Here is a 54,671-nt window from a genome sequence, read left to right as displayed (position 1 = left end):
AAGGGGGATCTAAGCTAGGCAGGAAGAAGGTGCAAATGAGAGGGAAGAAACCCAGGGACCAAGTCCTGAACTTTCCTAAATTATGGGGCCAGCAGAGAGGCTGTGGGGAGAGCTGGGGAGCATGGTGTCCTGATGGCCAGGTGGCAAGGGTGTCACCAGAGAGAAAGGCGAAAGGAAGTCCAGGGAATGCAGACAGGGGGCTCAAGAGGAGAAGGGGCAGCCAGCCCTGGAAGGCTACCCTCTCCAGCCTGCTGGCCTCTTGGCCCGTGGCCCTGACTGAGCTTCCCTGTGCTGGGCACCCCACCTGCAGAGCCTGAGCCCACCCCACAGCTCTCAGTCCTTGGCACTAAAAATAGGTGCCACCTGGGAGAGTAGACAGATGGGAAGCGGTGCCCCTTGGCCACCGGCATCCTGGTTCACAGCTGGCCGGCCTGGCAGCTCGCTCTGCTGGCAGCAGGCCGGGCAACCTGCGCTGGCTCTCCTGTGGCCTGATGCATCCCAGCACATTCCTGGCAGAGGAGGAGGCTGGCAACATGGCATGCCAGCCCGGGGGGTGGCCTCAGCCTCAACTATACTATCCACACCCCAAGAACCAGCAGTGGAGCATGAGCCTTGATGCCAGGCCGCCTGGCCTCACACAGGCCTCTCTGCTCACCGCACACTTCGGGCAGGTCCTGTGTTCTGCCTGTACTTCTAGGTCCTCCAGGTAGCCCCTACCCTGTGGGGGTGTGTGAGAGCTAAAATATGCCATGTGCCCAGCAAAGGCTGAGGCATGTAGAGCTCGTTAAGTGTGGCGATTATCATTGTCCCTAACCCATCTGCACCTTCGTTCTCTCAGCTCTAGGGACAGCCCCTCCCCTGGGCGGCCTGTGTCCCCTCCTCACCTGGCCTCCCAGCCCCAGGTCAGAGTCCTCGGAGGCCTTTGATGGTGTCCCAGGTGGCGGGTGGTACATCTCTAATGATGCACTTCCTGGCAAGGACCTCCTTTCCTTATCAAGTTCCCTGGCACTTTTGTGAAAGTGACAGTGTGGGTGCTGCCACTGCCCACACCCCAGCCCTGGGCCCCTCATCACATCCCAGTGTCCACGCCCCATGTGCTAAGAAGGGTGTTTCACAGCCTGGGCCCGGGCTACCTTGCCCACTGGATGAGTGTCCTGGGGCGGCCACAACAAAGGTCCATACAGGGCAGCTTGAAATGTCTTCTCTCACAGCTCTGGAGCCAGAAGGTATCTGGGAGGACCAGGTGAGTGGCTGTGGGCCTTGATCTGGACTCAGGCCCCAGAGACCAAGCACCTGGATTGACCCAAGAGGTGTTTGCAGGTGGAATCCCTGAGGTCTGATTACCTCGAGCAGAACTAGGACAGGGAGCTGGATGGGGGGTCAAGGAGCGGGGGCGACTGGGGCAGGAAGCCAGGGTCTGACATTGTGCTCCTGGCAGGCCAGGGAGAAAGGGAGGTTGGAGAGGCTGGGAAGTTGGTCTGGTTCTGGGAGTGAGGAGCAGAGAGGGGGAGAGTCCGAGGGTTTTAGTTCACTGGGGAGGCCCCTGGGATCAAATAGGGTGAGGCGGGAAGGAAAGGGCCATCTCTGGGGGCTTGGGATAAAGGGCATGGTGGGGGGCTGGGAGGGGATGGGGGGGTGGCGGGAGGGCTCCAAGGAGGATCAAGCAGGTTTAAGTTTAACTGGAAGAGCACAAAGCCCCAAGTCACAGCAGACTGACCAGGGCTGGAGCCTGTATCCCGGCTGGGAGAGGGGGAAGAGCCCCAGCGCCCAGCTGTGCTCCCCATCTTTGGTGGGAGGGTGTCCAAAGGGAAAGGGGGAGCAAGGAGCAGCCTCGCTGAGGCAGAGGCAGGTGGGTGAGGCTGGGAGTTGCCCAGCACTGGCCTGTCTGTGGAGCTGTGACTGTGGCCTTTTGCAAGTTGGACAGAGCTTAATTGACGTCCTAGATCCCATTAATTACGTGACAAGGGAAGGCAAGCACTTTTTATTAGCTAATGAGGGCTTTTCACTTGGCATTCGAATGGCCCTTACTTGTGGAGGGGCCCTGACCCTGTCTGGGAGCAGGAGGCCTGCCCCGTGGCTCTGCCTCGTCCTGACCGACCGCACCTTCCAGCTCTTGGCCCCTGCATTTCTGGCAGCACACTGGGGTGATGACAGTGTCTCCTTTGTGCTGGTTGTGAGGAATCAGGGTGACAGCTGGGATGCAATCCTAGGGGCTGTCATCTGCCCACTCACACCCTTGCCAGGCTATGGGAGGCCTGTTCTGGCTGTGTTGTCACTGCCCTGCGTGACCTGTACGTCCTCTAGTTTCCTCCAGGCTTTTCCAGCTCCCATCTCCTCCTAGCCTAGTCTCCTGGGCCCACTGTACTTGCTCCTCCACCCCCCTAGTGACCCGCTGGTGTGGGACACACGTGTGTAAGAAAGAGGAATCTAGGTGTGAGCAGCTCCCCCAGATCTCCCACTGTGACCTCTTTGGGGGAGCCTCTTCGCCGGGACCCCAATGGGTTAACCCAGTAATACTCATCCTTTCTCACTCTCTGCTCGCTCCTTCACATGTCTGCCACCCTGGCCAGATGGACAGCTCCCCAAACATTCCCCTCCGTGCGGGGACACATGGGTCCTGGGCCCAAACATGTCCTGCCTCCATCCTCCTGGGGGTCCTTCCCCTCCAGCCAGGGCGCTTCTCTCTTGCTCTGACCACCGCTGAGTATCCCGCTTCTGCCCACCCCCTCCCAGATGCAATCACCCGAGGCCCAATGAGAGTGGCCCTCATATACCCACCCTCATGCCTGGTCCCATGTGCAAGGGAGGTCTTGGTGATAGGCAGGCCTGGGTCTGCGGGGGTGAGGGGATGACCCCATAAGGTGTGGTCTCCTCAGGCCGCTGGCGGGAACAACAGCTTAGCCAAGAACCTCTGTGGCTCCCGGCGGTGCGGCAATGCATCATCTCCAGCCTTGACCTTTCTCTCTTTAGTGACAGAAACCACATCGATCCCCAGCAGTGCCTCTCCTTTCTGTTCTCCAGCATGAAATCTGGAAAATAACACATCCCAAGCGGCACACGGCTGCCCTCCCCACGGACGCTGGCTTTCTGCTTTTTAGATCAACTGCACTATTTCCATCCCAATCCCTTCCTGGGGCAGCCCCTGGCTGTCACACCATTTGTGAGGACGCAAAATGTCTCCCACATCCCTCGGATGGGGTTCCACGCTCACAAACATGAGGATCGCTGTTCTTGGAGGATGGCCACTGTTAGTTAGAGCAGGCCAGGCCGGCTGCCAGAGCAAATTGCTCCCCAAAATTCATTTCCCACTCACAGAAATGTCCACGTGAATGGAGAACCACACCCACCCACTCAGCTGTCCCCCACTCGGTGGCTGGAACAGAGCCTGCTCGGGTCTCCGGAGCCAGCATCTCTGCGTCTCCGGGGAGGAAGTGGAACCCCAAGATGGCACACGTACCCCGATATGAGGAGCTAGAAATGTGGTTGCACATGGGAGTTGCGGGGGGAGCATGCTGTCCCGTTGCCTTTGATTTTCTTGAGCTCAGCACACTAACCTGTTGTGTGTGGCTTCCCGGTCACCTGAGCTCTTACATGCTCAGACCCCATCCTTACCCCTGGGTTCATTCACTTGTCCAATGAACTTCCACTGAGCATCTTTGTGATTGCAGGCACCAGGCTTGTTGCTGCAGCTTTAGAGTGGATCGGAATACTGCCATCCATGCCCACCGGGGGCTCTCAGCCAGGTGGGGGATGCTGGGAATGTCCTGGTGCTGCTGTGAGGTCAGATGGGAGGCCTACAACAAGAATCTGTTCCCTCCCAGTTCTGGAGGCAGAGTCTGAAATCCAGGTGTCACAGAGCTGCGCTCCCTCTGGAGGCTCTGGGGAACGGTCCTTCCTGCCTCTTCCAGCTCCTGGGAGCCCCAGGCATGCCTTGGCTTGGGGCCACACCCATCCAACCTCTGCCCTTGTCCTCACATGGCCTCTCCCTCTGTGTCTAAATCTTTCTCTTCCCTTATGAAAACCTTAGTCAATGGATTTGGGGCCACCCTAATCCAGGATGACCTCATCTTGAGATTCTTCACTTAATCACATCTGCAAAGACCCTTCCTCCAAACAAGGTCACAGTTACAGGTTCTGGGGGTTGGGATGTGGACATATCTTTTGGGGAAACTGTTCAGTCCACTACAGGGGCACCGATGACACTAAACCAGGGGCACAGAGGAGGCAGCCCCCTTTGCTGCTCCACGGGCTGGCCCTTCCCATGAGCTGCTGCACAGGTTGTCTTTGCTCGCTGTCATGTGGGGAGGACCGTCCCGCCTCGCAGAGGAGGGAGGAGACACAGGTGAGGTGAGCAGACCTCGGCGCCTGCCCCGTGCTGGACCAAGACTGTCTCCGCAGGCCCGGCCTCTTGGCAATTCCTCTCTCTGTCAAGAGTTGCCAGCGCTGAGCAAGGTGACTGTGACTGATAACCTCTCGGAACCTCAGCTTCCTCTTCTGGGAAAGGAGATAATCACGGCTCCCCCAGATCTATGGCGGTGGTGGGGGGCAGGAGGCTTGAACCTGCCTGTTCCTCAACCGTGACAGGCTCCTCTTAGGAACAAAGGATCTGCCCCAGCTCCTGGGATCACCCTCCGGGTTGTGGGTTAAGGCTGCTTGTAATTAATCCCTCATCATCAGGGCTGGGCTGGCATTCAAGATGTGGGTGAGGGGTGAGGACGGGCAGAGCGAGGGGGCTTGGAGCTGGCGGGTGCGAATCATTTGGGAGAGAACCCACAAAAAGAAGGAATCAAAAGGCAGACAGGAGAGAGGCGTCAGGGACTGGGAGAAGCAGGGAGACTGAGGGCAAGCAGGGCAGGGATGGGATGGCGCCCCTCACCCGTTCCTCACTCCTCCTCCCCCATGTCCCAGCCTGGCCAGGGGCAGCCGAAAGATGTGAGCGACCGTCAGCCTTGCCTTGCCTTGGTGCAAAGAAGATATTCCCTGAAAGACATTAAAATGAAGTAAATAAAGGAGATAAAAATGGAAATATCAAGGCAGCAACTTCTCTTCTTCTGATTACAAAGCAGGCAGCGGAAGGCGGGGCGCGGGCCCTTGAAGACGCAGCTGCAGCAGCCGGGCCGGCCTGATAAGGGCCAAGCCGCCTGCGCCAGAGAGATAAAGCCGGTGCCAGGCTGCCCGTCCTCAATCCCTCCCGGCCATCAATATTCACACAGCCCGGCCAACTGGCGTTCCAGATAGATTAAATATAGACCGCTGCTGCTGTGACCGAGACCTTATTAATCCGCTTGCAGGCATTTAAATGCCGTGGAAAATACAGAGTTTAGGGCGCATCCGTCAAGAGCTTGACACTTCCTCACTTTCCTTCCCTCCCACCTCTCCTCAGCCATTGTTTCCATGTCTGTAGTTTCACTTGGAAGTGAAGTTCGCAGACTCAGGTGGAGGGACCGAGATTAGTGGGGGGGGGGGGGGGGGAGGGGTGGCGGTCCAGACACCTGACGGAGGTCACTGCTGTCAGGGAAGGGGGCTGAGTGGTGTCCCAGCTGGGGTCTTTGGAGACTGCAGTGATTCTGGAAGGAAACGGCCTGACTTTGGCACTGGGACTCTGTAGGCGGGGCTGCCGGCAGCCTCACCCTTCCGAGTGCTTTGTGCATGGGGTGTAGCCTTTTCCTCCTGAGCTGTCTTGCTTGCTGACAGAGACAAAGGCTGAACAAACAACCACACAAACAAATTACAAAGGGAAAGTAAGGAATGTGACAGGGGTCCAGCCGGTCTGCCTGGATCCCTCTGTGACTTCCATGCCCTGATCCCAAGGCCCTGGCCTCCTGTGTGCTTGTCGGGCTTACTGCCAGGCTTGGTCTGCACTGGCCCTTTGCACATGCTACATTGCCTTTTAAGAGTCCCCTTCCTCCAAATGTCTACTCAGCTCCTTCCCTCACCTCCTTCAAGTCTGCTCAGATGCCACGTCCTCAGAAAAGCTGGGCTTGGACAAAAGGCAGGAGGAAGGAAAGGACCTTCAGGGAGAGGAACTGGCTTGTGCAGAGGCCTGAGGTAGTCTCCTGTGGTGAGGTGGCTGCAGGAGAGAGGGGGGGGGAGAGAAAGAGAGAGAGAGAGAGAGAGAGAAGGTGAGCTTACAGGTGGGCCAAACAAACCAGACCTCTGGCCGTAGAAGACCCTGGAGGGCTTCTCCCAATAGGAGTACAAGAACACATCCGGCTCCTCCTGGGCACACAGCACCCCAGCATTCCACACCTGTGCACACAGTACCTTGACACACTGACTTCACCCCAGCACATAGCACCACTTCACACAGCACCCCGGCATATAGCACCCCAGCATACTGACTGTACCCTGGCACATAGCACCCAGGCACAAAGCTCACACTCAGCTGTCTTGGTTTGGGCTACCCCCGAAGCAAGCTTTCAGGTGGGCTCCAGCAGCCAGATAAAGAGATGCTGAGACTGGCAGGTGAATGTCTGGGGTCTGTGCACTGAAAAGCCAAGAGACGAAGGGACATGCAGAGTACTGGCATGTCTCCACGTCAGTGAACACTGGTGGCATTCCGGCCTCAGTGACAGTTGAATGCGTGGACGAGGTGGTCCTACTTACTGGCACCTAAAGAAAAGATGCTGAAGCCGCTGAGCAGAGCCCCGCCAAGGTGGCTCCTGCCCTCTGTCTCCCCTTCCCTGTGCATGCTTCTCTTCATGGTGCACCTCCCGCATTCCTCTGTCAAGCATGTCATAGGCAGGTTTCCACGGAGTGGACAAAGGGAAGGGTGAGGACCTCATTTTCCCAAAACAACATACCAAGACCCCTGGCCGAGCAGATAGGACCTCGGAGGGAGGTGGGCAGGTCCCAGGCTCTCTCCCAGGGGCGCTCTTCTTCCAGGTGAGGTTCTTCCCATGTCAGCAGCAAGGCTTTTTAGACGCATGGGCCATGAGGTTAACTTGTGGGTAAAGACCAACATTTTTAAAAACATCAGTGTGCATCACACACAGAGGAAGTAAACACTGTTTGTGCAGCTTTGGTTTTGGGGGCACGGTGTGAGTGTAAGGATCGCCGATCCCGTTCACGAGCCACTCCCGCTCTTCTCTTGCTTCACAGACTCACTGGTCGACGCTCACAGCGACACAGCGAGGTGGGCGCCCCTGTCGCATCTGTTCCACAGCTGAGGGGACTGACGTGCAGGCAGGCTAGCTACACTCGGTCCGCTGGCTCCATGCTCCTGGTGGGATGCACCTAGAGAGGCCCCTCTCCTCTCTGACCCTCTGTTTCCTTGTCTGTGGATGGGGTAACCCTGGGCACTCCCCAGCAAGGTGCTGCGAGTGGTAAGCAGGGCGCACCTGTGGAGGCAGGCACTGCTTCCGTCAGGCCCTTCTGCAGCACTTCTCTGCTCTCCCGCCTCTGGGATCCCAGTGGCAGATGGGACGACGAGGTGTCCCGGCTGAGCCAGTATCTGCAAGCACATTCAAAGGAAAATTTACAGAACGCAAAGAGGACGTGTTTCAGAAAGCACAGGACAGGATATCCAAATTCCCCATTCCCCTAACTCTTGGGGCACACGTGTGCTTGTGAAGAGCCCCCCACATCTTTGGAAGCACTGGACTCTGCACATTAGGGCCACTGCCCTCTGGCCAGTGGTGGCTGTTTCTGCCAGCTCTCATCCTCGTAACTGGTCCTCATCGCGTTGGCCGCCACTGCCATCTCTCGCCTCCCCTGAGGCTGGTATGCTTCTGCATCTGGCTTCATTCATAAGCAAATGCCAGCTCACCCAGATCCAGAGCTCCTAGTCAGCAGCAAGCTCTGAGCAAATATCAGCAATCATTAGTAATCATTAATGAGAATTATAATAGGACCTCTTTCTCTTGAAAGTGGGTACCCAGTGGGCATGGGGAGCCACGGCTGACCCATCTGCCCCTCCCCTACTCCTCATGACAGGCTGGGCCGTGGCTGCTTCTGGGTGGATGGCACAGTCCCTGTGGCTCTGGGACAGGCCCACCTCCTCTAGAAGGTGTGGCACCGATGGATACGCAGCCCCAGTGTGCCCAGATGTAGACTGTGGGTAGATGAGCTGAAGCCTTGCAAGGAAGATGCATAAACTATGGGGGAGGCAGTGTATGTGGTCAGTGTGACCCCTGGATCCTCCTCTTTCAAGCTGTGGGACCCTGAGCCAATCACTTCCTGCTCTGAATTTCAATTTTCTCATCTGCAAAATGAGCATCATAGTGCTGACCTCACGGACAGATATGGGGTTTAAATGAGCTGCATGAGTTACAGGCAGCACCACCAGCACAGAGGGGGTCACAGCTGTTTCTGTTGCGCTGGCTGTGCTCGCCCAGGGAATTACAAGCAAATAAATGCAGCACTGGGTGGTGATGACACAGGGTGTGGGGCCCAGCGTGGTGTAAAATGTCTGGGGGCAGAGGTCCTTCTAGAACTGCACCTCTGGCCATGGTGCTGAACCACAGTCTTGTGGGAAATGTTACTCCCTTACCCTGGGACCCTGACACCCCATCCAACTTTTTCCAGGCAGCCTGAGCCAGGTGAGAGGCAAGAAAGTGTCAGGAAGGATGGGGGAGTGGAGGAAAGAAAGAGAATCAGAAAGAGAGCAGGAGAGAAAGAGACACAAAGAGACAGTGGCAGAGAGAGAGACAGAGACAGTGATGGGCTGGGACTCAGACAAGGTGGCACACTTTCACTGACATGTCTCCAGAAAAGAAGAGGAATTCCAGTGTTGATGCCATTTTTCAATAATCATGGTTCCTAAGGAGGGTATTTTCCAGGGAGTTACTTGCCACGATTCTCCTTCTCACATGCTCCACCTTTGCGTTCCTGAGCAAGCCTGTGCAAGAATCCAACACAGCTCTGCCCAAGAAGCCGACCCACTGCATACATGTGCACATGTGTGCCTATGTTATTAGAGATGTATGGAGATGTGTGTGTGTGTGTGTGTGTGTGTATCTCCAGAATTATTTTCTGGAGGGTGGGCCCCTTGTACAGGCTTCTCTACGTGAGTGTTCGAGGAACCCGTCTGTATCCATGTACCAGCTGGAGTTGTTGTGAGAGGCTGAATTCAGCTTCAGTGAATTTATTTTTGAAAACTCAATTTGTTTGCCCATGTGATGATGAGTGATTTACGTGCGCACCTGCCCACACCACGTTGAGTGTTCAGCAGTTTTTAACCAAAACCAGCATGACTCCCATACCCCATCCTCCCTATTAATCTGCTCTCTCCCTGAGTAAATTTTTTGTTTCCCTGGATGAAAAAAGTCCTCAAAGTGAAACGTTTTGCCAATGTGGAAGAGATGAAATAAAACAACAGCAGAAGCACTGAAAGGCATCAAAATCAAAGAGTCAAAAAACAGTTTTGAGCAGTGGAAAAAATGTCTCAATAGGTGTACTGCATCAAATGGAGAGAACTTTGAAGGTGACTGAAGTTTAAATGTGTAAGGATAAACACACGATTTTTTATAAATAAAGCCTAGTTTTTGGGGTTCCCCCTTGTGTGTGTGCAGATATATGTGGATCTGTGATGGCAAGCTGGCTGTCTGGCATCTTGTTAAGCAGCCTCTCAGGGCTGCTGTCTGGAGGAAAGGAGGCTCTGGCATGGGGGAGGGGAACACACGGCACCCCAAGTGTGAGCTGGGACCCCAGGAGGACAGCCCCAGGTGTCTCATGATTGTGCCTGTGACCTGTGAGCAGGCGCCTTGGTCAATGCCTGGCCCATTGGAGAGCATGGAGCAGCTTACTTCCCACCTCCACTGCTCCCAGCCCCAGGGCCCTCCCAGGGCCCCGAGGAGCTTTGGTGGGACCACAGAGACCTGTGGCAGCCTGGGCTCTGTCTCTTCATCCCCACCCATGCTAAGCCCCCTGCCCACAGAGAAGTGGAGAGATCCTCAGATCAGGAAACCACTGGGGAGAGCTTTAAAAAATGCAATTAAATGGAAAATAATTAAATCCAATTAAAAACAAACCATGAGGGAACTTCTAGGGACTGCTGGATGGCTGCTATTTTCAACTGTTTTTCCGTGAAAACTCAGCCCACCTCCAACCTGCCCTGGCAGCCTTCCCAGTGCCCACCGGCCTGGACTGAGAAGGTGGAACAAAGGTGGCCAGGCATCCACAGCACCTCTGAGGGGCCTGTGCTCCACTCTCCTCATCCTGGTCCCTGCTGTCCTCTCCTGTTTCCTGGGTCACCTCCTTGTTGCCCCCTTTCCCTTTGGGGTGCCTGGTGAGTCCTGCTCTCCCCCTGTCAACCTGAGAACCAAGAAATCATCCAAAGTGCATTCGCTCAGAGCTGTGTCCAGACCCTCTGAGTCTGTGACCTTCACACTTGCGGCATCTGAACCACCTGGGTGCTTGTTAAATGTAGATTCATTGGCCTCAATCCATCCTGGCTGGTGGTCTTGGGACTCTGAATTTATAATAAGTCCCCGGCAACTCTAATGGCTGGTGGTCCTAGTCCAGTACCCTCCTATCAGAGAAGCAGCACTGGGATTTCAGCCATGGAGAGGGACCTCAGGCAGCAGCCAGTGCCCAGGGTCAAGGTGAGGAAAGCAAGGATGCCTTCTGCGTCTGAGGGCCTGGGTAGGAACCATCTTGCTGGAATGGGCTTTCTCAGGAATCTGGACACATTGCTCCCCTGAAACATCCATTATCAGGTGAGGGACACAGCTGTTTGCCAGGCGGGAACTGAATTCCAGGCTTAATTCCATGAGGCTATTTCCCCAGGGTCCAACCCAGAGCAGGCCTGTGTCAGTGAGACTGAACTGTTCACAGCCATCAGCAGGGCAGGCTGCAGAGGGATCAGCTCCTGCCAGCGTCATTTGCACACCGAGGGCAGCATCTGGTCCTTTGCGTGACAAGCTCCTAGTCCCGAGGGCTGAGATAGGAGCCCCACAGTGGAGGTGCTGAGGTGGCCTGTCTGCCCCCAAATAATATTCCAAGGTCATTGCTGGTCAGAAATCCATTCTTGGAGAGAGAGCAGTACCTGGAGGAGGCACCGTTTTTATTAAAAATTTTAACATTAAGTGGAGAATAAATGCCAAAAGCAACACCAGAAGCCAAATGCCCAGCACTGTAAGGCAGCCCCCAAAACATCTCCTCAATCCCCACTCCAGAACCTCTGTCCCCACACCCTTCTGGAGACAGCCACACACAGACAAGTATCTGTGTGACCACATGGCATCACATAGCATTCAAGGATGTGGGTGTGCAAACGTATATGATCACGTGATACCCATGTGAGCTAGAGTGTGTGTGTGACTGCATGATTCCCAAGTGAGTATGCAAGTGTGGGAGCAACCTGCCTGTGTCTGGCATCTTACATCCTGGACCTTCCCAAACGGCAGCCGGTACAGAACAGTGAGTCCCATTCTCGCTGCGCATCACACTGACGAAGGGAAAGGAGCCCTCCCACCTCCAGAAGTTCCAAGCCCATCCCAGGAGGTGTCTGGGGCAGGAGTTATTTTGTGTTTGACTTCTCAGATAATTTCAGTATTCAGCCAGTACTGAGAACCCCACGGTGGAACCCAGTTGTGTGACTTGTCATTTTCCCTTTGACGTGTCTAGTTTTGTTTCTACAATCCTCTTGAATATGAGCTTTTGGTTGTATTTAATTTATAGTCATTCCTCAGTGATGATGTTTGGGGTGTTCTCACTCCTCTGCCTCTACAAACATGTTGTGTGCCCGGGGAAAGCACACTGGAGGTGAATTTCTGAAAGTGGAGTTGGTGGATTGAAGGGCATGTGAATTTCAAATTCATTTGGATATTCAAATTCATTTGTCCTTTTTTAGGTCTTTGGAAAGAATATAGTATAAAAGTCTTGGACATTGGAGAGAAGGTGAGCTTCTTCTTGTTCGGACATAGGAAAGTTGCATTGCGTTAGTTGGGAGCATGCTTGGTTGCCATGGTTGTTATTTGGAAGTTCAAGTCTGAATAAAAGATGGCTTTTAAGCCATCACAGGTTAGACTGGGGAAGATATTGTAGATCTGCTCTCTCAACCACAATTCTACCGTTCTTCTCTTTGGAGAGGCTGAAAAGCTAACATTTGGTTTTGGACTCCCTTGCAGCTAGTTTTCTGGATGCAAAGGAGGCCCCACCAACTAGTTCTTTTCACAGAAGTTGGAATTACCCTAGTGACAAGCAAAATCATGAAACACAACTATCTCAGGGCAAGTGGACAGTTTTGTACACACACATACACACACACATACACACCATATCATATAAAGACACACTCACACATATACACACGTACACCTTCTCGTGTATATACCACATATGAGTATACACTCACACACTACACATTCACATAACATATACCATACCATACACATACATATACACATATATACCACACACAACCCACATGTATGCATGCATACCACACCACACATCCACACACACATGTATCCACATACCACACCTTGTGCTCTCTGGGGGCTGCTGAGCAGCACAGCCTTGGTGCTGGACCTTGGCAATTGTCCTCCTGCACAGGAGCTCCCTGTGCAAAGTCTTCCTCTGTCCTGTAGGGTCTTAGTTCTCAGGAGTGGGGTCTATGCATCAATAGGGGGTGGGGGCAGCAGCTGGTACTGGTCTGTCCACATCTTGAGGCCTTCCAAGAAGCCCCCTCTGGCAGCCCAACCTCATGTCTCCCCAAATCAGACCCTGTCCACTGTGGGCCTGGGGCTACCAGTCCCCAGAGCCTCTGAGGCCCCACCTGCTTCTCTGCCTCCACCCCACCCCCTCCCCACTGCTGCTTGAGGCTGGCTCCTCCACGCATCACATTCCCAGGTTTGGCAACAGCTGGTTGAGCTTAATTAAGCCCCACAGTGCCAGGTTCCACCTGGCAAGGAATTAACAACAATAACAAAATAGCAAACATCCAAAAAGGGAATGTGAAGAGGCAGGCAGTGGGCGGCAGCCTCCGGAGGCAGCTCTCAGGTCCTCACTGTCCCAGACCAGTGCAGGGACTGATCGAACAGTGCTTGACGTTCTTTGCACTGGAACAGTGGCCTTGGTTTGCAGGTGCCCCTGTGTCCTCATCATGCGAGCAGCAGACTCACTCCACAGTCTCAGTTCTTATGAGCTGGGCTTGGTCCACCCACAACCTGGGACCCTGAAGAGGTCCAGCTTTAGGAGACTCATAATGTGCAGAGTCTCCTTGTGGCTGTCCAGGGAATGGGCAAGTTCCCAGCTCACCTGGGTCCAGGCAGAATGATGCGTGAGCTGTGGTGGAAGCCCCATACTGTGTGTTTCAGGAGTAGGGAGGCTGGGCAGCTGGGTGCCAGATTTTGGGTGGGAATTGAAGGGCTTCGCTGATGATGTTTTGGCCCTCTGTGAGGGGGATGTGGGCAAAGGCAGTGCGAGTGGACAGGCTGGAACAGGGGCTGGGTACAGCCACAGAGACTGTGCTGCCCTTGGACAGGCCCGTGGCCTTGTGTGCCATGAATTCTTTTGCTCATAGATCTGGCACTCTGCAGAGGTGGCTCTGGAAGGGGCCCAAGTCCCAGCCTGCAGGGTTGGAGGGTCCGGGAAACTTGCCTGACTCCCAAGCTAGTGCTCCATTCAAGGCACCAGAAACACCCATCACCTCCCCAAAGTGAGGGTCGGGGATCCTTTAGGAAGAACTCTCAAGTTGACTCCAGAGAAGAGGGCTGGAAATGTGGACACACCCCAGAAAGGCACTTTTCAGGAGACTCAGTGTTGGACAGGGCTGGTTAGGGAATTGTGAGGTCCTCCTGTGCACTCAGATTGGCTCCTTCAAAATGTTATGTATAATGTGTACGCCACTGCCTTCCAAAAGGGGTTTGGGACATGCAAGGAAATAACAGAATTTCACAAAGAGAAGTGGCAGGTTGATTACATAAATTATTATACTCCACACCAGTCTGAAGTTTTATTCTGAACTTCCTGGCACCTAAGGCAAAAATGGAGGCAAGAAGGATGTGTTAGCTATAGATTTATGGGTTTTTAAAAAGTTTTTATTTATTTATTTTTAGAGCAGGGAAGGGAAGGAGAAAGAGAGGCAGAGCAACATCAACCTGTGGTTGCCTCTTGAGCGCCCCCTACTGGGCACCTGGCCCGAAACCCAGGCATGTGCCTTGACTGGTAATTGAGTTGGAGACCCTTTGGTTCTCAGGCTGGTGCTCAGTCCACTGAGGCACACCAGCCAGGGAAGATTTTTGTTTGTATGCTAAGGTTTTCAGAAAATTGTAGGAGAGGAAGGAGCTCTCGATCAAAACCCATGAAAGGCCTGGAATGGGCCCCCTTTCTCTGACTTCAAGAAAATCAATTAGCTTGCCTAAAGCAGGACTAATAATAGTGTTACCTGCTTACCAGAGTAGTGGGCAGGCTTGGGAGCACAGTACAAACTGTAAAGTGATTGTGGGACTCTCAGTATAAGTTACTGTATTACAGTAAGTTCCTGAGAGCAAGGACACAGTCACACCTGCTGGTCAGGTCAGTCATTCGTCCTTGTGTTTCCAAGTCAGCCCGGGTCTGTGCCTATTGTCCCGATGTAACCATCAGGAGAACCTCCTTTCACTCTCCAAGAGTCTTGGTTTGGAGGATAAACTTTATGGTTACCATATGTGTGTGTATGTATGCATTTATATTTCTGTTTTATTAATAATAGATCAATAAAATGGAGCCGCTGATTTCCAAGGGCACCTGCTATGAAAGAGTTACAAGACACTGAATCCAGAGGGCAATCAGGGATGTTGTCTGAAAGATGCCACACTGAAAACATAGATTGATTCCACAGCTCACAGGGGCCTCAGTCCTTCATCTTGAAGGCTGGGAGCGGGAAGGAAAAGATGTGGGAAGCAGGCTCCAAGCAGCTCCTTGCACACGCCTTGCCGTGGACACTTGCAGAGAGCTCTGCTACCTCCTGTGTGACTTGGGCAAGAAATGGAACTCCTGTAAGCCCCTTAGCTTCTCATCTGCAAACCAAGGTTGTTGTGAGGGTGAGAAACGGTGGGGTAAATCACCTGGCGTTATGCCTGAAGCAGAAAGGGCAGGTGGCATTATGACTCCTGTCATCGTTACCACATGTGCATTAACCTTTCCACAACTTTCTTCTTCAGCAAAACCCGTGAGTCACCCTTCCTGGGACCAGATGGCTTCCACCTTTTCCTGAGTGTGGTGGGGGAGGTGGGTGATTATAAATTCATTTTGTTATCAGAAATATGTCTTTTCAGAATTTCTATTTCTTCTTGGGTCAGTTTGGTAATTTGTATTCTTCAAGGGGTTTGTCCATTTCCTCTAGTTGTCAAATTTATTGGCAGTAAAGTTGTTTGTAATATTCTCTTTTTTCCCCTTTTAATGTCTATAGGATCTGTGGTGATGTTCCACCTTTCACTCCTTACTGGAAATTTGTGTCTTTCTCTATGTCTCTCTCTCTAATCTAGCTAGGAGTTAATTTTATTAATATTTCAAAGAACTTTCTGGGTTTTTCATTTTTTCTGTTGTTTGTTCAATTTCTATTTCATTGATTTCTGCTCCTTATATCCTTTCTTACATTTTAAACTTAATTTGCTCATCTTTTTCTAAATTTTCAAGGTGGAAGCTTAGAGATTTTATTTAAAACTGTTGGTCTTTTTAAACACAAGCATTTAAAGATATACTTTTACTTTAAGCACTGCTTTGGTTATAGCACACAAAATTTGACATTTCATATTTTCATTATTATTTAGTTCAAAATACTATCTAATTCTTTGTGATTCGTTTTGCTCATTGGTTATTGAAAAGGTTTTTTTTGTTTAATTTCCAAACATTTCAGAGAATTTTACAGATATCTTAGTGTAAATGATTTCCAACTATAATTAGAGAATATATCTTGTATGATTTTAGTTCCCCCCTATTTACTGAGACAGTTGATGGTAAATGCCCCACGTGTGTTTGAAAATGCATGTGTGTGCTCTGCCCTTGTTGTGGGGAGCACCCCGTAACGTTGGTCAGGTCATGTCGTTCGACCGTGTTTACATCTTTGCTGATCTTTTGTCTGCATATTCGATCAGTTACTGAGAGAGTAGTGTTAAAATCTCCAACCATAATTGTGGATTTGTCTCCCTTTAGATCTCTTAGTTTTTGCATCATATATTTTGAAGCTCTTATTAAGTGCATATTCATTTATGACTGTTTTTGCCTTCCTAATGTATTGAAAATACCTGTATCTCACTTTTTTTTAAGAAAGAGAGAGAAGGGGGAAAGGAGGGAGAAAGAGGGAGAGGGGAACATCAGTGTGAGAGAAAAACATTGATTGGTCGCCTGTCATACACGCCCTGACCGGGGACTGAACCTCCAACCGAGGCATGTGCCGGGAATCTAACTGGTGACCTTTCACTTTGCGGGATGAGGCCCAACCAACTGAGCCACACTGGTCAGGGCTTACCTTCATTTTTGAAGGAACTTTTTTTTTTGTAGTGTATAGAATTTTAGGTTCACATTTTTTTTTTCTTAAGGATGTCATTCCACTGTATTCTGGCCTGCAAAGAAATCAGCTGTGTTTCTCATCTTTGTTCCCTTGTGATGTGTCTCTTTTTCTCTGGCAGCTTTTAAAGTGGTCTTTGTCTTTGATTGTAAGATGTTACTCAGTATGTTTTCTTTAATGTTTATGCTCCTTAGGTTTGATTGATTTGTGGGTTTATATTTTTCATCAATTTTGGAAAATTATCAATTATTTCTTCAAATATTTTTTTCTGCTAACTCTCTTTCTTTTCCTTGTGGGACTTAAATTGTATACACACATAGACTGTTTGGCATTGCCCCACAGGTCACTGAGGGTCTTTCTTGATTTTTAAAAAGGCTCTTTTTTTTCTCTGTGCTTAAATTTGGATGTGTTTTATGGATCTCTTCAAGTTCACAAATTATTTCTCCTGTAGTTTGATCTGCTATTAGGCTTCCCCAGTGAAATTTTCGTTTCCGATTCTGCATTTTTCAGTTCTACACTTTCCATTCAATTCTCCCCTCTCACAGTTTCTATTCTGTTGAGAGTTTCCATCTCTTCACTCACATTTTCATTTTGTTTTAAATCTTTCTTTTGTAATTTCAACATCTTTGTCATTTGTGGGTCTGTTCTATTGACCAGAGCTTCTTTTTTATTTTCTAGTTAAACTTTCCTGCTTCTTGGAATATTTAATAATTTTTATTGTATGCTAGACGTTGCCAACCCTGCGTTGTTGGGAGTCTGGATTGTGTTGTGTTCTTTACAGCAGGAGTGTCAACCTCACTTTCACTGGGGGCCACATCAGCCTCGTGGTTGCCTTCAAAGAGCTGAATGTAATTTTAGGACTGTAAAAATGTAACTACACCTTAGTAGTTTAGAGAGAGCTTGGCACTGCCGCTGGGTAGAAACAAGGTGCCAGGCCAGACAAAACAAGGTGGGGGGCTGGATTCAGCCCACAGGCCTTGTATTTGCCACCTGTGTTTTAAAGGGTATTGAGTTTTGTTCTGGTAGAGAGGTTACTGGAAGCTTGGCTTGATCTATCAGAGCTTGGTTTGGGGCTTTGTTAGGGCAGGATCTCAGGATAGCCCCACTCCTGAGTTCTGAGATGTTCAGTGTGGTCTGTCTGCTCCAGCTGTTTGGACTGCACAGTGTACCCCAGCACTGCATCAGCTTCAGACTCTGCAGTCTACTTGCAGCCCTTAGTGGTTCTCTGCCAGGTGTTGCAGAGTCCCGCCTTGCATATTACACCTTACGATGCAAAGACTCAGGGAACACCTGTGTAGATTTCTGGGCCAGCTCCCTACTCTCAGTACTCTGCAAATTGCAGTCACCTCAGAACCCTGACTTCCATCTGTGTTTCCTCTGCTGTTGAGACCACTGCACTGTATTGGAGCTCTGCATCCTCGTGCTGGTCTTGGAAGGGCTTCCAGGCAGAAAGCTAGGGTGAATGTGAAGCTGATTGCTGTGCAACACCCGAACACATTTGTAGCACATACCTTGTCCAGTTCAATGGTTATTTGTAGCAGGAGGGTAATTGTGACACCCACTGTTTTTATCATGGCCAGAAGCAGAGACCCACTATTTACTTTTGCAACCTATTGCCTTCCATTTGCAATGTCCTCTCTGAAAACACCCCAGTTCTGTCAAAGCCCCTCTCATTCCTCTGGACCCCATTCAGATGCTCCGTCATCAGTTACTTTCCCCTCCATCCCTTTGGGGCGGAGCAGTCCCCACACTGAACCATATCACAGGTGCGTGGTTGGCTGTTTGTGCATCTTCTTCTGGACAGTGAGCACCTGGGAAGTCAGGGTCTCTTCACAGTGCTCTGTAAAAACCCTTCACAGTGTCTGGCCCATTTTAGCTTCAATAAATGTGGGTTCATTTAATTAATTACTAAAGCAGAGGAAACTGCTCTCCCTCTACCACTGACCTCTCAGAGCAGACATCGAAAAGAGTGAGGCTGAGAGTCCTTCACTACAGGAGAGTTAGCCCCTTTGTTTTTATATGAGGTGATGGACCCAGGGAAGTTTGATGATTTATTCAGTTATGTTGTTCATCTATTCATTATTTAACAAAAAGTTTTCAAACATCAACCATGTGCAAGGTGCTGGGGCTAGAGATAAAATAGTTTGCCTTGAAAAATCTCTAAGACTAAGGTGAGATGGGAGAAATAGAGGAAAAAATAAGCGATGTGCATGCTAGCTGGGTGGCTCAGTTGGTTGGAGCATTGTTCTGTACACCAAAACAAAAAGTTTCCAGGTTTCAGGTTCTGTCCTTGGCCGGGGCATGTACAAGAGGCAACAGATCAATGTTTCTCTCACATTGATGTTCCTCTCCCTCTCCCTCTCTCTCCCTTCCTCTGTCTCTAAAATCAATGAACATATTCTCGGATGAAGATTTTTTAAAAAGTGACATCTACCCAGGGACCCTACAAGGTCCATGGAAGTCCATGGAGGGGCCTCGTCCAGTCTGGTAAGGACCTGGAAGTTCCTCTAGAAGAAGGGATGCTAGAGCTCAGTTGTAGAACACCTAGGAAGAGGAGCAGGTGTCGTGCCGCAATAAGGAGAATGGACTTAATCCAATGGCAGCGAGGAAGCACAGAAAGCTTCAAACCAGGGTAGTGTGGTCAAATGTATGCATGCCTCCAGCCGCCATGGCTGAAGGCAAAGGGAGCTAGGAGGTGGGGGAGCACTGGGAGCTCTTAGGGCAAGGAGCCACGGGGGTGGAGAGGAGAGGGTAGGCTCAGGGGGAGCAAGATATAAACAGGAAAGAAGATCCACCCACTGGATGCCAACTAGCTGTCCTCAAGCCAAGGCCAGCCCCAAGGGCACAGGAAAAAAGCAGAGCTTCACAACTTTTCATTCAACACATGTTGGGGTGAACCTACTGTGTGCAGGTACTCCATGTGAACAGAAAGATGTTTTACTCTTGGGGGCCACCTGAAGAGACCAGGGCTCACAGACACCTGATGTCTTGCCCGTTCTCACAGCCCAGCTGACTCAGCTGGGGCAAAATGCAGCCCCTGACTCTCGTTGGGTGCTCTGCTGTGCACTCTCTTTGGGTGTCCAACCCCACACTAGAGGGCTCAGCAGAGATGATATGCAGTCAGAACTCCACACACATGCTTGTATGTGCACACATGTACACATCCTCACTGGCACATGTGCATATATACAAATATACATGCACATGCTGTCACACGTGTATGTGCCCGCATGTGTATATGTATACACCTTATGCACATGCACTCTCACATGTGTGCTCACATCCCCATGCACATGTGCATTCACACAGGTGCTCACGCACTCATTCATACACACATATATGTGTGTACCCAAACATACCATGGTCACATGCGCATGCACATATTCATGTGCACTCTCTCATACGTGAACACCTATGCATGCCTATTCATGTACAGACTTATGTATGTACATGCACACACACACTCCTGTGCCTTTGTGAACACTCTACAGTGCATGCACATTCTTATACATATACACTCATTCCCACAAATGCACAAATGCGCACACATTTCACACGCTCGCACACATGCACACACTCGCAACACGCTCATAGCCACACATGTGTGCACACATTCCCACAATCCCACACCCACATGCATGCACGACACACACAGGTATGTGCACACGTGTTTACACATAAACACATGTGTGCGCACACACCCACTCTGAGTTCAGGTGGAGAGGAATCATACAGGGAACTTCCCTGGCCCCTGAGTCTCAAGAAAAGACTCTCAAGAAGGCAGTGGAGGCTGGGTTGGCTGTGGGCACAGGGTGGGGGGAAAGGGTGGGGGTGAGGGGTGGTGCACATGGGGAAACACCTGCCAGGTGTGGGTGCCCACATACATATGCCAGGCCAGCTCTCCTCAGAGACCTGACAGAATGTCTCACAGTGAAGCCCCCAGTTCACCGCAAAACAGCAGCACCAAGGCCAAGTGCACCCTGCCTGACGGTGGCCACCCCTCTTAGGAAAGATGGTAAGAAGGAGTGGGTCCCCACAACCTTGTCTGGTCCTGTGCTTTTGATAATGGAAAACAACTTTGTTTTGACTACACTCATCAACAAGAGAGGGACAGGAACCCTCACAGGTCCCCCTCAGCACGTTCCTTGACCCAGGGTGACTGTGCTCTCGGCCGCTGGTGTGCCTGCAAACAAGCACCCTGCCCAGCCCTAACCCTGCCCCTCCCCACACCCTGCTCCCTATTCCACCTGCAGTTTCTTCTCTCCCTTTTCTCCTCTTTCTCCCTCCACTTTTGTCCTTTCCTCTTTCCCTCTCCCTTCAGACCCACCCTCTCTTCCTGCAGCAACAAAGAAACCGACTGTCAGCCACCCCTCCATCCCCACCCCACGGCTCTCTCCCAGAGACACTGATGCGCAGACCTGTTTATTAACTTGCCAATCTCCCTCCCCTCTTCTCCCCTCCCCTCCCTCCCTTCCCCCTCCTTTCCCTTTGCTTCTCTCCCTCCCCCACCCTCCCCTCTCCCCTCTCCCCTTTTCTTCTCTCCCTTATTCTTTCTTTTTCTTTCCCTTATTCCTCTTTCTCTCTCCTGCACTTTCTCTGTTTCCCTCATTCTTTCTTTCTCTCCATCCTCCTCACCGCCCCCCCACCTCTTCCCTCTCTCTCTCCCCTCTTAAAAGGCAAGGGGAATAGAAGTCAAGATCTTCTCTTGGCGATAATTATTGAAAAGTTCAGTGCAGAGACAGACAGCAATGCTGTGAGGAGGAGAGGAGGGGGAGAGAATATTAAAATGCATGTGCACAGCTTGGCTTTGCAGCAGATGTTGGCATAATTAGAGAGGAAAAAATTATGAAATTAATTTGTGGTTCAATGTAAATTTCAGCAATGGGGGAAAGCTGGGCTCAGTCACCTCATGTGCACAGATAGACATGCACACACGCACACACGCACACATGCACACACACAGCACACCCCAGCTGCTAGGGAAGTGGTAATTGTCAGAACCTATCCAGGGGGAAAGACTGGCATGAAAAACAGGGAGGAAGGAGGCAGTGGCAGGGCGGGGGATTCCTCCTCTTAAAGACACAGGTGCTCAGATGAGCAGGAGGAGAAATGCCCCTCCCCCAAGGAGAGGGCAGGAGCTTGGAGGTGCTGTCCAGCTGGTCAGGGTTCGAGCTCAAACCCTCTGTTACCACAACAGCCCAAGGAGGGCACTGCTGCCCTCAGCTTGGGAGAGATGCACACACAGCTGGGTGCTGCCTCTCACCCTGCGGGGATCCCTGCACCACCACTGTGGCAGCTGTCCTCTGACTACAGGGCACAACTGCTCAGGACCATCAGCGTGGTGTGATATTGCTTCATGGCAGGTCAGAAGGGAGAGAAATGCGCTCTGGGGGTGGGGACAGCAGTTGAGCTGGTTCTGGGGCTTCAGTCAGCCATTCGGGGTAGGGCAGAGCCACCTAGGTGCAAAGACCCTGTGAACAAATGCAGGGAGGCCAGATCACACAAGTCTGGGGACAGCGTGCTGTCACTCATTTTGGCTGGTTGCGAGGTGCACTGCGAGGTGGGTGCCCAGCCAGAGCAGTGTTCTGGTTCAGGGGGCACTAGGGAGCCCCTGAGCAGGGGGAGGGGTGTGAGCACACCCGCATGCTCCTTTCACCGAGCCTCCTAGCTTGGGCTGTCTCCTTCTCTCCTTTACTCTCCCACTTGCCACCACTCCTCACTCCGCCACCTCGAAGAGACTGCAGCAGGCAGATGTGGCAGAGGCTCCACCTCCTGTAGCCAGTATAAGCTGGGCCACCCCATGAGGCTGTCCTCTACCAGGCTGGGCTGGCTGAGACCCTCTGGGCCTCAGTTTACCTATCAGCTCAGTGAGGGCTAGGCAGGCTTTCCACCTGCAGCCTGAGTGCCCTAAGCCACGCCAGAGGCAGGAGCTATGGCCCTGGGGGCCTCTGCCCTTCTCTCTGGCTGCCATCATGGCCTCCCCTAGCCTACAAATAATAAATTATTTGTAAATGCAGCACCTGCCACCTTATCAGTGCGATCCTTACCCCTTGCTAAGGAATCACCTCGCAGCCCAACTTAGGAGCTGCAGTCTGAGCCATGGACCTCCAGGGCCCTGCTGCCCACTTTTTGTGGCCTCTCTATGCCTCTAAGTCTTCCTGTCACCTCCCTCAGTTTGGTCATTCCCAGCACATCCCTTTGAGGTGCTCTGGTGGCTGGCCCTGAGACGGGACATTGCACATCATGCCCATCACGCGCTGTTCCCACCCATGAGTGCCTCTCCTGGGTGGTGCACTCTTAGTCACCACCTCTGCCTCATCCTGACTCATCCAGATACAAACCCTCCATTGGCCTGGGTCATCCAGCGCTTTAGTTCCCCAGGCGAGTCCTCATCCTCATCCAGGAGGCCCTCCATGACCATCCTCCTAAGAGCAGGCCCTCATCCTGCATTGTCAGTGACATCTGCGCCACTCCCCACAGGGTCATGGGCCGCTTTACACAGTGCAAGTTGCACTGCAGGCCCAGGGCTCATGCCTGCAGGATTCTGCTTTTGCTCTGCCTTCTTGGGAGCCATGTTTGCACATGTTGAGACACATTACAATGTCACTGGTTCTCCTGCAACCCTTCTGGGCCCTGAGGAGGCAGAGAAGATTGGCCTCCCCGAGACTGACGCCTTGGGGTCCAGGGGGTGCTTATCTGTGGGCATCTGAGCAGTGGCTCTGCAGGCGTCCAGCTGTGGCTCCAGCCCAGGTCCACAGGGTGGTTGCTGGTTGCAGAGTCACCCAGTAGTGGTTTCATCACAGCACAGGTCAGCGGTTAAACATGGCCCCAGGGAGACCCAGGCAAGTGCAGCAGAGACAGCTGGGTGATGGAGGGCCTCCACGATTGGTCCTGAGCCATTCAGCTCATGGGGGCTGGAGCTGAGGCTTTATGTCAGGCCATGTGGACCCAGACCCTGCCTGCTGCCTCCTCTGGATGGGGACAGATCTCAAGCAGGGCTCTGGGCAGATGCCGGAACCCCTCCTGAGACTCTCCTGGTAAATCAAGTCCCACCTGCAGTCAGGCCTCAGCCCTTTCATGGCCTCTGGCCCTGCCGGGTGGCAGAGCTTAGTGCTCTTACCACCACTCCTCCTCACCCCTGCCCTGCCCGGGATCAGGGTGCCAGGCGGTGTCTGGTCCTCTCCAAGGTGCTGAAACAATACCGAGCTGGAGCAAGGGGCCTGGGAACTGGGAGCATCGATTTGCTTCCTCTCTTACTGCCTCTTATCCCTGCCCGCTCAGCAGAAGGCTGATGCCACTTCCCCATTCTCTGATCTTGGCTCCCAGGGGTGAGGACAGGAAAGGGCAGATAGTCCCCATGCTGCTCTCTCACAGGACAGAACTGTGTGACCCAAGATTACATCACCTGTCGGAATCTCAGTTTCCCCTGCTGTCTGGTGGGAGTAATACCACCTACTTCACCCAGATGCCACAGAAGGAAGGATGATAGAGATCGGGGTTCAGGCTCCTAGACGCCCCAGGGGTGATGTTTGCTGCTCAGCTCTGCAGCTGGGGGGCTCAGCCATCTCCCCGAGTGCAGCCTGAGCTCCCTCTAGTCCCTGGCCAGGGAAATAGCCACTCGTCATTGTTACCCTGGATTGTTTCATTGTTTCAACCCCTTGAGACTTACATCCTTACTTATAAGTTAAATAAGAAGCTGCAGAAAGGGAGGTTGAGGCTGGTGAGGAATGTGTCCGCGTGTCTTGTCCATCTCGGGTGGGAGCCTGTAGCCTTTCTGTGTGCGTGGGCATGCCCTCACTTGAGGGTGAGCAGGGACAGGCTGTGTGTAGAGGAATCAGGGTGCCGGTTGGGTCGTGGGTCTGTGCATCCGTTCGTGCATGTGTGTTTCTGTAGACATGCATGTTCCGGGGTTATTCCCAGCAGCCCCCGCCCCACTCCACTCCCCAGCTCATTAAGGCTCTCCCATTATTCTGACATTTGTGCACATCACGTACCAGCAAGAAGTAATTTACTTAGAAGAAATTAAAAGTTCATTTTAATTGAGCGCACACTGCAGTATGCAAATGAGCACATTATGCACCCGATGCAGAGACAAAGCTATAATCAGCGGTTAACCCTTCACATGCTGACTTCTCAGCTCCCGCGCTGCCTCAGCTCTGGGGGGTGGGTGGTCCTGCCTTAAGGAGGTCTTCCTCTTCCCAAGTAGGCGGGGACTGGCCAGGCTGGGAGGGTCACATCCCCCCAAGCCCTCTATGAACTTTTTCCAGATGTTGACAGCAGCCTGAATGCCCTCACCCTAGCCTCTGAGCCCACCTCAGGCTCCAACCAAGGCCCCAGACAGCAGGGACTTGGCCTGTCCTTGGGATCTCCGTGGGGGTGGCCTCGTCCTGGCTGCCAGCAGCCCCGGCCAACAGCAGAGAATGCCTGAGGCCTGACGCTCCTGTCCCGTCACAGAGGGAGGGCTTCAGGGTGCTGAATGCTGAGGACCCACCTCCCGGATCTACGACCTGGGGACCAGCTTCCTGTGTGCACTGTGACCCCGTGAGACACAGGGATGGTGGCAGGCTCCTCCAAGAGCTAAGCGCGTCACTGCAGCCCAGTGACTGGAATGGAGCAAGTGCAGGATCCTGGGGTGGTTTGTAGGGCCAGTCCCACCACATAGGCCAGGGCTTGACACCCTTCGTGTGCACCCACCTGTCTGCCACCATCTACAGCGGTGGCCCGGGAAGTTCAGAAGGGACATGCGTTTGCCCAAATGATGGAGAAACCTCTAGAAACAAAGCTGGTGTCTGTTCTTGTGGTCTCCATCAGTGTCCCAAATACCCCTAGTACCGGGACTCCTCTAGTACCCAGGGAGGGATATGCCAGGTTCTTCCCCAGGGCGCTGAGAGACCCCCCAACAGGTATACCTCTCCCTTCCTTCTAGAAGATCAGGAAGTCTGACAGCCTCAAGGACAAGCGGGTTTTAGCCACGTGACCGGTGCAGTGCACAGCCTCTGACCACAAGGGCAGTGTGGTGTGCAGGTGAGGCCCAGGGCAAGTCCTTTCCTGCGTTCACCCTCCCCCTCCTCCATCCCCTCCCTCTGCCTTTTCTCTGTGTCTCTTCTTTGGTCCTACTGTCTGATGGCAGGCCAACACCTGTTTAGCCTACCCAGCACACCCCAGGATAATGGGGAGCTGAGCAGTCTCCCCACTTGTCTCCCAAAGGGGCTTGGCCCTGGGCTGGAAGCCAGGCTCCCCCTGGAGCTTCGGTTGGTCCCTGGGTGGTTGTTTTTACATTGGATTTTCTCTACCTGTCAGACCTGGGATTCTTAATGACAGTGAAAATGAAGCTGGTGTGCAGATGTGAGCTGACAGCCAGCTGCAGGAAGCAGACAGATTACCTCCAGACCCAGCCCACATCACCCACGGAGCCAAACAAAGGAGCCATCCCGGCTCACTTGGATGAGCGGGGATGGCTGGGGGCCGAGCAAGCTGCTCCTGCTCCCCTGCCGGGAAGCACCCGTGCAACCAGTCACTGTTCCTTGAGGGCCGTGTCCACACGCGTAGGGGCCCACACCCCACTGGCTTCCCTCCCCTGGAAACAGCCCCTCACCTCTGCCCACGACTCAGCTTTTGAGTCCATTGCTTTTTCCCTGAAGGAAGAGGTACAGGAGTGGGCGGCTGTTACCCCGCATGAGATGGGAGGGAACTGGGCTCTGGGACATGACAGTCAGTCAGTGAGGCAGTGACAGTGGTCTGGACTCACTGGGCCTGGGTGGGTGGGCCCAGGAACCTGCATCCTCAGCAGGTGTTTAGGGAACTCTGTGAGGGTGGCTGGGACACCCTGCAAAGCCCTGTGGACACACTCCCTCAATGCCACCTGCTGACCCTGGGCCTCCTCGCCGCTCCGCCCTGGCTCTGTGCTTTGGGCAGGTTGTGCCGCCGTGCCCCAGTCTCCGCTACACCTCAGGCACACATCTTGGCAGCTTAACCAAGTGTGTAGGGAGGGGCTGTGCAGCGGCTGTACGTCCCATCTCTATGCCTCACCCCCAGCAGAGGGGTCTACACTGAGGGCCTGGCCAGGTCAGGGGCATCCAGGACTTGTCCAGCTCTGACTCACTCCCACCGGCCTGCTGGTTGTTCTGCAGCTCTTCCAAGCCAGCTTCACTGGCTGGACATGTGTGTCAGTGCCTGCTGGCACTGACTTCACTGCGTGTGTGCTGTGTGCCGGAACATACATAACCCCACTATAGGCCTCCCATCTGGGCCATGGGGCAGGCAGTGGTAGAGCCCAGGCCTCCCAGACCCCAGCTCTCTGACCCCACACCCGTGATCTCGGTCACAGTGTGTTGCTGAGCGAGGGGGTGGGCAGTATGTGGGGCGGATTTTGCATCTGGTGCAGGAGGCCAGCCCTCCAGGTTGCAGACCTGAGAGTGTGCTGTTGGCCAGCTGCCCACAGGTGTGACAGCGGCGGAACAGCTTGGACGGAGTAGGACGCCCAGGGGTCTGTGGCCCAGACCTTCAACACTGACAGATACACAGGCTCCTTAGTGACCTGCGTATGGGGTGTGGACTAGCCCTGAGAGGGGGAGTCTGGAGCTCATCTAACTCAGGTAGCAAAGAGCAACTCCGGGAATTCTTAGGGCATGCGGGAGAGACCCTGTGATTGATTAGCAATGTCTGTCCTGGGTCAGGATGGGCCAGGCCTCTGGTGATGCTGAGAAACAGAGTCTTTAAGAGGATAGGTGTGTGGCCCAGACTCTGCTCTGTGGACTCTGGTGGCCATCTGTTTGGTCATCCTCTCCAAAGCCACATGTGTTGTGATCCATGCCCACAGCCCCCATGGGTCCTCAGGGTGCCGCATCAGCTGCCCTCCAGCCCCCACCTGGCTACTTCCTGCATGGGGCACACCGCCTCAATGCTAAGGAAGGTGGAATGCTCCTCGACCTGCTATGGCTGAGGTGTGTGTGTGCACTTTAGAAAGCGCTTTTTGTTGTCCCACACGCAGCTTGTGCTCCTAGCGTCTGCCGGGCTCTGACAGTGGGCTGCTCTTACCCAGGTCACCATGCGTGGGGCGAGCATGAGCGGGCTCCCCGCAGCTCTCCTCCTCTGGTCGTCACCAGACCCCGGGGGGACGAAATATGGTGCCTGTCTTCACGTCTGCCGTGGCGAAGATCAGGCCTTTGGCTAGAAATGCTGCTCCCGTTACAAATCGTCTCTGGGGACACAGAGCTGCCCGCCTCGCTGTGATGCATCATACTTTTCTCAGAGGCTGCTGCTGTGCCAGTGAGTGAGAATCTCAACCGCAGCACACGGTGGCATCGCCTGAAGACACAACCCATGCCGACCACATCGACATTTCAAGGTGTGTCATTCCACCCTACAACAACCTCAACGTTATTGTTGTCTGCCTGGCAAACCACACAGAGGCTCAGAGTGGTTTAGTTGTTTGCCAGGGCACACGCCTTGCACAGTCTGTCATCAGGGGCCTTTCTTTCCAGCTTCTGACACCTCACAAGCCCTGAATCTGGTCAGAACAAAGAGTCCAGGTCCCCAGACAGTTCCCTGTGCCCTCTGCCTCCCAGGCACTTCACCAGCTCCATCACTTAAAAGACATCCTTCCCTGCCAGTAAGAAAACTCCTCCAGCAAGGACCGAAGCAAATGCTGCCTCCTCCAGGAAGCTTGCCTTGACTACTTCACCAGAAGCTCGTCTTCCTCTTTGAAATTAAAGGGCTCTCATCATTGCCTAAACTTCTGCTGGCCTAGCTCTGGAGACAGGGGAAGAGGACATCAGTGAGTACCCCCCACGGCCCCCACCACTGTGCTGAGACTGGCTTTGATGTGCTGTGGAGATTGTGGAACAAACAGATGAAGATAAGGGGAGGCTAGGAGGACCCAGGTATCTCCAATTCCTGAAAACCATAAGTAAGGGCCAGCTGAGAACAGTTTGCAGTTATTAGCAGATTTATTCCCAGTGCCTGTATCATCTGGCCCCAGAGATGCCCCCAAGTGGAACCTGCAAAAAAAGCGGGTACTGCCAGCCACCCTGGAGGTGAGACACAGCAGGAAGCCTGGGTGAGCTTTGGGTGGGCTGGTTGAGCCCTCATCCCACCCTCTTTCCAAGGCTCCAAACAGCAAACAGGAAAGAGTTAAGTCCTCTGTGAGCCTCTGGAGAAAGAAGTGGTAAACAATTTTTCTCTCCCTCGGCTAAATTAATATGCAAATTCCTAAACCCCCTCCTACTCCCTTACCCTGCCTTGAAATTAGCGAGGTAGACTGCTCAGCTAATTATGCATTCAAACGAGCAGGCTGCGTTCTCAGAGCTAAGAGGATGCTGAAATGATTGTGAGAAGGTGGAACTGACATTCGAGCATGGTCCTTCTGGTGCATCCGGAGCCGCTCCCGTGTGCCCGGCAGATGTGACCCGGCAGTGACCACCAGTCACCCAGGCTCAGGAAGGAGGTACAGGGTCCCCTCCACACTCTGACCCCGGCAAGGGGAAACCCTGACCACCGCCATCCCTGAACAGAGACCTTGAATGGCCAACCCCCACATTCTTCTCTGGAAACAAGAGTCCCCCACAAGATCCCAACGGTGCCCGTGGGCAGGACGAAACAATGGCCCGGAGCCGGGCAGGGTGGGCAGCTCTGCTGGACGAGGTCTAGGACAGTGGTTTGTGCTGCGCTGGATGTGCCCTGGTGCGGCCCCAGAGGCCTTCCTGTGGGGTAGGCAGGGGTGGGCTGAACACGTGCGACCCTCACCCCCAACTCCCTCTCAGTGGTGTGCCTCTCACGAGCTGTTTTATATATTGTGGTTCTAGGTTAAATTTCATTCCAAAAGGTGTCTCTCTGCAAAGGAGGAGTCTGAACAGCAGGAAAGAGGAGGGAACAAAGACCTCCTGGGCACCAGGGTGGATGGTGTCATCAGGAAGCAGGGAGGCTTGGGAGCTAAAGACGGGCCAGACCACCCCTGCCCCAGCCCCCACCCGGCACCTATACACACACACACACACACACAGTCTCTCTCTCTTTTCTTAAAGGGCCCCTTCCTTCCTCTGCCAATGAAGACTGGGCTTTCTGCCAGGCGGTCCCAGCCCTCCTGACCCATCCTTGCAGCCTCCTACTGTGCCCATCAGCAGCCTCACCTTCCTCACCTCCACCTCAGTCACCGCCCTGGGCCAAGCACCAGACCTGGAGCCCCAACCTAAGCCTCTGTCCCTTCCCCCCGGGGTTCCCTAGCCCACTTCTTCTGAGAAGACTTGTGATGCTGAATTTTTTCATGTTGAGTGTGGGGTTTAACACCCTGCAGTCTGACGGGGTTTCCCCAACTGGTCTGCAAGCCCCCGCAAAACAGTGCCTGTGCTGAACTCTAACAACCAGAGCCCTCAGCTTTGCACGTGGAGGGGGGTGCAGGCTGCCCATGAAGAGGCCTGTGAGACGACTGGTTTGGTGCCCCATTCTGCTGGGCACACTGGGAGCCACAGAAGAGGCTTCTTCTCGCTGGCCTCAGCTTCCCCTACCTGCACTATAGGACTATTGGACTAGGCACTGTCCAAAGATTCTTTCTTATGTAAAGTTCTCAGTCCAGGGCTCTGTTAATTAATGTGTCCACCTGTCCATCCATCACTCCATAAGCCCTCTGGGTGCCCAGCACTGACCTCAGGAAGAAGAGTTGGGTGGGGTTCTGAGGGATGGGCAACTCCAGAGTGACCCTCCTCTCCACAGAGAAGGGGAGTGATGGATGTAGGGAAAGCAAGGCCGGAAGGCACAGGTGCCCCCAGCTCTGCCTGTCATGGGATCTTCGGTCCCTCCGGTCCAGTGAGAATCATCAGGGCAGGCAGACACCTCTGCCCTGGGCACCTGCCTTTTTTCTACCTGCCCCAGGAACAGCCTAGATTTCCAGAGTTAGGAGGGTCAGTCCAACAGGTGGAGGGTTGACATTGAATGTCCTTGGGTGCAATAAAGTGGCTGGCCTCTCCCACAAAGCTGTGATGTGTGATCCAGCTCCCCCCTCACACCCAAGGCAGAAAATCACCAGTCAGACAAACAGGGTGGGATGGGGCGGGGAGCCGAGGAAGACGGATTACCCGGGAGGAGCTGGGCGTCTCAGAGCAGCTAACGTCACTACGGATCAATAAGGACCTGCAGCTCTGAGCAGCGACAGTGAGTAATAAATAAATAAGACAAATAGGCAGAAGGGTCAACTGAGCCTTGTGGGGAAGGTCTTGGGAGGGGGCAGAAGCTCAAGCCTAGGGTAACAAAGGAGACAGGAGCTGGGGTGTCAGCCGAAGCCCCCAGGGAGAGGGGGCTGGAGAGTGCAGTGTCCAAGCCTGAATCCCTTTCTGGAGCCCAGTTGGTGATCAGCCCCTGAGAACAGGCAAGGCTGCCCTCGCTGTTCGATACCACCCAGTGAGACAAGGATTCTGGATGACAGGATCCAATGGCCGGCTCCATGGGGCCACACAACTGATCCCACACCAGACCGTACCAGTGCTGTTGGATGGGCCCAGCAGTGGGCACTCACTGGCCACTCCAGGCGGGACCCCTGGCAGGGCAGAAGTGCCAGAAAGCCACTCTTTTTGCCTCCCGGGAACCAGCCTCCTCCCAGGAGGTGCAGGTCTGGCCGAGTCAGGGTTGGGGTGTTTTGTGCCTCTGAGGGTGATGCATGGCCTCGCTAATTCACTGCACACGGCTGTTAATTCTGGCGCAGCTGCTGCCCCCGCCCTCTAGGCGTTCAGTAACACCAGGCTGCAGAACGCGCTGCAAATTAACACCATTTGTTCTGCAGAACATGTTCTATTTCTACACTACACGCATAGCTTATTACCTCACCAGCAGCGCAGGAGAGGGGCCACTGGGCCTGGGGGCGCTCCCCCGAGCTCACCGCCTGCAAAGGGAGGGCACTGATACTGGATCCTTGGACCATGATCTTTGGACAGCTGCGGTCCAGCTCTGGGGGTCATTCCTGTGGGAGGGTCCCAGCTTCTGTCTACCCATCCTGGTGACAACACCCAGGGCTCCAGGCCTGACACCCCCAGGCTGCTTCGTCCCTGCAATGTCCAGCTTTGTGGACTTGGGCAGGTGCCTCCACCTCTCTGAGCCTCGCGTGCAGAGCCCTCGCACCTGCCTCCCAGGCAATGGGACAAAACCACTGGGGCAAAGCTCCAGCTCGACTCCCAGTGAGTGGCTCTCTTACAGAGTTTTCATCTTGTCCCTCTAGGTGACAGTTACCAAGGACAGAGCAGGCAGTTACCAAGCCCCGTTTCTGACCCTGGCAGGGTGTCCTAGAGCGGGTGACTCCCTGAGGGCACCCAAGGGACACATGTCACCTGAAGAAGCCTATGGGGCTGGACTTGGGCTTCCCTGTGGCCGCCACCTGTGGACCGGGGACAAGGCTGTGATGGACCCCCACACAGTAGGCCTCACTGTTTCCCTGCCTCCTGGGGGACCTCAGGGGCAGCTATTTGTCCCCACTGCCCTCCTTCAAACCAGGGAGGCCCTGGCTGAGCAGAGTGACCAAGTGAAGGAAGCACACCTGTGAGTAAGACACATCGACAGGCCCCTTTCCCTCCTCCTGAGCTCCTCGAGCCGCCTACTCGTGGGACTGCACTTGGCCACTCCAGGTGTGGGGGCCAGAGCAAGGCGGTGCTTGGAAGCTTGCACACTGCACCCCGTTCCCCCAACAAGAGTCAACGGGTCCCTGCAGGGGGCCTGGGTGGCCTCGATGGCTCCTCAGGAAAGGGTGGTCTGGTACAGAGTTCAAGGTTCCCGAGTCCCTCTCCTTGCCAACAGCACCAATGGTTCCTAAAGGCAACTTAACTGGAAGTTTCCTCTGGGCCCATGCTCCCCTGTCCCCTTTGAGGGCGGACCCAGAGGACAGGGGGCCGAGGGGTTGTGTAAACCCAGGGCTGCTGAAGTCAGGGGCCAGCCTTGGCCGAATGGAGTCTGGTCACTACCTACTGGCATTCCCTGAGGGCAGTTCGGGCCAGCCACCAAGCCAAGAGTCATCCTTCTGTGAATTCTAGTGAACTCACCATTTTACAGATGAGTAAGTGGAGGCTCAGAGGGGACAAAGCTCACACAGCAAGCACAGAGCTGGGGCTTGAACTGGGCCCGGCCAGCCCCGAGCTGTGCACTCAGGGTCAGCACTGCCCCCCGCCCACAGAAGGTCATGTGCTCCTTCTGCACCCTCCACCACTCATCACCACCCTGCCCTGACTGTGAGCAGAGCGCTAAGTGAACATGGGTACCAAGTTGCAGAGAGGGTTTGTGGCAACCACCTGAGCTCTGGGTGTGCTACCCTCACCCTCCTCTCCTCTCTCTTCAGCCCCCACCCTTTCATCCATCAACCCAGCCATGAGAACCACCTGAGTCTCACCTTCCCGGACAGACACACCCCACGGATCCATGAGGAGGGAGGAGCAATGTGGCACCTTGGAGCATGAGTCAGATTCAGAGAGAGAAGGGTAGGGCATGCAAGTTCAGTCATTGCCTGAGCAGAGGTGCAAAGGTGCTGGCTGAAGGGCTGGGGTGGGGCCAAACAGGAGGGTGTAGGCAGCCAGCATCAGTGCCGTCAGGGATGCACCTGGCACCATTGGTGAGCGTCTGCCCAGGGCTCACCCCAGCAGGTGGCTCTTAGCTGGACACCCACAGGCATTGACAGCAGGGCTTGGGCCTGCAGTCCCAGCCACCAGTTAGTGCACTCATTTCATAGAGGGCTACAGCAAGACCAGGGAGCCGGGGGCAGGGCACAGCACCCCACTCCCCCCCAGGCTGGGATGTGCACATGTGGAGCACCTGGCCCACATGTAGGAGTGGTCTGCACAGTGAGGGGGCCTGGAGAAGTGACCCTGCCAAGGCCCCTCACTCAGCTGGCCCCAGTGCCAGTCCCCAACCACAGCCTCCCGCCTCCCCATACTCACTTTCCCTAGGCATGGCTGGGGAGTGGGCACAGTGACTGAGACCCTGTCCATGCATTTCAGAAACCTGGGAGGACACCTGAGCTCACCACTGGCAGGCTGCAGACCGTGACCGGGGCTCTCCTTGGGCTTCGTGAGGCCCTGGGGGATGCCCAGCATGACTGGAGCATGGAGGATATCACATGTGTCTGGCCCGGAGCCCAGGGCTGGTCCATTTCCCTTGGCATTAAGAAGCCCAATCTCCACATCCAGAAACAGCACGTAGTAGGCTCTCAGCTGACCCCATACAAATAGATGAACAGAGGAATGGAGCATAGATGGACAGATGGGTGCCAGATGACCGAAGTGCCAGTAAGAGCTGCTGGCCACCACACAGCAGGAGGGACTTCGGTTGGCTGTGGGTCAAGTCTTGTTGGGGTAAAATGGGGCCACTGGAAGCTCTGGATCCCTTTCCTGCTGGGCCACAGAGTAGGATGACTTGGCACCACACAGGGTGACCAAGGTTTGGAGAGGACAGGGTGGGTGGGAATGGTCAGTGCCTGCTCACTCCTAGGACCCTCTGGGAGGTATGGGAGTTGCAGCGGCTTTTCTGTCAAGAGGCAGAAAGACTTCATGAATATTTCATTAGGGAAGCAATGTGGCGGTCGAGGAACATCTGGTGGGGCTCTCCGGGGAGCTGGAAGCCCGCGCAGGAAGCAGGGCTGTGAAATTCGGAGGTGGCATGAGGGGCTCCTGGCCCCCACCACCGAGGGCAGCTCTCTCCCTGTCACACACTGGCTCTGGTCGTCCGCTCCAGTTCTGGGCACACAGACCTGCCGTGGGGGCAGCTGTGAGGGTGGGTCGTGGGTCAGCTCCCTGGTTCCCCGCACCACGGCTCCCTGTGCCCACTCTCCCCACCCAGGCCCGTGGCCAGGTCAGAGCTGCTCAGAGGAGAAGGTGTGGGGTCTGAATTTTCAGATGAGGCCACAGCCTGGGGCGAGACTGGGACGAGGGGCCGCCCAGGGAGGCAGAGGAGCCCACTTGGGCTTGATAGGCTTTGGGCCGTGGAATGAGGCTGTGGCTGGGGCTCTCCTGCCTCTCATCGCTGGAGGTGTGGTGGTCAGTCACCACTGCCTGCAACCCCTCCGGTTCTAAACCCCCTGCTGAGTGCTCAGACCAGGGCTCACCTGGAATAGGGCAGCACCTACCCTGCTAGTGGGGGTGTCGGAGACAGTGACGGAGAGTCCTAGGGGCTGGGCCAGGAAGGACCTCCTCCAATCTCAAAGACCTGAACAAACCTGTGCCGGTGCCAGGGCACGATCCACGGGACCCTCCTGGTCCACACCAGCCTACGTGCCGAGGGGTGCCCACCCACTTCACAGCCAACCAAGCTGAGGCTCTGAGACCTTAGGTTGGCCTCTGGTGTGCAGACCCTGAACTCAGCTCCTGGCCAGCACCCAGAGCCATCCCACTGGCTTCCAGGGGCTGGCCAGGCTGGGCCTGGGCACCCTCTTTGGAAGCCCCATCACCTGCTGGTCGGGGAGGACAGCCTACCACTGAGAGCCTCTGCTCTCTGCCCGAGTAGTCTTGTGGCTGGGCCTTGGCCTGAAGCCCCAAAGCACCTCCTGTTCCGTCTCCACCTGCCTAACTCTGAATCTTGTGTTCCCTGTGACCCTCAGCACTGGGCCACCCCCACATTGCTCCCCCTCAGCCAGCGCAGACCTTGGAAGCTCCTCACTGGCCTCCTAGGCTAGGCTCCTTGGCCTTCACACTCGTAGCCCAAACCCCTTCTTACTTGGCAGAGCTGAGACTGGCCACTGCCCAGGGCATGAGCCCCAGGGGTCCATGCTCACATCCTTCCTTGCCACAGGCCCCAGGTGTCCTTGTGTGGTACCTTCTTTCTGGAGCTACTCTGGCTGCTCCGAGCATCACACAGTACAGCGTCCAGCCTAGAGTCCTCTGAGCGGCAACGGTGTCCCTCTGCTCCTGTGCCCCCAGCCTAAGGCATAAGTCCCTCTACCTTTTGCCTGATGAGCTTGGAGGCTCCCTCCCACCTCCACTGTGGATCTTGCCCAGGGAGGGGTGGCTTGGCACCGTGGCTGGAAGCACTCCACATGAGCCCTCTTACTACCACCTCCCGGCGAGCAACAAGCCCATGTAGCCTCTCCTGCTTCCTTGGCCCTTTCTGCCCAGCAGGGCTTTGTCTTAGGAACACCCCCATGCACGGCTCCTCCCCACCCGGGCAGCTTGCCCCCGTGCCCTCGGCAGCTGGGCTCCTTGGCACAGCCGCCTGAGCTCCCTCTGATGGCCACATTTGGCTGTGGTCCCACCGGTCTGCACACAGGCACAGCCGTGCCAAGCCAGGCTGCAGGGCTCTGGGCAGATGGGAGGGAGGGAAGTCAGATGCTTCTCCTGGGATCTCCCAGCCCCTCCAGGTGCCACCCTCCAGCCCTCCTCCCATCCCCACCTGAGTCCCTGGGTTGGACTGCAAGAAGAAACAGACAGACATTCAAGGACGGTTTGGGGACACCATTCCAAAAATGGGACAGAGAGGACCTTGCTCTAAGAGCCAGCAGGGCATGGGCTGGAGGCGATACAGCCCCAGGAGCCCAGAGGGAGGGGCCCAAGCACTAGAGGCAGAGGCGCTGCTGTGCCAAGGCCCCTGGGTATGGTTGCTGTCCCCTCAAACCCCGATGCTACCCACACCCTGCCAGCCAGCGCTGCTTTATTTCCTCTGTGCAGGTGCGGCTCCTACACTGTATGAAGGGCTCCCGGCCACCACACTTGGCCAACGTGGGCCCCAGGGTGGTAGGCCACCTCCTGTGCCCATGGCAGCGCACAGGGAGCCAGAGCGGGGGTTGAACATGCTGGCCCAGAACCCCGCTGCACACAGCTGTCCCTTGCAAGCTGCCGGGCCACATCACCCACACCCAGGCCAGGAGCCAGCCACCTGCCCAGAGAGCCCCGGTCCACCATACCTGTGCCTCGCTGGCCGCCACTGTCCACCTGCTCCCAGCTGGGTCCTCCATGGCTCCGCTGCGAAGCGGCTGCTGCCTCCCCAAGATGGGCTGCTGGCGATTTTCTGTGGTTTTTGTTTATGGGTTTTGGCCCCGTGAGCCCACGGGCACCCAGGAGGCACCTAGCCCGCTGTTCGTCCATGGCAAGCGTCCATCTTCCCTCCGTGGCAGCTCTCACCTCTCCCTCCTCCTGTCCCCACAGTGCCAGCTCAGAGGCAACTGGCACGGACGGAGCCCGGCCAGCCTCTCGCAGCTGGGTGTAGCCACGCTTTTTTTTTTTTGTATTTTAAACACACACACATACTCGCACATGCACACACACACATGCCAAGCCCCCCGCCCCTGACAACATGCATCCCTTCTGTCAGGAGCAGCCCCAGCCAAGAAAGCCCAGAAGCGGGCGGCGGCAGAGAGCCGGGCTGCCGAGCAGTGGAAACCCCAGCCCCGAGCCCGTCCCTTCCTCTCCCATCACCCTCCTCTTACGTAAGAACTTCACATTCGTGTTGTACTTCGGAGCTTCCTGATTGGGTCCACCTTGTCACCATCCTGGTCTTCCGCCCGCTCTGGCCCCAGCCGTCCTGGCCTCCTGCCCAGCCCCCAGCCTCTGCCTTTCTGCTCCCGCCCCTTCTCTAGGTGTGTTTATTTATGGGGTGCCCACTGCAGGCCACACACTGAGCAGCCAGCTAGGTGGACATGGGCCTGGCCTCCTGGAGCTGGCAGTCGAGCCAGGGATGTGATTAAACACGAGGGCTATGAGGAGGCATGCTTACGCTGTGACGTACAAGCCTGGCTGTAGCCAGAGCCTTGTGCAGAGTCTACCTGAGAGGTCAGGGCAGGGTCCCAAGTGGACGAGAGGGTTAAGGCCAACCTCAGGCCTGGACAGACATACAGGAAGAGGCCTTGGTCAGAACTGCAGCTGGGAGGGCAGCAGGGGGATGGCACCAGCTGCCTGCTCAAAGCCGTTAGCACCCTCTCCCTCACTTATACAGTCCCAGTGGGTGAGCGCACCCTCCGCCAGGTCCCTGGAGCAGGAAGTGACTGATTCCAAGGATGAAGAAAGACTGGGGGCAGGTGCCCCTGTCATGTGGCCCCCCTCCCCCTCTCTGCTCTGAGTAAAGGCTGTGTAAAGGCCTCAAGGTGGAGCCAGAAGGAGTGGTCTGGGTGACCCCAGGAGTGACCATTCCACAGACTTCCCACCTCCTGCCTTCTTGTCATCCAGGAAAAACAACCCTGATTGCAAGCCCCCTTGCCAAGCCTCCCGTGAGCCTGGCAGGTGACCGTGACCGACATCCTTGCAAATGCAGGTGGGAGGGAGGCACCCGTGGAAGGGTGTCGATACAGCCAGAGGGCAGGTGTGAGGGATCCTCTCAGTGTCTGGCTGGGCCATTCTGCTGTGGTCCACTTGGAAACACCAAGGCCGGGTTGACTCTGGGTCAAAGGTCACCCCAAGCCAACTCACCTGCTGCAGATGGCCTCGCCTGAACACTTCCCTGCAGCTGTGATTGGAAGGGGTGGTGGATGGACCTCTGGGCTCTGGGTGGTGGGTGCCTCTATCTTCAGGCATCCCTTTGCTTTTCTGGATACTAATTTTTTTCTTACCAATTACTCTAAGGTCTTGACAACCTTAATTATCTTCAAAACTCCTTGAAGTGCTCCAAATGGACAAGAAGGGAAAGCCACCACAGGATGCTCATTCTCCCACGGGGCTGAGACCCAGTGACCACAGGGAAAATTCTACATTGAATAAGTGCTGATTTTCGGCACTGAGTCAATGCCCACCCAAGCTCCAGCTGCTGCTGGTCACAATTGGCATTTAGGCTCTGAGGTGAGCCCCATCCCAAGGGCAACCTCTGACCTCTAGGCCACTGGACCTTCCTCTCTGTAGGGTTTGCCCAGGCCGCAGGCTAGAGGAGGTTCTAGATGGAATGGCCTCACCTGGAGGCGTCCTGACCCTTCAGCCTTGCCTCCCCGAAGCCCCTCCCACCTACTGCCTCCCTGGGCCCACTGGGCCCCCTTTCTCCTCACTGCCTCCTTGCTGCTTCCGGAACATTCTGACAGCTCCTGCTGAGGTACCAGCTATTTCCAGATGCTTCTCCTTCATAGGGCCCAATGCCCCTTCTTCATTCAAGGGTCTCTCACATGCCTCCCCCTTAGGAGGTCTTCCCTGACCATTCTTTTTTTTTTAATCATGGTAAAATACACGTAAGAGTCACCACAGTCACCATTTGAAAGTGCATCATTCAGTGGCATCTAGCACATTCCGTATTGGGCACCCACCCCCTCCTAGTTCCACAGCACTTCTATCACCCCAAAAGGAAATCCATTCCCACCCCCAGTCGCCCCTACCACCCCAGCCACCACAGAGCAGCTTCCTGTCTGTGGAACTCTGAGTGCTGGGCATTTCACACTGGTGGAATCATCCACACGCAGCTTCCCTCTCTGGTGCAGCGTTTTCACATCTTGTCCATGCTGTGGCTTGTGTCAGAGCTTTCTTCCCTGTCCTGGTAGCTGATTCGTCTCTTTTTTAAGTGGCCGGGGCTGCTTATCCTCCTCGTAGGCTCCTGTGCTCTCCTTCCACCAAGAGGAAGGCTCTCCTCCGGGTGGAGGGCTCTGCCTCTCGGGGAGCTGGGCTTGGCCCATGCTCCCTCCAGGTTAGCCAACCTCAGGATTCAGCTGGGGTGGGCCAAACTCATCTGAATTAGAAGAGAAGCACTTTTAGAAACAGAGGATGCTCAGCTCCATGAGAAGGGCTGTGGGCATGGCTTAAGGGATGGGAAGACTTCACATTTTCCATGAGTGAACGCAGAGACCCAGGCTCAGTTGGGTTGGGATGGTCATCCTATGCCAGTCCATCCCCCATCAGCTCCCTCCGCCCCACCAAGCTCTGTTTCCTGCATCCTGCAGGCACCTGACGGGCTGGAAGCACTCCCGGGGCTGCAGCGGCACCCAAGGTCTATGGCCAATCTGCTGGGCAGGGACACCTGCTGCCTGGCCTCGGTGGTAGGAGCCAGAACTGTGGTGGTCTCCCATCTCCCTGCACCCCTGCCCATTCTCAGCCACTGCAGAAGTGAAGGGTGGGTGGCAGCAGAACACCCTGCTAAGATGAAATAAAAGGAGCTCACTGATCACTGAGCTGGGGAGAGCCTATGTGGACATAGGGCAATAACAGACTAGGCGTCCAGTGGGGGTGGGACTGGGCACACTTAGGGCAATGTTGGGGGAGGGCAGCCACAATCTGACCACAGAGCTACACCAGGCACAGAATGACCCCAAGCCCTGTCCCCCTTGGATGCCTGTGTGTGAGCCTGCTGGTGGCATAGCTGCCCCCACACTTGCCCACCCCTCAGCCTCCTTGGGATCCACCCATCACCCTGACAGATGGGCTGAGACAGAGGACCCCCAGCTGGGGTCAGCACCTTGCTGCCTGAGAGGCTCACGCCTCATCCATCACTGGGGGCTGCTGGCAGGGCAGGCCGCAGCAGCTGTCTGAGCCATCCAGGTGCATGCCTTTAGAGGCTATCCAGTGGGTACCAAGTGCTTCTCTCCCTCAGCCCCTCCCCAGACAGGGTAGGTGGGTGGGTGGCTGAGCCACACCTGCTTCCCTTGGTTCCCAGAAAACTGGCCAGGTGCCACTTTGGCAGAGGGGTTTCTTTTGGTGGTCGGGGTGCAAGAGAGATATTCCCCAGAGTGCCCTGGCTTACCTACTGCTTACAGCTCTGTAGCTGCCCGGTCCCAGGGCTGTGCAGTGGGCAGAACTGAGAGGTGAGGGGGAAGGGGCTGTCCACATTCTGGTGACTGCAAGTGCAGAGATGTGCTGGCCAACAGCCTCCACCCAGATCCAGTTTCTCTGAGGTGCAGCCTTATAACATTGCACCTTTTGTAACCTTTTGTGCCTCATTTTCCCCTAGCATATAATGATGTTACTCCTCACAAGTTAGGTGAGGCCTCAGTGGAACTCCAGACATAAGTGTGGGAGCAGGTGAAAACCCCTGTTTTCACATCTAAGTGCAGGATGGGCCGTGAGGGGTGTGCCTGCCTGCCTGCCTGCCATGCGCTCTCGTGAGCATGCATGGGCATGCCCCGGAGGGTGTGCCTCTGTGGCTGAGCACCTGGACAGTGTGCCTGGGTCTTCCTTTCACATCCTCTGCCCCTGCTCCTTTTCACCACTGGGGCCCCACATGTTGGCAGAAATCTTGGAGGTTGACCCACCCAGCCCTGCAGGTAGTCATCAGCCCTGAGGTTGCCCCACCCCTGCCTGGGGCCCTGCAAGCTCTTCTGGGTGTGAGCAGTGACACATCAGGGTGAGATGCTGCTCCCCAGGGTCTTGATACGTGTCTCCATCTCTCCCACCCCAGACAGGACAGGAGGACTTGGGCCAGTCCCCATAGCCTTTCTGGCTTCCTGATCTTGTGTTTATTTCTGTCATAGTTTTCCCTGAAAGACTTGAGGACGCGTCAAGTACAGTAGTGACAGAGACCAACTACAGGCTTTCCTTCTCCTGTCCTGTCTTCTCCCCTCCAGCCACTCAGGCCTTTGTGCTCTTCCTGGAGCACACACCCCCAGCTCTTGCACCACCCAGGGTCTTCGCTCATGTTCCATCTGCCTAGAAGACTCCTCATCCAGAAATCTGCGTGGCTCCCTTCACATCTTCCAGTTCTCTGCTAAAACGCCCACTTTGCAGCAACACCTTCCCAGAGGAGCTTTCTCTACATTTCACACACACTCAGCCCCACACCTGTACCCTGCTTGATGTTTGCAGTACTTACTCATCTTCTTTGCTGACTGTCCTCCACTAGAATGGCAGCTCTGTGAGTGAGAGGGTCTTAGTTCTGCTCTAACTGTATCCTCTGTCACACAACTGGTGCCAGGTGGAGACTGAATGAGTCAGATGAGGGAGAGCTCCCAAACAGGGTGGCCCATCCCCATTCATGGAGCTCCTGCCCCTCATAGACCCCAGCCACAGTAGCTATGGGGGCAGAGCTCCTGTGGACAGTGGTGATCTCCCTGTCCTGTGGGCAAGCCCCTCAGTGTGGTTGCCCTGGGACTGACCTGGGTGAGGCCTGTAAGGTGCTCCTTGGGGTTTGCCCGCAGCCTGCTTGGTGACACACAGGACTAACAAGAGGCAGGCATTATGGCACCAGCTCCTGGTAGGATGACAGTTAACATCTGTGGGGCACTCACCATGTGCCAACCACACCACCCCCTACCCTAGGGGGGCTTTACCTGCAGTCAGTTTTCCTAACATCCCTGAAACACTAGCATGCTGTCGACATATGAGGAAACTGAGGCTTAGAGACTCGGTCAGGGGCAGAAATGAATTCCAAGCCCAGGCAGTCTGACTTTGACACACTCCCAGCACCCCAGCCCCCGGCACCTACCTCCATGGGTAGAGCCGCATGGGCGCTCTCAGCTGGGGTTTATGGCTGTGTGTGCACATGTGTCACTGGTTTATGTGAGCTGGATTGTGGTAGCATGCTGGTAAGCAAGCACTGCAAAAAACAAAAAAACAAAAAACATCAAAACACTGCTTTGCAGCATTTTCGAACTTCTGGGTGTGAGTCCTCCCAATGTGGCTGATGTCAGGCCCCAACATGATGTCACTGAACTGGGAGAGGAAGGGGATGGACACCAACAGCTCTCCCAAGCTGGTCTGAGCAGGCTCCAGGACCACAGGCTGCATGTGCCTACCCAAGTGTGTATGTGCCTCATAGTGAAGGTGGCGGTGTGGTCACCTCTTCTGCAAGTTGGGTGTGAGACCTTGTTCAAGCCTTATTTTATGCCTATCGGAAAAGTTGCATACTTGTCTGTCACATATTGGTTCTGCAATCACACCTGTGCTGGAAGTTTACTAAGAAGGTTGTTGTTTGTCTTTAAGAAAGGAAGTTACTTGGACATGTTTAGGGTTGAAAAGGCATCTTGTCTGCAACTTACTCTCGATGGTCAGAAAAATATAATAATATGTTTATGTTGAGAAAAACTGATAAAGAACTGCGGCAAATTAACAATTGGAGAAACTGGGTGAAAGGTGTGTAGACATTCTTCATACAATTCCTCTAAATCATCTGTAGTTGGAAATTATTTCAAAATAGAAAGTTACAAAATAATAAACAAACACCCCCCACAAGTAGTGAATGATAATGTTATATAATGGACTTTTCTCCTTTTTGTGTTGATATAATGAATTATTTGAATTATTTAAATAGATTTCCTAATATTGAACTATCCTTGGATTTCTGCGTGAGCCACATTTGGTCACACTACAGTATTCTTCACTGCACTGCTAAATTCAGTGTCCAGTATTTATTTCCAGTTTTTGGTTTATATCCATGGTAAGAGCAGTCTATAGTTTCTTTTTTGTGTGTGTTTGTTTCATTTTCATATCAGGATTTAGGCTGTCTTCATAAAATAAGTCAGGAATTGATGTTGCTTGCCAGAAGAACTTGCCTGTGAAAACTTCTGAGCCTACTGCCCTCCTTGGACTAACTTTCAAATTATTTTTTCAGTTTCTTCTTTGGTTCTGGTTCTGGTTCAGGTTCATGTTCTAGTTCTGGTATGTTTGCACTTTCTACTTCTTAAGGTCACTTCCCATTTCTGCCAAACTATGTGTTTCAATAATATTTTAGAATATATTAGGATAGAATTATTCATATTCTCTTATGATTTTTAACCTCTTAATTGGTAGATATATCCCCTTTCTTATTCTGTACTTTGTGCCCCAGTTTCTTATTTTCTGGACTAGATTAGGTGTAAATTAAACTATTTGATTGTTTGTTGAGTCCATTTCTCAGTCAAACAGCTGCATTTATCAATATGACTTTTTCTGTCTCCTTATTTTTGTGCTCTATTTATTTATTTATTTATTTATTTATTTATCTATTTTGCCTGGGTTTATTTTCTCTTTTCTAACATTTAATTCAGATGCCTTTTACCTCACACTTAGTAATGAAAATGTTTCAGGACACTACTATGTCTCTTTCAGTCTAATTTGAACTATATCCTATAAGTATAAAAATCTAAGAACTTCATTATTTACTAGGTATTTTGTAATTACAGTTTTGGTTTTCTTTTTGTTAAGATAGTCAGATTATCTTTTAAATTCCAATTGAGAATTGTAAAAACCTTTTAATTATTCATTTAAAATGGTCACTGTTGGTGGGAATGCAGACTGGTGCAGCCACTGTGGAAAATAGTATGGAATTTCCTCAAAAAATTGAAAATGGAAATGCCTTTTGATCCAGTGACTCCACTGTTGGGACTATATCCCAAGAATCCTGCAACACCAATTCAAAAGAACCTAGGTACCCCAATGTTCATAGCAGCACTACTTCTAATAGCCAGGATTTGGAAACAACCTAAGTGTCTATCGGTAGATGAATGGCTAAAAAAAATCCCACCTCTGGTACATTTGCACAATGAAAAATACTACACAACAGTAAAAAAAACAAACAAACAGGGAATTCTTACTTTTTGCAACAGCATAGATTGAAATGGAGACTATTATGCTAAGTGAAATAAGCCAGTTGGGAGGAGTTATGGCCAAGATGGTGGCATAGGTAGATACACATCGCTCCCTCACACAACCAAAAGAAGGATAACAACCAATTTAAAAACAAAAACAACCAGAGCTGCCAGGAGGTCAAACTGCATGGAAGTCCAACAACCAAGGAGTTAAAGAAGAAATATTCATCCAGACTGGTGCACCAAGACAAAGAAACATGGCCCAAATGAAAGAACTAATCAAAACTCTAGAAAAAAGGACTAAGCCACAAGGAGATAGACAATCAATCAGATGCAGAGTTCAAAACACTGGTGATCATGATACCTACAGAAATGGTTGAGTATGGTCACAAAATAGAGGAAAAAGTGAAGGTTATGAAAAGTGAAATAAAGGAAAATGTACAGGGAGCCAACACTAATGTGAAAGAAACTGGGACTCAAATCAAAAATTTGGAACAAAAGGAAGAAATAAACATCCAACCAGAACAGAATGAAGAAATAAGAATTCAAAAAAATGAGGAGAGGCTCAGGAACCTCCAGGACAACTTTAAACATTCCAGCATCTGAATCATAGGGGTGCCAGAGGAGATGAGGAAGAGCAAGAAATTGAAAACTTATTTGAAAAAACAATGAAGGAGAACTTCCCCAATCTGACAAAAGAAATAGACTTCTAGTAAGTCCAGGAAGCTCAGAGAGTCCCAAAGAAGTTGGACCCAAGGAAGCACACACCAAAGCCCATCATAATTACATTACCCAAGATGAAAGATAAGGAGAGAATCTTAACAGCAGCAAGTGAAAAGGAGGCAGTTACCTACAAAGGAGTCCCCATAAGACTCTCAGCTGATTTCTCAAAAGGAACCTTGCAAGGAAGAAGGGACTGGAAAGAAGTATTTGAAGTCCTGAAAGGCAAGGACCTACATCCAGGATTACTCTATCCAGCAAAGCTATCATTTAGAATAGGAAGGCAGATAAGGTCTGCCTTCCCAGATAAGGCCAAGTTAAAGGAGTTCATCATCACCAAGCCCTTATTATATGAAATGTTAAAGGGACTTATCTAAGAAAAAGAGGAAGATCAAAACTGTGAACAGTAAATGACAACAAACTCACAACTATCAACAATGGAACCTAAAAAAAAAAAAGTAAGCAAACAACTAGGACAGGAATAGAACCACAGAAATGGAGATCACATGGAGGGTTATCAGTGGTGAGGGGGAGGGAGATAATGAGGGGTAAAGGTACAGGGAATAAGAAGCATAGTTGAAGCATAATTGGTAGGCACAAAATTGACAGGGGGAGGTTAAGAATAGTATAGGAAATGGAGAAGCCAAAGAACGTATACGTATGACCCATGGACATGACCTAAGGGGTGGGGGCAAAATGCTGGACAGTGGGTACAAGGTTGAAGGGGATAAAGAGGAGGAAAAAAATGGGACAACTATAATAGCATAATCAATAAAATATACTTAAAAAATAAAAGTCCTCTAACCTTTTGGGGAAAAAAAGCCAGTTGGTGAAAGACAAATGCCATATGATCTCACTTATAAGTGGAATTTAATGAAGAAAATAAACTAACGAGCAAAATAGAACCAGAGGCAGAGATGCATGGAACAGACTGACAGCTGTAATAGGAGATGGGGGAGGTGGGAACCAGTTGAAAGAAGGTGAAGGGATTAGTCAAAGAACATATATGCATGACCTATGGACATGGACAATGGTGTAGGGGTTGACTGTGGTGGGGAGGGCAGGCTGAGTGGAAGGGGTAAAGGGAAAAAAAACTGAGGCTACTGTAATAGCACCATAAAATATTTAAACTTAAAAAACAAAAATGTTAACGTACTATGGTCTCTAAATTCTGCTGGGACAATATCTGGCGTGCCCATCCATCCTGATTTTCCTGAGGGTGAGGGGATTCCCAGGGTAAGTGCTTTAGTGACAGGTAAACTGGAATGAGCTGGTCACCCTAATAACCAAGGCTTTCTTTATCACCTAAAATGTGATTTGTTTTAGTACTTGCTACAAGGGAACTTGTAAAGAATGTGTTTCCTGATTGTAGGGTGCAGAGTTTAAATTTAGGTCTACTTAATTAACTTAATTAATAATAGTTCTCAGTTCCTCTATATCTATTTTTTGGCTAATTTGATTAGTCAAAAATTGAGAGAAGTATATACATCACACCACTGCTATTCTATCCATCAATTTTTCCACACTGTTTCAAACAAATTTTGCCTTGTATAGTTTAGCACTGTTATTTTCACATAAAAGTTTATTATTGTAAAATTGATAAAATTCTAACAAGACTGACAAAACTGAAAATGAAAGAAGACTGAAATCACCAATATCAGCAATGTACTAGGGAACAACAAGACAGACCCTGCAGCCATTAGATTGTCAAGAAATAATACAAGCCCTGGCCAGGTGGCTCAGCTGGTTGGAGCATCATCCTGTATACCAAACTGTCGCCAGTTCGATTCCTGGTCACAGCACATACCTAGGCTGTGTTCCATCCCCAATTGGGGCTTGTGCAGGAGGCAAACAATCAATGTTTCTGTCTATCTATCTATCTATCTATCTATCTATCTATCCATCTATCCATCCAGCTATCTCTATCTCTATCTCTCTATCTCTAAAAATCAATAAACATATCCTCTGGTGAGGATTAAAAAAAGAAATAATACAAAAGCTTTACACTCAAACATTAGACAACTTGGAAGAAATGAACCAGTTCCTTGAAAAGCACACACTACCAAAACTCAACAAAGATGAAATAGACAATCTGAATAGCTATACAACCATTTTTTAAAAATCTAATTCATACCCTAAAAGCCTGCCAAAAATAAATTTCCAAGTCCCAGATGCTTTCACTGGAAAATTCTATCAAGCATTTAAATCCTCTCAAACTCTTCCAGAAAATAGAAAAAGAGGGAGAACTTTCCAACAAATATCTCTCATGAACTTGGACGCAAAAAAATTCAGCCAAATATTAGCAAATCAAATCCAATAATACATAAAAATAATTAAGCATCATAACCAAGTAGAATTCATTCCACCTTTGCATAGCTGGTTCAACATTCAAAAAATCAATTAACAGGCTTAAAAAATCATGTGATTTTTTTAATCACATGATTTTTATATCAATAGGTACAGAAAAAATCATTTGGCAATATCCAGCACCCATTCATGGTAAAACTCTCAGCAAATTAGGAATGAAAGAGAACTACCTCATGTGACAACAAACATCTACAAAAACCTACAGCTAACATCATACTAATGGTGAACACTGAATCCTTCCCCTGGGATCAAGAACAAGGCAAGGATTTCCACCTTTACAAATCTTATTCAACAGAGTCCTGAATGTTCTGGCCAGTGCAATAAGGCAAGAAAAGGAAAAACCAGAGGCCTAAGTAAATGGAAACACATACCATGTTCATGATTAGAAGATTTAATGTAGTAAAGACATTAGTTCCCCCCACACTGATTTAGCACAATTCCTATCAAAACCCCAGGAAGGTGTTTTGAAGACATAGACAAGCTTATTCTAAAATTATTACAGAAAGGCTAGAATTGTTAAAAACAACAGTGGAAAAAAAACTAGAAAGTGAAGGAATCATTCTACCTGATGTTAAAGCCTAATATACAGCTACAGCATTAAGAAAGCATGATGTTGGTGGAGGGATAGATCATAAATCAATAGAACAGAATAGAGAACCCAGAAACAGACTCATACAAATATGCCCAACTGATTTTTGACAAAGGTGTAATGAGCAATGCAGGGGCTGGGGTAGGAGGGAATGGGGAGTGACTGCTTAATGAGTACGAAGTTTACATTTGAAATAGTGAAAAAGAATTAGTTGGTACTGAAGATCGCAGAACAATGTGAATGTACTTAATGCCACTGAATTGTAGACTCTAAAACGGTAAAGTTTATGTTACCAGGATAAAAATCATCTCAAAATCGATCATAGACTTAAATGTAAAATGTAAAACTATAAAACTTTTAGAAGAAACACAGGGAAAAAATCTCTTGGGGCTACCTGAGAGTTTTCATTCTTAGAGCTGACACCAGGAGTATGATCCACAAATGGGAAAAGTTGATAAATTGAACCTCATCAAAATTAAAAACTTTTTCTCTGTGAAATGCCTTGTTAAGAGAATGGAAAGACAAGCTACACACTGGATGAAACACTTGCCAACCACAAGTATGCAGAATATATGGAAAACTCCCAACACTCAACACTGTGGAGACAATCCAATTAGAAAAGGGAAAAACGAAGAGACAAGGAGGACAGCCCAAATAAACACATGAAAATGTGCTCAACATCATTAGCCTTAGGGAAGGGAAAGTTAAAGCCATGGTGACATTTCACTACACGTATCTCAGGATGGTTGAAATAAAAAATAACGACCACACCAAATGTTGGTTGGTGAGATTGGGGAAAACTTTGGATCTCTCAGACGATGCCGCTGGGAATGGCAAATGGGACAGCCTCTCAGGAAAACGGTTTGGCCGTATCTCCTAAAACAAGCATGCAGCTTCCATATTACCCAGCGTTGCACCCGCGGGGATTGATCCCAGAGAAATGAAAACTTATGTTCACACTAAAACTGGTGTTCATAGCAGCTGTCATAGTAGCTTTACTTGCAATAGTTAAAAATGGAAACAACACATCTGTCTTTCCACAGGTGAAAGGTTAAACCAACTGCGGTCTGTCTGCCCCAGTGCGATGAAAGGAACAAACAGATGTACACAGCAACTCGGTGGACCACAAGAGAAATAGGTTGCGTGAGAAAGAGCCAGTCCCAAAAGGTCCATACTGCATGGTTCCATTTGTGTATCATTCCTGAAATGACAAAATTAGGGAGAATGGGCTAAGTGGTTGCCAGGGGTTAAGGGGAAGGTGGGAGTGCTAGGGAGGCAGCACGAGTCCTCCTGGGGTGGGAACGTTCTGTGTCTCCACTGCATCAATGTCCACATCCCGTTGTGGCATCAAACTACAGTTTTGAAACATGGCACCACTAGGAGAAACTGTGTGAAGACCTCACGGGGCCTCTCTATTATTTCTTACAGCTGCATGTGCATCTCTAATTATCTCAAAATAAAAAGTTTAATTTTAAAAATTTCCTTAAGGCCTAGAAAACGTTGAAAACAGTCTATTTTGGGTATTCTGTCTTCAGGATTGTCAAACACTGGATATGTGGTCTATGCAACTCATTGTCCATTTAATACATATGAATGAATACCCTTTGAATATCAATGACCATCTTTAAATATTAATTTAATAATATTAAAACCATTAATATTAATGGTTTTAAGTGGTTATCATTGTGCTATATTTATACCCTTCATCAATAAGAATGTATCTCTTTTATGTTATTTTAAGCTTTGTGTGTGGAATTCCACTTTTAACACTGAAACTTTTATTTCTTTCTGTTTGAATCTCCTGACCTGTCTTGTCTAACTTACCAATTTTAATCATTCTGATTTGCTTTCTTTTAGATATTTTCTTATAGATTTCAGGTAGGTTTTCATTTTTCAAATCTGAGATGCTTTGTCTTTTTTAAAAATGAGTCAAATGTATTTGCATTTATTGTCACACAAGCCAGGGACATGTTTATTGCTCCTGCCATCCTAGGGCTGTTGTTCTGTGTTTGTTTTGGGGGTGTGTGCACACACACAGGCATGTGCCCATATGTTTGCTCTTCCCTTCATTTTCTCACTACTGGCAGATAGACTGTTCTTTGTTTATTTTCACTAGTTTCTTCGGAGATATTCTTTCTATTTTAAATTATCCTGAAGTTACCTTATTTTAAAAAACATACTTGACTTCCTATTGTTCTGAGTAGCTGCATCAGTTATCAGTGTTCGAGCCATGCTCTGAGGAAATTCACCCACACGGACTCCCGCCCCCATCCCGTCCAGTTCTGCCCTTCCCTAGTGTGATGGGCATTTAGGAAAAGGAAGGCTCAGTTGATGTTATTTGTTTTAATATATTCAATTTTCTTTCAAAATTATTGTTGGCACTTGTATCCTGTTTTTTATCCACACTATAATGATTATTTGGATTTCCTTCTATTTTTAAATTTGTTGTTCTCAAATGGTCTTCAATACTACCACTTCCTTATTCTTCTATGCTCCCCACCCTTAATTTGGTTGTTAGATTGTGGTTCACCTGTGGCATAATTTCTGCATTTTAGCATAATTGAGAATGTCTTTGTGCTAACACCACACAGGATAACATCTTGGTTTTATGTAAAATCTTGTATCAGAATTATTTTCTCTCAAACTCTGATTGTATTGCTCTGATGTTTTCAAAATTTATTATTTTAAAGAAGTGAAGATTTAGTATAATATTTTAGATGTTTTGGGCTGGAAAGTTAATGGAATTATCTTTTTAATCTCAACATTTAAAATAATCTTTTCCTCTAAGAATCATCTAAGGTTTTTACCTTTAAAAAATTAAATATATTTTATTGATTATGCTATTATAGTTGTCTCATTTTTTTCTCCCCTTTATTCCCCTCCGCCCTGCACCCCCTGCCTACCAGCATTCCCCCCACCTTCATTCATGTCCATGGTCATACATATAAGTTCTTTGGCTTCTCCATTTCCCACACTATTCTTAACCTCCCCCTGTGTATTCTGTACCTACCATTCCCTGTACCTTTTCCCCCATTCTCCCCTCTCCTTTTCGCTGCTGATAACCCTCCATGTGATCTCCATTTCTGTGGTTCTGTTCCTGTTCTAGTTGTTTGCTTACTTTTTGTTTTGTTTTGTTTTTTTTAGGTTTCATTGTTGATAGTTGCGAGTTTGTTGTCATTTACTGTTCATAGTTTTGATCTTCCTCTTTTTCTTAGATAAGTCCCTTTAACATTTCATATAATAAGGGCTTGGTGATGATGAACTCCTTTAACTTGGCCTTATCTGGGAAGGCAGACCTTATCTGCCTTCCTATTCTAAATGATAGCTTTGCTGGATAGAGTAATCCTGGATGTAGGTCCTTGCCTTTCAGGACTTCAAATACTTCTTTCCAGTCCCTTCTTCCTTGCAAGGTTCCTTTTGAGAAATCAGCTGAGAGTCTTATGGGAACTCCTTTGTAGGTAACTGCCTCCTTTTCACTTGCTGCTGTTAAGATTCTCTCCTTATCTTTCATCTTGGGTAATGTAATTATGATGGGCTTTGGTGTGTGCTTCCTTGGGTCCAACTTCTTTGGGACTCTCTGAGCTTCCTGGACTTACTAAAAACCTATTGCATTTGGCAGATTGGGGAAGTTCTCCTTCATTGTTTTTTCAAATAAGTTTTCAATTTCTTGCTCTTCCTCATCTTCTTCTGACACCCCTATGATTCATATTTTGGAATATTTAAAGTTGTCCTGGATGTTCCTTGTTTTTTTTTTTTTTTTGAATTCTTATTTCTTCATTCTGTTCTGGTTGGATGTTTATTTCTTCCTTCTGCTCCAAATTTTTTATTTGAGTCCCAGTTTCCTTCCCATCAGTGTTGGTTCCCTGCACATTTTCCTTTATTTCACTTAGCATAGACTTCACTTTTTCCTCTATTTTGTGACCCTTTCTGTGAGCATCCTGATTACCAGTATTTTGAACTGTGCATCTGATAAGTTAGCTATCTCTTCATCACTTCGTTCTGTTTTTGGAGCTTTGGTCTGTTCTATCATTTGGGCCATATTTTTTTTTGTCTTGGCAGGCCTGTTATGTTGTAAGGGGCAGAGCCTTAGGTATTCACCAAAGCAGGGAAACCCACATCACTGCACTGTGGTGCTGTAAATGGGGGAGGGGTCAGAGAGGGAACAATGCTGCCTGCTCAGCTCTCAACTGGCTTTCAGTCACTTCTCCCACTACCCACAAGCAAATTGGGTTCTTCTGGTGCTGATTCCCAGGTGAGTGGCTTTGTGTATGTTCTAGGACCCTGTGGGTCTCTCCAATGAACTCTCCTGTGAGGCTGGAAGTTTCTCCCATTAGTGCAACCTCCACAGGTTTTTATAGCAGGATGTTTTGAAACTTTCCCTGTGCTGGAACCCTGGGTTGCTCGGTCTGTCTAGCACCCGAGTTGTTCCTCCTGGTTTATCTGCACGCAAATGTGGGACACCTGGTCCACCAGCCATCTCCAGTCATCTCCAGCCTTACCTCCAGCCGTCTCTTCCCTGGCTGTCCCTCTCCACCCCTCCTACTGGTCTGGATGAATGTTGTTTTAACTCCTTTGTTGTCGGACTTCCATACAGTTGGATTTTCTGGCAGTTCTGGGTGTTTTTGTTTTTAAATTTGTTGTTATCCTTCTTTTAGTTGTGCGAGGGGGCACAGTGCATCTACCTATGCCTCCATCTTGGCCAGAAGTCCAGGGGTTTTTTTTCTTTCTTTCTTTCATTAATTTCACAGATGCAAGGTAAACTGTACCTTCTTTAGATGGTGAAAGTTTCCTTCTGTCACATCAGATTGTTGCTTCTGTTTCACCTGTTCTTGGCTCTTTACAGGAAGGTCAGCCACCTGTGTAGGACTTGTATGCTGCCCTGTGTATCCCCTGTCTTTTCCCTTGCATTCCTTCTCATGGCTTTCTTGCATGTTCTTCAAGTTTGCTGTCCAGACCATTAACACCATTCTTTAAACAGTGTTATTGAGCCATTATTCACATATGATCTACTGTACATGTTTAAAATGTACAATTTACATTTTCCTTTATGCATTCAGTCACAAAACCATCACCACAACCAGGGGACTGAACATGTTCATCTTCTTGTTTCCTTGTGTGCCCCCTTACAACCCTTCCTCCCACCTCCCCCACCCAGGAGTAGGGCATGGAGCCTGGGCAACTGTAATTAATGCATGGGAAGGCTGTGAAGAGAGAGACCTGTGAAAGGGACTCAGGTGGAGGTCCTGGTGGTGGTCCATGAGTCCAGCACATGGATAAACCCATAGGTGGGCATGGCAGGGAGTGCCATGGACACAGATGGTGGAATAAAAAAGGCAAATGTGCCCCCTATGTGTGTTCATTGGAGCCATGGTAACAGAGCAACCTGGGTGGGTTTTGGCAAGACCTAGTCTGTAGAGCCCAGGGAAGGAATGAGCTTAGTGGGAGCTAAAGGGAGGAAGGGTCCTTGAGCACACACCTAGGGAGGCACACCAAGGCCCTTGAGAGAGGCTGAAAATGCTGGGTTGCAGATGTCTTCCAGGGAAGACATCAAATAAAGGGCAGATGTCACTCTCTACTCTGAGCTCATCTGAAGCTACCTGTAGGGCATCAGTCAGTTCTGGGTTTTAGTTTCAAAGAGGAATATTGAGTGTGTCCAAGGAGGGCTGTGGGTGGTGGTTGGGTCTCAAGGTTAGTCCTGGAGGATGTGGGGACTCTGAGTCTTTCATCATCTTCAGTATAAGTGTATCCCTGGCAGCTGTGCATTGACACAAGGACAGAGCCAGGACACCTGGCCCTGAAGGGTTCGCTCCCCATACCAGATGGGTCCCCAGGTGGGGCCCTGGTCTTCTGGACCAGCACCACTAGGCTGGGACCTCTAGCCCAAGGGCTGGAGATGATGGTGGCTCTCTGGTTGCAGGAAGGAAGCCCAGCCAAGTAAGGGAAGGTGGAAAGCGTGATTAGAAGGCTAGAGGGTGTGTGGTGGCCCATCCCCTGTTCCAGCTCCTGGACCTGGGTGTCACTCTCTTCTCTGGGCAGCAGGTGCGTGTGGCCTTACCCAGAGAGTACTAGAGCCACCTCAGGCCCAATGCTGTCTAAAAATGGGTCACTGCAGGGCTCCTGGCTGACTGCATGCCTGGAGACAGGTGTTCCCTATGCTCTAGGCCTCAGCCTCCCTTTTCTACCTGGAGCGGTGCAGAGGTCTTGGGAGAACTTCACCCCACATCCCCTCCTTGTGGGAAGAAGCTGGTGGCTTTTAAGCCCTTGGAGTGCTGGGGTGTCCACAGAGCCCCCAGAGGAAGACCTGAGTGGATAGAGGCTAAGAAAAAGGAAGGCACAGGCAGCAGGCCATGGTCCCCAGGTGTGGTCCAGCTAGGCCAGGCCAGAGGAAAGAGGAAGGGAGACAGGGCACGGGGAGGGCCCGGCTCACGGGAGTTTCCCAGCAGCACAGCCAGCCCTGTTAGACACCCAGTGGGGCCCCGGAAATGTGGGCTGGCCTGCAGTCAAGCTGAGCTCGTGACCCACCATGGCCTACCCACCCTAGATCACGGGATAGCAGGACAGGTGGCCATAGGCTGGAGCCATGTGTCACCAGGGGCACCTGGGGCCTACTGGGAAGGGAGACCACCCAAAGGCCCTGACTCTGACCTGGGATGTCCTAATGGTTAACTCAACAAGGACCTGGGGAGTGGAGGAGGGGCACAGAGGCTCCCAGGGGACTCGGGCCATTCTGCCGACCCCCAGCTCCCTCTAAGCCCCAGCAGCTCTGAGTCTTGCTTCTTCACTGTAGGAGTCACATCCCTGACTCCACCCCACCCCCAAGCCCAGAGCCCCATGAACCACCACAGCTGGGCCCTTCCTGTCTGAGTCATTACTGCTTTCTGTAGGGGTGGGCATGGGGAATGGCTGGGGTCTCAGGTGCTCTGTGGGAAAGCAAGACCTCTTGGCCACCAAGGAGTCCAGCTGGTCCTATCAGGGCCCTAACTGAGCCCTGGAAATGTAGCCATTGGAGTCTAAGACCTACCACCCACTTGCTGCCTGTGTTTATCTCTGAGCCTCAGTCTCTTCATCTACTAGCTGGGAATGAAGGTCCCTAACACAGCTGGTCCATCTGAGATGCTCCCTCTGCCAGCTCCTGTTCCTCCCCTGACCTACACAAACACCAGTTCAGGGCTATGGGAATCATCCTTTCTTTCCTCCATGAGTGA

General features: G+C 51.5%; 1 long non-coding RNA gene across 1 annotated transcript; it reads right to left on the bottom strand.

Moving 5' to 3' along the window:
* Positions 1 to 1,759: 1,759 nt before the first annotated feature.
* On the bottom strand, positions 1,760 to 36,743 carry LOC123805716. The gene is made up of 5 exons (XR_006783355.1): positions 36,294 to 36,743; positions 7,341 to 7,453; positions 6,804 to 6,943; positions 5,937 to 6,070; positions 1,760 to 4,980 (listed from the first exon to the last, which is right to left on the bottom strand). It is a non-coding gene; the product is annotated as an uncharacterized LOC123805716 (long non-coding RNA).
* Between the last annotated feature and the right edge of the window lie 17,928 nt (positions 36,744 to 54,671).

This window comes from Phyllostomus hastatus, unplaced genomic scaffold, assembly GCF_019186645.2.
Source record: "Phyllostomus hastatus isolate PE091 unplaced genomic scaffold, TTU_PhHast_1.1 phas_scaffold_345, whole genome shotgun sequence".
Classification (NCBI taxonomy): Eukaryota; Metazoa; Chordata; class Mammalia; order Chiroptera; family Phyllostomidae; genus Phyllostomus; species Phyllostomus hastatus.
Note: the sequence above shows the minus strand (reverse complement) of the source record. Positions and strands in the feature narration are given on the sequence as shown.